At 45.7% G+C, this 71685-nt stretch overlaps 1 protein-coding gene across 1 annotated transcript; it reads right to left on the bottom strand.

Annotated features, from left to right (window-relative positions):
- Positions 1-30240: 30240 nt before the first annotated feature.
- Positions 30241-48114, bottom strand: LOC104672857 (solute carrier family 2, facilitated glucose transporter member 3). Its single transcript, XM_010376734.2, has 10 exons — positions 47827-48114; positions 45660-45752; positions 44836-44996; positions 42480-42720; positions 42006-42168; positions 41199-41386; positions 37400-37504; positions 35995-36096; positions 34214-34417; positions 30241-32611 (listed from the first exon to the last, which is right to left on the bottom strand). Exons 1-10 carry the CDS (start codon positions 47839-47841, stop codon positions 32393-32395), a joined length of 1491 nt encoding a protein of 496 aa, XP_010375036.1. The 5' UTR covers positions 47842-48114; the 3' UTR covers positions 30241-32392.
- Between the last annotated feature and the right edge of the window lie 23571 nt (positions 48115-71685).

The raw sequence follows: 71685 nt of genomic DNA, 5'->3' as shown, positions 1-71685 counted from the left end.
CGTTAGACGTTTGTCATTTTTACTACGTATGAAAAAGTAGTTTTTCTTGCCTAAAAAATCTCTGATTTGGGAATTTATGCGATTTCATAGGAATAGCATCTGGAAGTGGTGACATTAGTGTCATTTTAAAAAACATATGTCGTATTTCCTCTTATTCCTTTCTGCCTTGACATTGTGCAATAGAAATTTTAAAAATTGTTGTATTCGTGTTGTTAAATATCAATTACTGGTTTTATTTACTACTCAATTAAATTTAATGAGCCTACTGTCTCGGTGTAATCACATGGAATGGGCTCAACTCCCCAGTTAACAAGCGACAGCACATGTAAAATATTGTCTACCAGGGAAATTCATTGAACACTTTGTGTTCAGACTGTGTTTTGGTGGCTGGTTCCCTAAGCACCACTGCAGTGACACAAAATAATAGACCTTCGCAGAAAAAGTTTTGGCAAATATATTGCATAAGCCATTTAGATGCAGTGGGTCATTCTTATTACTTGGGTTCGTGGAATCCCTTTCAAAATGTAAGTTACTAATACAAACAAAGATGGAACTTTGCGAGCAGGTGGTTTTAAGAATAAGTAGTCTCAGGACTGGTAATATTAACTCCCTTAAGCACATCAGGTAGGATTTTATTATGACAGATACTAGAAATGTACAAAGTGAAGTTGAAAGGTAACTCCTAGCAGCACATCTTACTCCCTGGATTCTAATGAGATGGGTGTTTCTACTTTGCTGTTGCGTTTTTGAATAGTTCAATTCTAGCATTAGTACTGCTGTGTGGGAGGGAGTATGTGTGAACAGAGTAAGAGTTGTGACAATTAAGTCATAGAATAAATGCTTGAAATTTTAGAATCATGTAAACAGCTTATGGATTGAGTACAGATTCCCAGTGCTGTCAGTCTCACCCATCCTTCTATCCACATGTGTGGAATGTTCTAGGACTCCGTGGCTTTTGAGGATGTGGCTGTGAACTTTACCCAGGAGGAATGGGCTTTGCTAGATTCTTCTCAGAAGAATCTCTGCAGAGAAATGAGGCAGGAAACCTGCAGAAACCTGGCTTCTGTAGGTGAGAATGACAACACATTTCACTTAATTACAGAAGTATTTCCCATCATCAGTGCTATTTGTGATTTGGAATGTGGCAAAGGAATGATTTGGTGAAGTAATCAGGCATGGGCACTGTGTACAATGAACATTAAATCTAGTAATGTTTCTATAGTTTGTAATAATTCGTGATAATTTTGTGGGTCTGCATTTTAGGAAACAAATGGTAAGACCAGAATATTGAAGATCACTTCGAGAAACCTGGGAAAGATATAAGATAATTTGCACTGAGAAGAGGAAATGAAGTCCTCTGAAGGAATCTTAGCATTGTATGAACTTAAAAACAAGCAATCAAAACAAATAAGAGTCACTTGAAATTTATTATTTTTTTAGAAAACTTCCACCCAAAATGTAACGTCCTTCAGTGTAGCAGTCAGTGTTTGGAAAACAGTTTACTTGAAACTACAAAATTGTGTATATGAATGTTACTAATTTGGTCATAGCCACGCAGGTGGTAGCTGTGTTTTCAGTAGTAACCCATTTACTTTCAAATAATTCGATCTGGCAAAAAAAGAAATAATAATAATAATAATAATAATAATCATAATGCATTTTCCTTGGTATTGGTAGCAGTGTAAGTCCAAGACCTATTAATAAGTAGAAAGTTATTAAACCAACCAATAATAATGTGCTTGTCATTTTTTTACAGAAATCATGTGGTACAGAGACTGTGTGAAAGCAAAGAAGGTAGTCAGTATGGACAAGTTGTCAGCCAAATTCCAAATCTTGATCTGAATGAGAACATTTCTACTGGATTAAAACAATGTGAATGCAGTATTTGTGGAAAAGTCTTTGTACGTCATTCCCTCCTTAATAGGCACGTCCTAGTTCACTCAGGATACAAACCATATGGAGAGAAGCAATATAAATGTGAACAGTGTGGCAAATTCTTCGTTTCTGTTCCAGGTGTTAGAAGACACATGATAATGCACAGTGGAAATCCAGTTATAAATGTAAGATATGTGGGAAATCTTTTTATTTTCTCAATTCATTTGAAAGACATCAGAGAACTCACACAGGAGAAAAATCCTATAAATGTAAACAATGTGGTAAAGTGTTCACTGTTTCCGGTTCTTGTCTAATACATGAACGAACTCACACTGGAGAGAAACTCTACGAATGTAAGGAATGTGGGAAAGCACTCAGATTTTCTTGTTCCTTTAAGACGCATGAAAGGACTCACACTGGAGAAAGACCCTATAAATGTACCAAATGTGATAAAGCCTTCAGCTGTTCCACTTCCCTTCATGACCATGGAAGCATTCATACTGGAGAGAGACCCTAAGAATGGAAACAATGTGGCAAAGCCTTTAGTCATTTGAGTTCCTTTTGTAACCATAGAAATACTCATACTGGAGAGAAAGCCTATGAATGTAAACAATGTGACCAAGCCTTCAGTCGTCTCAGTTCCCTTCACCTCCATGAAAGAATTCATACTGGAGAAAAACCCTATGAATATAAGAGATGTGGTAAAGGCTACACTCGTTCCAGTCACCTGACTCGCCATGAAAGAAGTCATGATATAGAGTCTGGGTGTAGTGACTCGGCCTATAATCCCAGCACTTTGGGAGGCCAAGGTGTGTGAAATGCTTGAGCCCAGGAGTTCATAACCAGCCCGAATGAAAACAATGTGAAACAAACTGGGCAACATGGTGAAACCCTGTCTCTAGAAAAAATAAAATAATGCTGGGCACGCTGGCTCACACCAGCTACTCCGGAGGCTGAGGCAGGAGAAGGGTGTGAACCTGGGTGGCGAAGCTTGCAGGGAGCCGAGATCGCACCACTGCACGCCAGCCTGGACGACAGAGCGAGACTCCGAGACTCCATGTCCAAAAAAAGAAAATAAGCCGGGCAGGGTGGCTCACGCCTGTAATCCCAGCACTTTGGGAGGCTGAGGCGGGCGGTTCACGAGGTCAGGAGATCGAGACCATCCTGGCTGACAGGGTGAAACCCCGTCTCTACTAAAAATACAAAAAATTAGCCGGGCGCTGCGGCAGGCGCCTGTAGTCCCAGCTACTCAGAGGCTGAGGCAGGAGAATGGCGTGAACCCGGGAGGCGGAGGTTGCAGTGAGCCGAGATCGTACCACTGCACTCCAGCCTGGGTGACAGAGCGAGACTCCGTCTCGGAAACACATAGATAGATAGATAGATAGATAGATAGATAGATAGATAGATAGATAGATAGAGATGATTGATAGATAGACCTCAGGAAGGAAAAGGGCCTTCTAACCACTTTTTTTTTTTTTCTTGGAGATAGGGTCTTACTCTGTTGCCCAGGCTGGAATGCAGTGGCATTATCATAGCTCACTGCACCCTTGAACTTCTGGGCTTAAGGGATCCTCCCGCCTCAGCCTCCTAAGTAGGTAGAATCACAGGCCCAGGTCACTGTGCCCAGATTTTTTTTTTTTTTTTTTTTTTTTTTTTGTAGATACGGGGTCATGCTTTGTCACCCACACTAACAAAACTTTAAACAAGAAAAAAGGTAAATATTATTACCATATATGGTAAGAGAGTTCATATATTAACTTCAAAGAAAATTACATGAAATGAGTGAATATTTCACAAAAGGAGAAATACAATAAATATGAAAAAGGTTTAACTTCAATAAAAGTAAAATATATATATTAAAACAAGTATAACATCATCATTTCACCCATTAAATTAGGAAATTAAAATGTTTATTTTTACACAAACATTATGTAAACACATTCTTAATGAACTTTGAAGGTATTGCTTTAGTGTATTTTATCTTTGCTGCACTGGGGCAGTCCAATGCCATTCTAATTCCTGTTGCTTTTTATATAACCTGATAACTTTGTATGTGAAAAGAATATAATGATACATTTTTTAGCTTTCATAGTAGATATTTTCATTTAAAATATTCCTCTACCTCTTACGATCTAGAATTTCTCAGTGTAGCTATTCTACCTGGAGCTCTTCAACCTCTCTACTTTGGACTGATGGTCTTCTGGCCTGGTGAATCCCGCCTTCCCAAGATTTATACTCCTCACCCAGGAATTTCATTTACCTTTCCTCTGTGTTGGATCTTTTTTCCTAAATCCTGCATCTTCCTCTTTCTTGGTTTACCTTTACATTTTATTTTATTTTTTTTTTTTTTTTTTTGAGACGGAGTCTTGCTCTGCTGCCCAGGCTGGAGTGCAGTGGCCGGCTCTCAGCTCACTGCAAGCTCCGCCTCCCGGGTTCACGCCATTCTCCTGTCTCAGCCTCCCGAGTAGCTGGGACTACAGGCGCCCGCCTCGTCGCCCGGCTAGTTTTTTGTATTTTTTAGTAGAGACGGGGTTTCACCGTATTAGCCAGGATGGTCTCGATCTCCTGACCTCATGATCCGCCCGTCTCGGCCTCCCAAAGTGCTGGGATTACAGGCTTGAGCCACCGCGCCCGGCCTACCTTTACATTTTAATGGAGACATTATTCTGTAACTTTCTGAGAAAGGGTGGGCAATAATTTATTTTTTTTTTAGAATATGTATTTCTATTTTTTTTTTGAGACGGAGTCTCGCTCTGTCGCCCAGGCTGGAGTGCAGTGGCTGGATCTCAGCTCACTGCAAGCTCCGCCTCCCGGGTTTACGCCATTCTCCTGCCTCAGCCTCCCAAGTAGCTGGGACTACAGGTGCCTGCCACCTCGCCTGGCTACTTTTTTTGTATTTTTTTTAGTAGAGACGGGTTTCACCGCGTTAGCCAGGATGGTCTCGATCTCCTGACCTCGTGATCCACCCATCTCGGCCTCCCAAAGTGCTGGGATTACAGGCTTGAGCCACCGCGCCCGGCCAGAATATGTATTTCTAAATTTATTTTTACTTTTTCATTTTATCAATGTGTTGTTGAATTTGATTTGCTAATTTTTTTGAAAATGTATCTATGTTTATCAGGGATATTGTTGTGTCCTTGTCTGGTTTTGGTATTGGGCTAATATCGGCTTCATGGAATGAGTTTGGAATTATTCTCTCCTCTTCAGTTTTTTGAAATAAATAGTTTGAATAGACTTGGCCTTAATTCTTCTTCAAATGCTTAGTAGAATTCAGCAGTGACTCCATCAGGTCCTGGACTTTTCTTTGATGGGAGACGTTTTATCATAGCTTCCATCTTGTTACTCGTTATTTATCTGTTCAGGTATTCTTTTTCTTTTTTTTTTTCAGAGGGAGTCTCGCTGTGTCGCCCAGGCTGGAGTGCAGTGGCGCAATCTTGGCACACTGCAAGCTCCGCCTCCCGGGTTCATGCCATTCTCCTGCCTCAGCCTCCCAAGTAGCTGGGACCGCAGGAGCCTGCCACCATGCCCGGCTAATTTTTTGTATTTTTTAGTAGAAACGGGGTTTCGCCGTGTTAGCAAGGATGGTCTCGATCTTCTGACCTCGTGATCTGGCCGCCTCGGCCTCCCAAAGTGCTGGGACCACAGGCATGGGCCACCGCCCCCAGCCTTCGTTTTCTTTTTTTAGATGACCAACCAACAGGGTGTTCAGGTTTTCTGTTTCTTTATGGTTTGATTTTGCTAGGTTGTATATGTACAGGAATTTATCTATTTCTTTTAGGCTTTCCAGTTTCTTGGTTCATAGTAGTCTCTAATGATGTTTTGTATTCTCTAGTATCCATGTAATTTTTTGTCTCTGATTTTATTTGTTTGGATTTTCTCTCTTTTTTTCTTCTTAGAGACTTGTCAATTTTATCTTCTTAAAAAACCAATTTTTGTTTCATTGACCTTTTATATTGTTTAATTTAGTTTTTTTGTTTTTTTGTTTTTGAGACAGAGTCTCTCTCTGTTTCCCAGGCTGGAGTGCAGTGGCACGATCTCAGCTCACTGCAACCTCTAAATTCTCCTGCCTCAGCCTACTGAGTAACTGGGATTACAGCTGCCCACCACCATGCCTGGCTAATCTTTGGTACTTTTAGTAGAGATGGGGTTTCATCATGTTGGCCAGCTGGTCTCAAACTCCTGACCTCAAGTGATCCACCCGCCTTGTCCTCCCAAAGTGCTGAGATTACAGGCGTGAGCCACCGCACCCAGCTTCTGCACTAATCTTAATTTTTTTTTTTTTTTTTTTTTTTTTTTTTTTTTTTTTTTTTTTTTTTTTTTTTTTTTTTTTTTTTTTTGAGACGGAGTCTCGCTCCGTCGCCGGGGCTGGAGTGCAGTGGCCGGATCTCAGCTCACTGCAAGCTCCGCCTCCCGGGTTTACGCCATTCTCCTGCCTCAGCCTCCCGTAGCTGGGACTACAGGCGCCCGCCACCTCGCCCGGCTAGTTTTTTGTATTTTTTAGTAGAGACGAGGTTTCACAGTGTTAGCCAGGATGGTCTCGATCTCCTGACCTCGTGATCCGCCCGTCTCGGCCTCCCAAAGTGCTGGGATTACAGGCTTGAGCCACCGCGCCCGGCCTTTTTTTTTTTTTTTTTGAGGCACGATCTCCCTCTTTCGCCCAGGCTAGAGTGCAGTGGCGCCATCTCTGCTCACTGCAACATACGCCTCCTGGATTCAAGTGATTCTCCCACCTCAGCCCCCTGAGTAGATGAGATTACAGGTGCACACCACCACACCAGCTGATTTTTGTATTTTTAGTAGAGACAGGATTTTACCATATTGGTCAGGCTGGCCTTGAACTCCCGACCTCAGATGATCCGGCTGCCTTGGGTTCCCACAGTGCTGGGATTTTTTTATTTCAAAAGTTGCTGAAAGCCCAGGTGTGGTAGCTCACGCCTGTAATCCCAGCACTTTGGGAGGCTGAGGCAGGTGGATCACGAGGTCAGGAGTGTGAGACCAGCCTGACCAGCTTGGTGAAACCCCATCTCTACTAAAAATACAAAACTTAGCCGGGCATGGTGGGCACACGCCTGTAATCCCAGCCACTCAGGAGGCTGAGGCAAGATAACTGCTTGAACCCGGGAGGCAGAGGTTGCAGTGAGCTGGGTGACAGAGGGAGACTCCAACTCAAAAACAAACAAACAAACAACAAACAAACAAACAAAACTGACATGGCAAATACTTAAAACATGGTCTTTTTCCCCCAACAGAGGGGCAGAAACTCTGAGTAAAAAGGAGTCATTTTTATTGACCTAATGAGATAGGAATTGACCAGCAAGCAACTGAGCAGGATCCGTGTGTGACAGTTGTGTGGATGGCACTGAAGGAACCTACAGAGGCTTACATAGCTTGAGGGCTAAGTATGATTGCTGGCCTGGGGCAGGGGCTCACACCTGCAATCCCAACACTTTTGCAGGCCAAGGTGGGAGGATCCTTTGAGCCCAGGAGTTCGAGACCAACCTAGGCAACATAGTGAGAGCCTGTCTCTACAAAAAATAGAAAAAAAAAATTAGCCTGTGATCCCAGCAACTAGGGAGGCTGAAGTGGGAGGATCTGTTGGACCCAGAAGGTCAAAGTAGCAGTGAGCAATGATCGTGCCACTATGCTCCAGCCTAAGCAACACAGCAAAATGTTGTCTCAAAACAAAAGAAAAGTATGACTGTAGGATTACTGAAAGGCTGAGAAAGGACGAGACTTAAAAAATGAGATTTGGGGACGGGCTCAGTGGCTCACACCTGTAATCGCAGCACTTTGGGAGGCCAAGGCGGGCAGATCACGAGGTCGGGAGTTAAAGACCAGCATGGCCAATGTGGTGAAACCCTGTCTACTAAAAACACAAAAATTAGCCTGGTGTGGTGGTGCGCGCCTGTAGTCATAGCTTCTCAGGAGGCTGAGGCAGGAGGATCGCTTGAACCCGGGAGGTGGAGGTTGCGGTGAGCCGAGATTGTGCCACTGCACTCCAGCCTGTGTGACAGAGTGAAACTCTGCCTTAAAAAAACAAACAAAACAAAACAAACGAAATGAGATGTGGGATGTAGGAGAGGCTAAGAATTAGGAGATTCGATTTACAGAAAGGACATAGATGTATGGCTAATCTGGTGTGATGCACGTTGGCTGTATTGCCTGAAAATGTTCACCTTGACTATGGAAGAAAAAATTTGTATAACTCATAAGACATACTAATTATACATAAATTGATAAATGGTAAGACAGACCAGATTTAGCTAAGCAGAGCACATGTACACAGAACACAAAAAGGGTGGAAGAAGCAAGAGGAACCTAATACTGTTATTTAGCCTAACGCAAAATATCCTATGGTTACCAGAGGGCATGCAAACAGGGAAACTCTTGAATTGGCCACCACTGAAGACATCCACTCCAGCCTTACATGTATGCTGCCCAAAAAATGCAAATAAATTTCAAAGCTGCTCAGTGAGGCCAGGCCCAGTGGCTCAAGCCTGTAATGCTAGCAGTTTGGGAGGCTGAGGCAGACAGATCACTGTCATGCGCGTCCGTGTGAAGAGACCACCAAACAGGCTTTGTGTGAGCAACATGGCTGTTTATTTCACCTGGGTGCAGGCGGGCTGAGTCCGAAAAGAGCGTCAGCGAAGGGAGATAAGGGTGGGGCTGTTTTATAGGATTTGGGTAGGTAAAGGAAAATTACAGTCAAAGGGGAGTTGTTCTCTGGCGGGCAGGAGTGGGGGTTACAAGGTGCTCAGTGGGGGAGCCTTTTGAGTCAGGATGAGCCAGGAAAAGGAATTTCACAAGATAATGTCATCACTTAAGATAGGGACCGGCCATTTTCACTTCTTTTGTGGTGGAATGTCATCAGTTAAGTCGGGGCAGGGCATTTGCACTTCTTTTGTGATTCTTCAGTTACTTCAGGCCATCTGGGCATATACGTGCAAGTCACAGGGGATGCGATGGCTTGGCTTGGGCTCAGAGGCCTAACAATCACAAGGTCAGGAGTTCAAGACCAGCCTGGCCAATATGGTGAAACCCCGTCTCTACTAAAAACACAAAAATTAGCCAGGTGTGGTGTCGTGCGCCTGTAGTCCGAGCTACTTGGGAGGCTGAAGCAGAAGAATGGCTTGAACCCAGAAGGAGGAGGTTGCAGTGGACCGCAATCACGCCACTGCATTCCAGCCTGGGCAACAGAGTGAGACTCCATCTCAAAAACAACAACAATAGAACCAAAAAACTGCTTAATGAGCCAAGGAGAACTATTTCGGGGCCAGGAATACCTACCTCTTTGTCTCTCTGATAAGAGCACATTCACACCCATGTTCCAGGTACATCTGTTCTGCAGATCCCTGGCCCTAAATGAATCTCAAATTCTCACCCTTGGTTCTTGTCCTTAGCTCTTGTGACTACACCAGTGTTTCATTGACTGTGTTTTGTGCCATGTATTTAATTGATTTAATACGCTTCTAGCATCTCAATTTGACGGGTGAGCTTTTCTGTTTCTTAATAGCTTGCTTGGTAGCGTCATCGGAGGTAGTGCTACCATTGCATTAAAGTAATTTTCCAGGTGCTTAACCTTATAAAATTCTCAAGGACATTTTCTTCGAGGACCACAGAGTTTACACCAACTATCCAGAAGCCAGGAATACTTAAAGAGAGATTCACTACCCCCAGCTTCTTTTCAAACAAGTTTCACTTCAACCTCACACCCAGGAATTCCTACATTCAAATTCCTACATTTTGGTATCCTTAGTCAAACTAACTTCCTGTGCCAGAAGCTTTCGTCTGTCCCAGTGACTTCTTTCTTTAACAAATACCCTTCATCTCCCCCTTGAGTCAAAGCCCATGGGGGCCCCAGGAGGCATGCGACATTTACCAAGGATCCTCCCCCATTTTCCTGCCTCTGTCTGGCAGTTGTTTGCCTTTACTTTCAGGTTTGTAGCCACAGCCTGTTTTTTATTCCTGTAGACACACCAGGTTTTCTGAATGGTAGGATTATTTAGAGTAGAATTAACCTTGTCCTTCACCCTGAGAAATGGGTGCTTGAAATTCACTAATCAAAGCCTGCATTCCTACCACTTCGGAGCTTTGAATTTATATTATGAAATTCAGAAAACCCAGGCAAATTCAATCCATGCTTCTCCCCTTCAGGTACAAACTGAAATGGAAATGGAATCTGAAAAATCAAGAAAATGAATTTTAAAAACTAAAATATTGTAAAGTTACTACAATATAATGTTGAAAGTAACACACACCTCCTTTTGGGAAAAGAACAAAGAAAGCAGAATTTTCTAGGGGAAAGGAAGAGATGTAAAAAGGAGAGCCTGACACGTGAACTTATACTTTCCTTTTTACTTAATCTCCTATTATTATATTTGTTTATATTTGTGGTGATCCTGTGACCCAAAAAGGATAAGTTGAAAAGCTTTAAATTAGGTTGGCACATCTCCAAGTTCTTATTGGCAACTTTTCAAGCCTCTTCTTGAGGTGTCTTAGGTATAGTGAATTTTGCTTTAACGTTTATTTGCTGATCTTTCACCTTCTTAGGCATTAAGTTTTTGGACAATAAAGACAACATAGAGCTTATGCTTTTTATCTTTTAATCACTTGGCTAAGAGTAGTTAGTGATTAGTTCTCATTTAGCCATGAAGTGTGCAGGAACATAAAGAATGGCATCTTTTAATTTTTAAAAACATATCAGCCAGGCGTGGTGGCTCACGCTTGTAATCCCAGCACTTTGGGAGGCCAAGACGGGTGGATCATGAGGTCAGGAGTTCAAGACCAGCCTGGCCAAGATGGTGAAACCCCGTCTCTACCGAAAATACAAAAGATTAGCGGGACGTGGTGGTGGGCACCTGTAATCCCCGCTACTTGGCAGGCTGAGGCAGGAGAATTGCTTGAACCCAGGAGGCACAGGTTGCAGTGAGCCCAGATCGCACCACTCTATTCCAGCCTGGGCGACAGAGGGAGATTCTATCTAAATATATATATATGTATCTGCTGGACGTGGTGGCTCATGCCAGTAATCCCAGCACTTTGGGAGGCTGATGCGGGCAGATCACCTGAGGTCAGGAGTTCACGACCAGCCTGACTAACATGGAGAAACCCCACCTCTACTAAAAATACAAAATTAGACAGGCATGGTGGTACATGCCTATAATCCCAGCTACTTGGTATATTGGCAGTTTCTCCTGTAGTAGGATAGGCTTCTATCCATCCTGAAAAAGTATCAACGAGGGTTAAGAGATATTTGAATTTTTTATGCCTTGACATGTGGGTAAAGTCAATTTGCCAATCTTCGCCTGGTTGGTGCCCTCTGAGTTGATGGCTCGGATGGGGGTTGCGCAATGCGCCTTGAGGGTTTGACTTGAGACATGTGGAACACTGTCGGTTGATTATAATTAGGTGTTTCATGAGTGTGAATGAGGAGCAGTGAATGAGGGGGCTTAGGAGGTTATATAAAGCTTTGGGTCCTATGTGTAGGGAATTATATATGTCTTTTAGAATGGTGTGGAGTTGAGTTTCAGGAATAACTAATTTATTTATTTATTTATTTATTTTATTTTTTTTTCCCAGCTTCATATAGTTCTTTTAGCTTGGGCCAGACTTCAGGAATAACTAATTTATTATTGAGGTAAATCCAATTGTCTGCAGCTAGTTTGGCTGTTGAATCTTGTAATAGTTTGGTCTTTTCCTCTTGGGTGTAAGTAGGGGTATATTGAGGAGAGAGAAAACAAATAGAGGGAAGTGTGGGAGTGGAGAATCTGGCTGCCGACTTGGCAGTGGTGTCGGCAAAGTTATTGCCAGCCGCCACCGAGTTAGATGGAGTCTGATGACCTTTACAGTGTATGATGGCTGCTCTGGAAGGTGCTGATAAAGCGTCTAGCAGTTTGAGTATCTGTTTCTTGTTGACTATAGGGGTACCACTGGTGGTTAGGAACCCTCTCTCTTTCCAGATGACAGAGTGGGTGTGTGCAATCAAGAAGGCATACTTGGAGTCTGTGTATATGTTTACCGTTTTTCCTCTGGATAGGAGGAGAGCCCTAGTTAGTGCGATAAGTTCTGCCTGCTGTGATGTTGTTCCTTGTGGTAAAGGCTTAGCTTCTAGGACAGCAGAAGATACAACTACCGCGTATCCTGCCTGTCTGTTTCCTAGAGAATTTATAAAAGAACTGCCATCTACAAATAGGGTTAACTGTGGGCCTTCCAATGGCTGGTCATGTAAATGTAAGTGACTAGGTGGTTGGGCCTCTAAAAGTTCTGGACAGGAGTGTTCAGTACTAGGTTGCTTGAGAGGGTCAGGAAGTAGGGTTGCCGGATTCAGAGAGGAACAGACTCCTAGGGCAATGGTGGAGTCCTCTATGAATAGGAGGTGAAAGAGTTGGACCTGGACGGGGTTAGATGGCTAATACTTCTGTGGGCAATAAGATCTTGAAGGCGGTGAGTAGAGAAGACTGTTAGGTTACCACCCCTAATGAGTTTCTTTGCTTCTTGGGTTAGACAGGCTGCTGCTGCTAGGGCTCAAAGACAGGGCTGCCACCCTTGCACGGTGGGGTCTAATTGTTTAGATAGATATGCCATGGGGCAGTAGGTGGCACCTATAGATTGGGCTAAAAGACCCACTGCAACTTTTTGTCTTTCATCTGTGAAAAGCTGGAAGGGGCGTTGGAAGTCTGGGAGTGAGAGAGTAGGATGTGAGAGAAGGCAGTTTTTCAGGTGAGTGAAATGTTTATAGATTAACTTTGGGTTAGACAAAGGTCCTTGGGGAGTCTCCTTGACAGCTGCATATAGAGGCTTAGCCAAGATTCTGAAATTAGGAATCCAGTGTCTGAAAAATCCTACTAGGCCTAGGAAGGATTGAATTTCCTTAGCGTCTTGAGGAAGGGAAAGATTTTGTATTAGAGTTAAGCAGTCTGTAGTAAGTGAGCACGTCGTAGGAGTGATCTCAATACCTAAATATATGACACATTGTTGTGCGAGTTGAGCTTTGTGTTTGGATATTCGGTAACCTTTGGATCCTAGATGATTAAGGAGGATTTCAGTGTCTAAAAGAGAGTCCTTCCCGTGGGACTACAGAGTAAAAGGTCATCTACATATTGGAGAATTTTACTATTGGTAAGAGGACAGGAGGATAAGTCTTTTGCTAGGGCCTGCCCAAAGAAATGGGGGCTGTCTCGGAACCCTTGGGGAAGCACTGTCCATGTCAGTTGGGTGGAGGTATGGGTGTCTGGGTCTTCCCATGCAAAAGCAAAAAGAAACTGACAATCTGGGTGCAGGGGAATAGTGAAAAATGCATCTTTTAGATCCAGTACAGTAAAGTGTGTTGTATTAGGTGGAATAAGAGAAAGAAGAGTATAGGGGTTGGGAACTACCGGATGGGTGGGACAAACAGCTTCGTTGATAAGATGAAGATCCTGCACTAACCGAAAAGTTCCATCTGCCTTCTTTACAGGTAGGATTGGGGTGTTACAGGGAGAATGCATGGGGATGAGGACGTGTTGGCTGAGTAACCTAGTAATGATTGGTTTTAGTCCTCGTAAGTGCTGTGGAGAGAGACAGAACTGTGGGCGGGTTGGAAACTGAGATGGTTTCTTAAGTTTTATAAGTATTGGTGGATGATGGTCCACCACAACAGGAGTGGAGATGTCCCACACTTGGGGGTCGATAGGAATGGGGAAATCGGGGAAAGGGTTGGTAGGATTGTTGGAGTCATTTGAGTCAGTCAATACTAGAAGCAGATGGCGGGTAGGGTGGGGGGCGCTAGTAGGGATGGAGATACAGGCTTTCAGTTGACTTAAAACATCTCGGCCCAGTAGGGGAGTGGGGCATGAGGGGATAATGAGGAACGAGTGTGCAAAATAGTTGTTGGCCAGGCAGCAATTAAGGGGTGGGGTTTTTCGAGGGCTGGACGGGGAGCCATTGACTCCTACAACAGAAATATTGGAGGGAAGGCTAGGCCCTTCGAAAGACGGCAAAACAGAGTAGGTAGCCCCGCTGTCGATTAAAAAATTAATTGTCTTACCCACTACCAGGAGAGTTACCCGTGGCTCGGCGAGGGTGATGGGGGTCCCCAAGTCCCGGCACCTTCAGTCGTCATCCAGATGTAAGAGCTGGAAGGAGCTCCCAGGGTCCGGAGAAGGGACATCACGTTGAGGCGCCATGCCCATTTTCAGGGTGGGGCAGTCAGACTTCCAGTGCCCTTCTTCGTGGCATGGTGGACAAGGAGTTGTTGGCAGACGAGGGTTAGGACACTTTTTAGCCCAGTGTCCAGCTACTCCGCACTTGTAGCACGGCCGCACTGGCTCAGACGGTTGGGGACTCTGGGGACATCTATTAGCCCAATGCCCTGGGTTACCGCATTTATAGCAAGCCCCTTTTATTGTCTTTGAGCCTCCAGGGGTTTTGCTCTCCAGTTTTGGGTTGTGGCTAGGCTGCAAAGCAGCAACTAAGGCTTGAGTCTGGACCTGTACCTTCTGCTTTAGGCGGGCCTGTCGTTGGGCCTCAGCCGTTTCCTGCCTTGAATTATAGACCTTGAAGGCCAACTTGACTAGGTCTTGAATAGGAGTTTGAGGTCCATCCTCTGCCTTTTGGAGTTTTTTCTGAATATCCAAGGCCGATTGTGAAATAAAATATGATGCTAGAATAGTGGCCCCAGCTGGGGAAGCTGGGTCTAACCGAGTGTATTGAATTAAAGCCTTAGTTAGCGAGTTTAAAAATGTGGCCGGGTTCTCATCTGGACCTTGAATAATTTCTTTTAGTTTATTAAAATTTACTACCTTATTTGAGGCCACCTGCATACCAGCCAGAAGACATTGAGTCATCATATCTCGTCTTCAGCGGCCTGGCTGGCCTACTTGATAGTTCCAGTCTGGGTCTATAGAGGGGACTGCTTGTTCCCCTAGTGGGAAGGCAGGGTCTGTTAAGTGTAATTGGTTGGCATGCTGTCTGGTGGCCACTAGGATGCGCTCTTGCTCCTCAGGGTTTAGAGTAGAGGTAAGAATAACCTGGAGATCATGCCAGGTTAAATCGTAGGCCTGGCAAAGGTACCTAAATTCTTTGGTATAAATTGTAGGGTTGGCAGAAAAATCTCCTAGGCGTCTTTCAATCTTTGAAAGATCTGCTAATGAAAAGGGAACATGAACTCTAACTACCTCCTCTGCTCCGGCCACCTCACGCAAGGGTGCTAAGACCGCAGGGGGGTTGGATGGGGTGGGAGTAGGAGCAGGGGCAGCCAGGCAATCTTTAGAGCGGGTATGGGCAGAGATAGGCGAACTAAGATGACCAGGCGGAAGTGCCGAGGGGTCGGAGGGAAGTGTAGCCTCAACAATGGTGGGAGGGGCTGAGGAGGGAGGCGGAACAACTGCCAGAGCGGGAGGGGGAGGTGGAACCCAAAGAGGAGGTGGGGCCGAAGCGGGAGGGGGAGGTGGTGTATACAGCGGGAGTGGAAGGGAGGGAGGGGAAGTAAGGTCTTCGGGCAACTCAGACAGGAAAGATGACTCCTCTTTTTTGGACTTTGTTAGGCCTGCATCCTTAGCCAACATGACTTGAGCCAAGGAACACCGGCCACACAGGTCCGGACGAGAACGCAAGGCCCAAAATCCTTGTATATAATTAATTTCGGACCACTTGCCTAAGCCTTGACAAAAACTACTGAGGTCGGTTAAAATGTTACGGTTTAGAGTGCCCTCAGGCAGCCATTGAGACTGATTGTCTAATTTATATTGTGGCCACGCCACAGTGGAGAGGAACACCAGTCGCTTTCGCCCGAGATCTTGTTCTAATTGCAAAGTTTTGAGGTTTTTTAGAAGACACCCTAAAGGGGAGTCTCTAGGTATTTTGGATTAGGGGTTTCCCATTGCCTTCCTCTCGCCAATAGGCGGAAACGGAAACCGAACTCTACCTGGCTACAAAGCGTCCTTTGGAGTCACCAGAGACCGGTGAGAGGCTCCTGGAGCCGGAATGGAGATTACCTCCAGGCGGACATCTCTGTCCTGGACGGGTCTCCCATGGAACGGAATGGAGATTACCTCCAGGCGGACATCTCTGTCCTGGACGGGTCTCCCATGGAATGGAATGGAGTTCCTTTGGGCAGACGTCTCTGCCTTTGGGAACTTCCCTGGGTCACCTGGTGACCAGAAAAAAAAGCCTTGGGCCTGCGCAGGACTTCTGGCCAAGGAATATGAGAGAGAGGCAAAAGGTACTCACCCCTAGGAGACTTGGAGGTGGGGAAAGCGATGTCCAGGTCCTGGTCCATCTGGGGCATGGAAGGAGGAGGCTCCTCGGACCTTGGGGGGGCCCTGAGGAGGGGTCTCCTCCCGGGTTTCAGCACCAGCTGATTTGCTTTAATGCGACCCCCAGAGCAAATGCCAGAGAAAAGGCAAGTAGGCAAGGCAAAAAAACTTTATTTACAAGCCAATGTGAAGGAGGGAGCGAGGTTCACCGGTCTCCAGCGGTAGAGGCTGACGAAGTCGCTCCGGTGTTCTCAGGCGAGGTTCCTAGGTCTGCACAGGAGCAGGGGCCAAGGAAGTTTACACCGGCTTTCTCCGAGGAGGTTCCTGGGTCCCGCGTAGGAGGAGGGGCCAAGGAAGTTCGCACCGGCGATCTCGGACGACGTTCCCGGGTCCCGCCTACGAGGAGGGGCCGAGGAAGTTCACAGGGGCATTCTGGGAGGAGGTTCCTGGGTCCAGCACAGGAGGAGGGGCCAAGGAAGTTCGCCCGCTGGGAGCGGCTTTTATGTCCTGGGTCCGGGAGTGGGCGGGCAGTGGGCGGGACATAGGCGCGTCAGGGGCAGGGTGGTAGGCGTGGCTAGGCGGGTTCCGGTTCCTCTCAGTCCGAGGTCGGGTTGCGCCTGCGCAGTCAACCCATGTCTTTCCCGGCGCGGGAAAGTTGACGGTGAAGAACCCGGAACTGCGCCATCTTGCCTCCGTTTGTCCAAACACTTGGGATGCTGAGGCAAGAGAATAACTTGAAACTGGGAGGCAGAGGTTACAGTGAGCCGAGATAATGACACTGCACTCTAGCCTGGGTGACAGAGCGAGACTATGTCTCGAAAAAATTTAAAAAATGAAAATGGCCAGGTGAAGTGGCTCATGCCTGTAATACTAGCACTTTGGGAGGCCAAGGTGGGTGGATCACTTGATGTCAGGAGTTCGAGACCAGCCTGGCCAACATGGTGAAACCCTGTCTCTACTAAAAATACAAAAATTAGCTGGGCATGGTGGCACACACCTATAATCCCAGCTACTTGGGAGGCTGAGGCAGGAAACTCATTTGAACCCGGGAGGTGAAGGTTGCAGTGAGCTGAGATCACGCCACTGCACTCCAGCCTGGGTGACAGAGTGAGACTCTGTCTCAAAAAATAATAATAATAAAAATAAAATACAATAAAAATTGTATTTATTTATTTATTTCAGACAGAACTTTGCTCTGTTGCCCAGGCTGGAGTACGGTGGCACGATCTTGGCTCACTGCAACCTCTGCCTCCCAGGTTCGAGTGATTCTCCTGCCTCAGCCTCCCAAGTACTGGGCTTACAGGCGTGCCCACCATGTTGGGCAGGCTGGTCTGTCTTGAACACTTGACCTCAAGTGATATGCATGCCTTGGCCTCCTGCTGGGATTACAGGTGTGAGCCACCACGCCCAGCCTACCTTGATTGATTTTAGGGTCTCCTCTCCTGGAATAGTGTATTGCCTCCTGGGATTACAGGTGTGAGCCACCATGCCTGGCCGAGTTGATGAAACTTTGATTCCTGGGTGGTCACAGGGGCATTCAAGGCATGGAAATACAAATGTGCTGCAATCAGTTACTGAAAATGAAAAGTTACCAATGGAATTTAGAAATGATGGATCACACTGGGCACAGTGGCTCATGCCTATAATCCCAGCACTTTGGGAAGCCAAGGCAGGCAGATCATCTGAGGTCAGGAGTTTGAGACCAGCCTGGCCAACATGGTGAAACTCTATGTCTAAAAAAAGTAACCAGGTGTGGTGGTGCTCACCAGTAGTCACAGCTACTTGGGAGGCTGAGTCACGAGAATTGCTTGAACTTGGGAGGTGGAGGTTGCAGTGAGCCAAGATTGCACCACTGCACTCCAGCCTGGGTGACAGAGCAAGACGCTGTCTCAAAAAAAAAAAAAGAAAGAAAAAGAAATGATGGATCAAATTTCCAGGAACTTGTGTTACTGAATGAAAGCAAAAGGAAATGCAGACTAACAAGAAACAAGCAAAATATACAGTTCCTTGGTTATTGTTGTATGTAAAAGCTAAAACGAAAAATTCAGGAGAATGCTGGGCCAACCTTGGATTTTGGCCAGACTGAACTAGTCTCTAGCCACAGGACCCCTACCAACAGGTAAAAGTTAAAGGGAAAAGAAATTGTTGTGGTGGATCCTGACAGTGAGCCAAGCTTGAATCTTGGCCCAGTGGAACTCTAGCCTCTAGCCTCAGGGGCCCTACCAAAGGAACACATTGGGACATATCTTGTCACTAGGCCAAACTTGGATTCCAGTCAGCCTGAGTTACAGCTGGTAGCCAGAATTGCTTCCAAAGGGAAAAATTGGCCTGGTGCGGTTCCTCACACCTGTAATCCCAGCACTTCGGGAGGCCGAGGTGGACGGATCACGAGGTCAAGAGATCGAGACCATCCTGGCCAACATGGTGAAACCCTGTCTCTACTAAAAATACAAAAATTAGCTGGGCGTGGTGGTGCATGCCTATAGTCCCAACTACTCAGGAGGCTAAGGCAGGAGAATCGCTGGAACCAGGGAGGCAGAGGTTACAGTGAGCCGAGATTGAGCCACTGCACTCCAGCCTGGCTACAGAGCAAGAGTCTGCCTCAAAAAAAAAAAAAGGAAAAAATTATGCAAAAACAAAAAATAGCAAAGAAAGTTGGAACGATTTGTATGAACATGAGTAAAACAAAGAGGAAAGAAAATGAGAAGAGTGTGGAAATACTCATCCCATCAGTACATCAATTCTCAAACTGTTATTAAGAAATGGGATGAGTGGCTGGGCACGGTGGCTCATGCATCTAATCCCAGCACTTTGGGAGGCCAAGGCGGGTGGATTATCTGAGGTCAGGAGTTCAAGACCAGCCTGGCCAATATGGTGAAACCACGTCTTTATAAAAATACAAAATTTGGCCGGGCACAGTGGCTCAAGCCTGTAATCCCAGCACTTTGAAAGGCCGAGACGGGCGGATCACGAGGTCAGAAGATCGAGACCATACTGGCTAACACGGTGAAACCCCGTCTCTATTAAAATACAAAAAACTAGCCGGGCAAGATGGCGGGTGCCTGTAATCCCAGCTACTCGGGAGACTGAGGCAGGAGAATGGCGTGAACCCAGGAGGCAGAGCTTGCAGTGAGCTGAGATCCGGCTACTGCACTCCAGCCTGGGCAACAGAGCAAGACTCTGTCTCAAAAAAAAAAAAAAAAAATTTAGCTGGGAGCGGTGGTGCACGCCTGTGATCCCAGCTCCTCAGGAGGCTGAGGCGGGAGAATCACTTGAACCCGGCAGGCACAGGTTGCAATGAGGTGAGATCACTCCACTGCACATCAGTCTGGGTGACAGAGTGAGACTCCTTCTCAAAAAAAAAAGAAGAAGAAATGAAACGGGATGAACAGGCTGGTCACAATGACTCACTCCTGTAATCCCAGCACTTTGCAGAGCCAAGGCAGGAGGATCACCTGAGTCCGCAAGGCAGAGGTTGCAATAAGGCAAGATTGCACCACTGCACTCCAGCCTGGGTGACAGAGCAAGACTCCTTCTCAGAAAAAAAAAAAAAAAAGAAAGAAAGAAAGAAATGGGATGAATAGGCTGCTCACAGACTCACTCCTGTAATCCCAGCACTTTGCAGAGCCAAGGCAGGAGGATCACTAGAGTCTGCAAGGCAGAGGTTGCAATAAGGCGAGATTGCACCACTGCAATCTGGGTGACAGAGCAAGACTCCTTCTCAGAAAAAAAAAAAAAAAAGAAATGGGATGAATAGGCTGCTTACGGTGACTCACTCCTATAATCCCAGCACTTTGCAGGGCCGAGGCAGGAAGGAGGATCACTTGAGCCCAGGAGTTTGAGACCAGCCTGGCAACCCAGTGAGACCTCATCTCTACAAAAAATAAGAATTAAAAACTTAGCCATATGTGGTGAGTCCCAGCTACTCAGTGGGCTGAGGTGGGAGGATCACTTGAGCCCAGTAGTTTGAGGATATAGTGAGTTGTGATTGTACCAATGCATTCCAGCCTGGGTGACAGAGCAAGACCCTGTCTCTACAAGCACAAAACAAAAGAAAATAAAACAAAAAAACCCCAAGAAATTGGACCAATAAAGGAGACACTGATAGGGCCAAAACAGAGGCCTTAATACAGCACTCTCAGAAGTTGCTGTACTGATGAGACTCCTACTAGTCACTCAGCATTGAAGGGCCTTAAACAAACCTGCCATATTCACCCTGCTTATCAGGAATTCAAGAAACCTGACCAGGCCGGGCGTGGTGGCTCACGCCTGTAATCCCAGCACTATGGGAGGCCAACGCGGGTGGATCACCTGAGGTCAGGAGTTCAAGACCAGCCTGGTCAACACGGGAAACCCCATCTCTACGAAAAATACAAAGAAAACTTAGCCGGGGGTGGTGGCAGATGCCTGTAATCCCAGCTAGACGGGAGGCTGCTGAGGCAGGATAATTGCTTAAACCTGGGAGGTGGAGGTTGCAGTGAGTTGAGATAGTGCCACTGCAGAGCAAGACTCCTTCTCAAAAAAAAAAAAAAAAGAATATCAAACCTGACCTCTAGTCATCCGGGATGATGGTCCTGCAATTTAATCAAAAGAAGAACTGGGCCAGGCATGGTGGCTCACGCCTGTAATCCCAGCACTATGTTAGGCCGAGGCGGTCAGATCACAAGGTCAGGAGATTGAGACCATCCTGGCTAACACGGTGAAACCCCGTCTCTACTAAAAATACAAAAAAATTAGCCTGGCGTGGTGACGGGCACCTGTAGTCCCAGCTACTCGGGAGGCTGAGGCAGGAGAACGGCGTGAACCCAGTAGGTGGAGCTTGCAGTGAACCCAGATCGAGCCACTGGACTCCAGCCTGGGCGACAGAGCAAGACTCTTCCTCAAAAAAAAAGAAAAAAGAACTGATGAGAGGGTTTGGGTCTCTTGGCCTGACCTCCAGTAGAGGACTCAAAGACATATGCACATGAGTGAATAAAATAATCAGAGGTAGAGAAGTGATATTTCTGGGACACCTTGACACAGGAGTGCCATGCACTGTCGTTCCAAGACCTGCTAATGAAGTTCTAAGGGGCTACTGTAAAGTTGGGAAGATATAAGAGTGCAAAAGACTCATAAGACTAAGGTGGGCCAGGCGCGGTGGCTCAAGCCTGTAATCCCAGCACTTTGGGAGACCAAGACGGGCGGATCACGAGGTCAGGAGATCGAGACCATCCTGGCTAACACGGTGAAACCCCGTCTCTACTTAAAAAATACAAAAAAACTAGCCAGGTGAGGTGGCGGGTGCCTGTAGTCCCAGCTACTCGGGAGGCTGAGGCAGGAGAATGGCGTAAACCCAGGAGGTGGAGCTTGCAGTGAGTTGAGATCCGGCCACTGCACTCCAGCCTGGGTGACAGAGTGAGACTCTGTCTCAAAAACTAAAAAAAATTAAAAAAAAAAGACTACGGTGAAAATTTGGATGGAAATTGGTATGTTTGAAAAGGTTTTATGTGAGACAGTTGTGTCCCCTTTACCTGAATGTATTATGGGGATGGATACTGTGTCTGACTGGGGAATGCTTCCCCTACCTAAGTATGGTAAAACAGAAGGCAGATACATCTATCCTTCTGCCCATATTGATTGGACATATCTGTGAATGGGCTGGGGGTCAGTAGGTCCAGGCTGGGTTTGGTTCTGTTTCAAGTTACAGATCTAGCTGAGCTAGGCTTCTCCCTGAGGTTTGTACTAAGATACCGCTGCCTGTTTACTTTGGAGGTCAGGCCAGGACTGCAACAGCTAAGCCAGAAGATGCTCTTACCTAGCAAAAGCAGGTATACTAGAGGGCAAGTGAAAACAGACAAGTGCTCTTAAGACCTTGGCTCAGAACAGATATTCCTTATTCTGTTGGCCAATTCAAGTCAGGTGACTGAACCTAAAGTTAAACGTGGGCCGGGCACGGTGGCTCATGCCCGTAATCCCAGCACTTTGGGAGGCCTAAGGCAGGACGATCACCTGAGGTAATGAGTTCGAGACCAGCCTGGTTAACATGGCAAAACCCCGTCTCACCCAAAAACACAAAAATTGATGGCCAGGAGCGGTGGCTCCTGCCTGTAATCCCAGGACTTTGGGAGGCCAAGGAGGGCGGATCACCAGGTCAGGAGATCAAGACCATCCTGACAAACATGGTGAAACCCCATCTCTACTAAAAACACAAAAAATTAGCCAGGCGTGGTGGCAGGCACCTGTAGTCCCAACCACTGGGGAAGCTGAGGCAGGAGAATGGCGTGAACCCGGGAGGCGGAGCTTGCACTGAGCCAAGGTCGTGCCACTGCTCTCCAGCCTGGGTGACAGAGCAAGACTCTGTCTCAAAAAAAAAAAAGTTAAAATGAAACTTACCCCTCTCCTTTAGTAAAGCTTATCCCTCTCCTTTAATAGAAGGAACTGCAAAGACCACTTAGCAAAAAGCATGGCATTGGGGATGGGATGAGGAGGTAAAGAATTTGAGCCATACATACATTCAATTTTCCTGGATAAAGCCAAACTGCTTTCATTTTTTTTATTATTATTAATTTTTTTTTTTTTTTTTTGAGACAGGATCTTGCTCTGTCGCTCAGGGTGCAGCGCAGTACCTCAATCATAGCTCAAGGGCTCCTGCCCTCAGCCTCTTGAATAGCTGGCATCACAGGCACACATCACCGTGCCCAGCTAACTAAAAAAAAAAAAATCTGTAGAGACGTGGATCCCACTCGGTTGCCAGGGCTGGTCTCAAACTCCTGGGCTCAAGCGATTCGCCTGCTTTGGCCTCGCAAAGTGCTAGGATTATAGTCATGAGCTACTGTGCCCAGCCCAAACTGCTTTCTTTTTTTGAGACGGAGTTTCCTCTGTCAACCAGGCTGGAGTGCAATGGTGTGATCTCGGTTCACTGCAACCTCTGCTTCCTGGGTTCAAGTGATTCTCCTGCCTCAGCCTCCTGAGTAGCTGGAACTACAAACGTGTGCCACCACGCCTGGCTAATTTTGTATTTTTAGTAGATATGAGGTTTTGCCATGCTGGCCAGGCTGGTCTCAAACTCCTGCCTTCCCAAGTGCTGGGATTAGAGGCGTGAGCCACGGCATCTGTCCCAGCCCAAACTGCTTTCTAAAGTAATGATACATAAAGAGAACTGGGAAAGGTAAAATAATAATAATAATAATAATAACAATAATAATACCAAGTAACGATACAATGTTATACTCTTGCTAGCAGTAAAGATAGCTCCCATTGCTTCTCATTCTCCCCCATAGTTGACATGTACAGATATTTAAAGGTTTTCCAATTAGGAGGCCTGAGTAACAACAACAAAAAAAATAGATAAATTTGATTACATCAAAAAAATATTTTTTTTAAGATGGAATTTCACTCTTGTTGCCCAGGCTGGAGTGCAATGGCATGATCTCGGCTTGCTGCAACTTCTGCCTCCTGGGTACAAGTGATTCTCCTGTCTCAGCCTCTCGAGTAGCTGGGATTACAGGCATGTGCCACCGTGCCTGGCTAATTTTGTATTTTTAGTAGAGATGGGGTTTCTCCATGTTGATCAGGCTAGTCTCCAACTCGTGACCTCAGGTGATCCCGCCCACCTTGGGCTCCCAAACTGATAGAATTACAGGTGTGAGCCACTGCCACTGCTCCTGGCCCACACTTTTTTTTTTTTTTTTTTTTTTTTTTTTTTTTTTTTTTTTTTTTTTTTTTTTTGAGACAGAGTCTTGCACTGTTGCCGAGGCAGGAGTGCAATGTCACGATTTTGGCTCCCTGCAACCTCTGCCTGCTGGGTTCAAGCAATTCTCATGCCTAAGCCTCCCAAGAAGCTGGGATTACAGGCACATGCCAGCCACCACGCCCAACTAATTTTTGTAGTTTTAGTAGAGACGGGGTTTCACTATGTTGGACAGGCTGGTCTCGAACTCCTGGCCTCAAGCAATCCATCTGCCTCGGCCACCCAAAGTGCTGGAAATCACAGGTGTGAGCCCCTGCACCTGGTCCCCATCCACGTTTTGACTAAAATCAAAGGGTCAGATATTGTGCCGGGTGTGGAGGTCTGCAACTGTAATACCAGCTACCTGAGAGGCTGAGGCAGGAGAATCACTTGGGCACATGTGTTTGAGGCCAGCCTGGGAAACATAGTGAGACCCCAGTCTCTGAAAAAAGAGAGAGAGAGAGAGAGAGAGAAAAGAAAGAAAAAGAGAGAGTGAGGGCCAGGTGTGGCTCATGCCTGTAATCCCAGCACTTTGGGAGGCTGAGGTGGGCAGATCACCAGAGGTCAGGAGTTCAAGAGCAGCCTGGCCAACATGGTAAAACCCCATCTCTACGAGAAATACAAAAATTAGCCTGGTGTGGTGGCGGACACCTGTAGTCCCAGCTGCTCCAGAGAACAATTGTTTCAACCTGGGAGGTGGAGGTTGCAGTGAGTCGATATCATGTGACTGCACTCCAGCCTGGGTGACAGAGGGAGGATCTGTCTCAAAGAAAAAAAGAGAAAGGGAGAGAAAAAGAAAGACAAAGAAAGAAAGAAAAAGAGAGAGAAAGAATGAAATAAAGAAAAGAAGAAAGAGGGAAAGGAAGAAAGGAGGGAGGGAAACAACGAAAGAAGGAAGGAAGGAAAGAAGGAAGGAAGGAAAGAAGGAAGGAATTATTAAAGATGAGGAAAAAGCCGGGCGCGGTGGCTCAAGCCTGTAATCCCAGCACTTTGGGAGGCCGAGACGGGCGGATCACGAGGTCAGGAGATCGAGACCATCCTGGCTAATACGGTGAAACCCCGTCTCTACTAAAAAATACAAAAAACTAGCCGGGCGACGAGGCGGGCGCCTGTAGTCCCAGCTACTGGGGAGGCTGAGACAGGAGAATGGCGTGAACCCGGGAGGCGGAGCTTGCAGTGAGCTGAGAGCCGGCCACTGCACTCCAGCCTGGGTGACAGAGCGAGACTCCGTCTCAAAAAAAAAAAAAAAAAAAAAGATGAGGAAAAATTGGATCCCTTAGACACTACTGTTAGGAATATAAAATGGTGATGCAGCCACTTTGGGTGTTTTGCTTTTGTTTTGTTTTGAGGTAGAGTCTTGCTCTGTCGCCCAGGCTGGAGTGCAGTGGCGTGATTTCCGCTCGCTGCAACCTCTGCCTCCCGGGTTCAAGCAATTCTCCTGCCTCAGCCTCCCAAGTAGCTGGGATTACAGGCAAAAGCCACCATGCCCAGCTAATTTTTGTATTTTTTTTTAGTAAAGACGGAGTTTCACCATGTTGGCCGGGCTGTTCCCGAACTCCTGACCTTGTGATGCGCCTGCCTCGGCCTCCTGAAGTGCTGGGATTACAGGTGTGAGCCACTGCGCCTGGCTTTGCTTTCTTTTTTTTTTTTGGAGACAAAGTCTTACTCTGTCAGCCAAGCTGGAGTGCAGTGGCACCATCTCAGCTCACTGCAACCTCTGCCTCCTGGATTCAAGCGATTCTCCTGCCTCAGCCTCCTGAGTAGCTGCGACTACAGGCGCCTGCCACAACCCTCGGCTAATTTTTTACATTTTTAGTAGAGACAGGGTTTTACCATGTTAGCCGGGATGGTCTCGATCTCCTGACCTCGTGATCCGCCCTCCTCAGCCTCCCAAAGTGCTGGGATTACAGGCGTGAGCCACTGCGCCTGGCCAGGATATTTCGGTTTTATATCTTTTCCTTTCGAGATAGGGTCTCCTTCAGTTGCCCAAGCTAGAGTGCAGTGGCGTGACCTTAGCTCACTGCAACCTTGACCTCCTGGCTCAAGTGATCCTCCTGCCTCAGCATCCCGAGTGGCTGGGATCACAGGCATGTGCCACTACACCTGACTAAATTTTAAATTTTTTGTAGTGATAGGGTCTCCCTGTGTTGCCTAGGTTGGTCTTGAACTCCTGGCTCAAGTGATCCTTCTACCTCAGCCTCCTAAAGTGCTGGGATTACAGGCGTGAGCCACTGCACTGGGCCCTCCCTGTGTTCTTCACCACCTCCTCTTCCCTTCCATGGCCACCACCAAATCTATCTTCTTTCTTTCTGTAGAATGGCCTATTCTGGAAATTTCATGTAAATTGAGTAATATAATATGTGGTCTTTTATGATTAGCTTCTTTTACTTTTTTTTTCTGCTTATTTTTTTGAGACAGAGTCCCAGTCTGTCCAGGCTGGAATGCAATGGCAGGATCTCGGCTCACTGCAACTTCCGCCTCCCCGGTTCAAGCCATTCTCCTCCTCAGCTTCCCAAAGTGCTGGGATGACAGGCTGGAGCCACAGCGCCTGGCCAATTTCCTCGTTTAAAAAAATGGAATTTAGCCAGGCGCAGTGGCTCATGCCTGTCATTCCAGCACTTTGGGAGGCCTAAGCGGGCGGATCACCTGAAATCGGGAGTTTGAGACCAGCCTGGCTAACATGGTGAAATCCTGTTTCTACTAAAAATACAAAAAATTAGCCGGGTGTGCAGCTGGACTTGGTGTCGCGCGCCTCTACTACCAGCTACTCGGGAGGCTGAGGCAGGCGAATCGCTTCAACCCGGGTGGCGGAGATTGCAGTGACCTGAGATCGCGCCATTGCACTCCAGCCTGGGGGACAAGGGCGAAACTCCGTCTCAATAAATAGATAGATAGATAGATAGATAGATAGATAGATAGATAGATAGATAAATTGAATGTAATCCCTGAAATGTATCCCAACTCAGAAGTCAACCCTATCAAGCACCACAGCCTAGAGCAATGCAGAAAGGGCAGTTAAATTCAGTTACCTGCATTTGAAGGCAGGTCAAGGTCGCTGGGTTCCAGGTATATCCTGGGTCACAGCAAATAATATTAGTGATGATGAGCAAACTAAGTAGGAATGACAGGGTTCTGCAGCTGCCCACGCCTGCGCAGTGAAGGGGACTCGCGGGGGAGCCAGCGCGTCCCAGGCCCAGCTTTTTTGCAGGGTCTCCAGTTTCGCGACCCCTCCCTTCCGCGTCCCCCACGCGCCTCCGTGCGCCAGTCCGAGCCTCATGCGGCGCCTGGGCTATGGGGAGGTGGGTGGTCGCAGCTGCAGTGCCAAGTCTGGGGCTGGCTGGCTCGGTGTTCGCTGGGGGCAGGGCGGCGAACTGGAGGAAGAAGGTGGACGTTGGTGAGAACCGCAGTTTCAGCCACGCCAGTGCAGCGAAGGCCCCCGATCAAAAAGACAGATTTGTTGCTAGGTGATTCATCGGTGCCATTCTTTGCCATTCTTTGTGTATCTACAGCTCATGATGAGAGAGGACGGCATGATGAAGGCCCACAGCGCAGAGCCGGAGCCGGAGCCCGAGCAGGAGCCGGAGCGAGCCGCATGAGCCTCATCTGCAGCTTGACTGAAACAGCATCTTGCAGCTCTGAAGCTCCAGGCCCAGAGGCACTCCCTCCACCTTTTCCTTGTCTCACTTGCCCAACCCTCGGCAGGCGACCCCCTGGCCCAAACTCAACCATCTGGGGCCACTTGGGATCTTGGCCAAGTTTCTGCAACAAACACTTGATTAAAAAAAAAAAAAAAAAAAAGAGGGTGAGGGGGTGGGGGACAAGTTTTAACTTGAATTTTCTCTAAAAGCCCAGGTGGCTTTGGGAGGTGTGGAAGGGGGAAATCCCCTCAACCAAAACCCAACTATTATCTACTCAGCCATCTAACACTTATTGTGCTAGTTATCAATTTACTGTCTGTCAGCTCCGAATTCATCCCTCAATACCTGCTTTTAAATGGATGGAATTCCTGGCCGGGCGCGGTGGCTCAAGCCTGTAATCCCAGCACTTTGGGAGGCCGAGACGGGCGGATCACGAGGTCAGGAGATCGAGACCATCCTGGCTAACACAGTGAAACCCCGTCTCTACTAAAAATACAAAAACTAGCCGGGCGAAGTGGCGGGCGCCTGTAGTCCCAGCTACTCGGGAGGCTGAGGCAGGAGAATGGCGTAAACCCGGGAGGCGGAGCTTGCAGTGAGCTGAGATCCCGACACTGCACTCCAGCCTGGGCGACAGAGCGAGACTCCGTCTCAAAAAAAAAAAAAAAAAAGGCCGGGCGCGGTGGCTCAAGCCTGTAATCCCAGCACTTTGGGAGGCCGAGACGGGCGGATCACGAGGTCAGGAGATCGAGACCATCCTGGCTAACACGGTGAAACCCCGTCTCTACTAAAAAATACAAAAAAGCTAGCCGGGCGACGAGGCGGGCGCCTGTAGTCCCAACTACTCGGGAGGCTGAGACAGGAGAATGGCGTGAACCCGGGAGGCGGAGCTTGCAGTGAGCTGAGAGCCGGCCACTGCACTCCAGCCTTGGTGGCAGAGCAAGACTCCGTCTCAAAAAAATAAATAAATAAATAAATAAATAAATAAATAAATGGATGGAATTCCTTTAAGCATTTCCTTTTCAGAGTACTAAGAACAATGCTTTCTCAGTAGATGGTGCTGGAAGGATACTCCAGGATGAAGGGGGATTCTCTTCCTGGTTCCAGTGGCTGCACCATAGGTCAGCAGTATAGATGAGAGGAAATTTGGTGGTGACCTGCCCCAGCCACGCCCTGGCCTGGTGGTCACTTTCCACAGGGATGCCACACTCCAGGCCTCCTACCCCTCTGGTGCCTCGACTCCCTCTGCACATCTGCATATCTGGTCACCAGCTATGTGTTACCTGCTTGCAAAGGGACTGCATACCTGCACTGGCCCAGGCAAACCGCCAAACTTCTCTGCTCTCTGGTGGACTGCAACTCTACATTCTCCAGTAGGGTGTGCACCTCAGTTTTGAGGAAATGACAGTGACCTTCCTTCCAAGTATGTCCTTTCTTGGATAATCTCCTTCAGCTCTAGGAAACTGAATTTTGTCTTATACCTTTTATTTTTTTCTAAGGATTTTTGTTCTTATTGCACAGGCTGGCGTGCAATGGTACGATCTTGGCTCACTGCAACCTCCACCTCTCCAGGTCAAGCGATTCTCCTGCCTCAGCTGGGATTACAGGCGCCTACCACTATGCCCAGCCATTTTTTCTTCATATTTTTTAGAGGTGGGGTTTCAGCATATTGGCCAGACTGGTCTTGAGCTGCTGACCTCAGGAGATCCACCCACCTCAGCCTCCCAAAGTGCTGGGATTACACCCGTGACCCACCGCGCCCAGCCTATAGCTTGATATTCTTTGTATTATCCTTTCCTTGTAAAAAAAAAAAAAAAAAAAAAAGTGTGATTTGTCTTCTGATAGGACCCAGACTGATACACTTGATAAACATCACTTAGGGCTGGGTATGGTGGCTCACGCCTGTAATCCCAGAACATTGGGAGGCTGAGGCGGACAGTTCGCAGACAGATCACACGAGGCCAGAAGTTCAAGACCAGCCTAGTCAACATAGTGAAACCCCATCTCTACTAAAAGTACAAAAATTAGCTGGGCTTGGTGGTCTACACCTGTAGTCTCAGCTACTTGGGAGACTAAGCCAAGAGAATCGCTTGAACCTGGGAGGCGGAGGTTCCAGTGAGCTGATATCACGCCATTGCACTCCATCCTGGGTAACAAGAGCGAAGCTCCGTCTCAAAAAAAAAAAAAAAAAAAAAAGAGGCCGGGCACGGTGGCTCAAGCCTGTAATCCCAGCACTTTGGGAGGCCGAGGCGGGCGGATCACAAGGTCAGGAGATCGAGACCATCCTGGCTAACACGGTGAAACCCCCGTCTCTACTAAAAAATACAAAAAACTAGCCGGGCGAGGTGGCGGGCGCCTGTAGTCCCAGCTACTCGGGAGGCTGAGGCAGGAGAATGGCATGAACCCGGGAGGCGGAGCTTGCAGTGAGCTGAGATCTGGCCAGTGCACTCCAGCTTGGGTGACAGAGCGAGACTCCGTCTCAAAAGAAAAAAAAAAAAAAAAAAAGAAAAAAATATGCATATAACAAGATGTGAAAATGGACAGGCAAGGCTTTTAGGTAGGTAGGGCAGTTTTGAAAACAACTAGTTATCAGTGGGAAACAAAAGAAATAATTTATCAAGTATGAAAAGCAATGCACGAAAGCTTTTTCATTTAATCTACATGATAAACACATACGGCTATTCTCTTATAAGGGTCTCATACAAGTCACAACAGGCACTGAGTAGCCAAATCAGGATTTAAAGCTGACTTTGTGGTCACAGGAAGGACAAAAGTAATAAGCCCATAATTTCATGTACATTCAGAATTTTTATTTTAAAACAAAGAATCAGAGTAACATTAGTAATAGAAAATCCATATGGAAATATTCACAATCTTCTCAGTGAGAAAGGGTACCCTGCCTTACTGCCGACTTACTGTTTGAGGAGCCAGAAGTTGATGTGAAATTGCAAGGTCACCTTTTCAAGCTAAACCCCACTCCATAGCTATGTCTTTTTTTTTTTTTTTTTTTTTTGAGATGGAGTCTTGCACTGTGGCCTGGGCTAGGGTGATCTGCAACCTCTGCGTCCCAGGTTCACGTGATTCTCCTGCCTCAGCCTCCCGAGTAGCTGGGATTACAGGTGCCCGCCACCATGCCCAGTTAATTTTTGCATTTTTAGTAGAGACAGGGTTTCACTATGTTGGCCAGATTGGTCTCGAATCCCTGACCGCCCGCCTCGGCCTCCCAAAGTGCTGGGATTACAGGCGAGAGCCACCGCACCCGGCCTCAGCTATGTGTGTTTATATTCAAAGGCTCCACAGGAACAGTGAGAACTGAGAACCAAAATACTGTCACTGGCAAGGGTTTGGCTAACGGTTCTGAGATGTGTAAGCACCAAGAAGGGAAAGGGAGATTGAGCAACATATGAAAAAGGGGCTGTGGGAACAAACACAGAGAAAATAAGTCAACAATAATGTACTTCCACCCAGAGCAAAGTGACAGTGCACATACATTCATCCTCTCAAGTGTGGCTACACTGCACATTGACTCATACTATCTCAAACGTGGTTTATTGGAAAGATTCAAGTCCCCTCAGGGCACTCGGCATCGGACCACAGTGACATGGTAACAGACATAAGCAAGCGTGCTGTAACCCTAAAGCAACAACACACTTTAGATAATAATCGCTCAGAAAAAAATCCTCTCCCAGAGCTGAGGTTACACATTCCAAGTTTGCTATAAACATTCTTTGGGGAATTCCTTTAAAGGTAAGAGTTAAAATAAAACAGAAAATCAACACCTAAAACCTACTAAAGAACAAAGTGGAGAAATAATGAATCTCTACCAAGAACCAATTATTTTTGGTTTCTCATTTGGATGGCTCCCACAAGATAGGTGGCAGATTACTTCAAAAGTCATGAGACTACTACAAGAAGAAGGAGTTATTTCGTCCAGTGAGGGGAACAGGCTTTCTAGAAATCACTTTCCCTTCCCTCGACTCCATCCAAAATTAGAACCCATCAACCGTCATTAACTACAATGCCCATATTAGTTAATAATCCTAGACTTCAAGTACTACTACATGTAAACTATTATCTTAAAGAAAAAAATTCCAAAGGAAATCAGTAGCTTTATTATATATGACTTTTATGAAAAATTAAACTTCAAGAGTTTCCACCTGAAGGACAAAAATTGTTAAGAAGTAACATACAGCCCTCAGGCACCACATCATTTACCCTCCAATAATGAACTACATTTCTCCCTAAATTCTTCTTATTGCACCTGAACCTCTCCAGCATCAAATCTTTTACTCTATAACCTCTCTTTAAACACCTCCCTCTAATCTCAATTTCCTTCTGTTTTTATTATTTGGTAAAATTATGCTTAAAAAAATAAATATTTCCACCATGGCACATATATACCTATGTAACAAACCTGCACATTCTGCACATGTATCCTGGAACTTAAACCAGAGGATAAAATAAATAAAACTCAAGTTTACTTGCCGTGTAAAGCTGTGTGGAAGTGAGGAAGGTGCTCTTACATAAAGCCCCTCTGCCTTCCACACTCATATATGTATCTGCTTTCTGTTAAGTCTGAGGTTGGGGGAACCGCACCTTACTTTTCCTCTCCTATATCCCCTAATGTGGCAATATTAGAACCCAAGGGAGAAAAAGCTGGCAAAGTTGTCATATGCCAAGTGGCCAATCCCTCCTGAAATGAAGGTAGGTTCACTTGGTCTCTCCTAAGCAGAAGAGAATGTCCAGGAAATAAAATATTTAAAAAGCCATTGAAAATCCAACAAACCCCAGCCTTGGGGTACTCATGGAGTGCGTGGGATGAGAAAGGAACCAAGTAGCAGCATTCAGAAGCAGTCCTGGGTTCATCCTGATGAGGTCTCTCCTGTGTTCAGGGAGAGATGGCTTTCCCATGCTGGGAGGGAGGTGGAAGCGGGCATGACTTAGACATTGGTGGTGGTCTCCTTAGGAGGCTGGATGCTGTTCATCTCCATGACGCCGTCCTTCCCAGATCTATCTGCACCGTGTGCCTGCCCTTCAAAGGCCCGTGTGATATCCTCAAAAGTCCTGCCACGGGTCTCAGGGACTTTGAAGAAGGTAAAGGCCAAGAAGGTAATGAGGAAGCCAGTGAAGATAATAAAAACGTAGGCTCCTAAATAGTGCTGGTGAAAGGACACAAAAAAGGAAGGTTAATATAAAAATCTGGTCATTGACAAACTCAATTTCCTTCACATTCATATTTCCAGTGAGCTTCAAGCTATAACCCTTCCATATTTAATGGAAACTGGTTTCTTCAGCGATTCACTTAAGATCCTATTGCTAACTTACTATAGTTCTCTGTACTTTTCTTTTTGTCATTCCTTTTCATTACAGTTAGATGCTTCCAAATGTCTACTATTTTAGGACTTTTGAGTATTATTTTTAAAATCTGTGTTTCTGGGCCGAGTACGGCGGCTCACGCCTATAATCCTAGCACTTTGGGAGGTCAAGGTAGGAGGATCACCGGAACCCAGCAGTTTGAGACCAGCCTGGGCAACATAACAAGACTCCATCTCTCTTTTTTTTTTTTTTTTTTTGAGACAGAGTCTCGCTCTCTCACCCAGGCTGGAGTGCAGTGGCCAGACCTCAGCTCACTGCAAGCTCCGCCTCCCGGGTTTACGCCATTCTCCTGCCTCAGCCTCCCAAGTAGCTGGGACTACAGGCGCCCGCCACCTCGCCCGGCTAGTTTTTTGTATATTTTAGTAGAGACGGGGTTTCACTGTGTTAGCCAGGATGGTCTCGATCTCCTGACCTCGTGATCCACCCGTCTCGGCCTCCCAAAGTGCTGGGATTACAGGCTTGAGCCACCGCGCCCGGCCTTTGACTCCATCTCTTTTTACAATGTTTTTTTTGTGAAATGGGGTCTCGCTCTGTCACCCAGGCTAGAGAGCAGTAGCGTGATCACAGCTCACAATGAACTCTACCTCCTGGGTTCAAGTGATTCTCTTGCCTCAGTCTCCTGAGTAGCTAGGCCTACAGGTGTGTGCTACAATGCCTGGCTTTTTTTTTTCTTGTTTTGAGACAGAGTTTCTCTTGTTGCCCAGACTGGAGTGCAATGGCATGATCTTGCTCACTGGGATTGCAGTGAGCCATGACACAAGGCCTAATTTTTGTATTTATTGTAGAAACAGGGTTTCACCATGATAGTCAGGCTAGTCCCCAACTCCTGACCTCAAGTTATCCACCCACCTTGGCCTCTCAAAGTGCTGGGATTACAGGCTTGAGCCACTGCGTCCGGCCGCAACTTAAAACTTACGAATTGTTTATTTCTGAAATTTTCCACTTAGTATTTTTAGACTGCAGGTAACTGAAACTGCAGATGAGGAGGGACTACGGTATTATTTATTTGTTTATTTATTGAGGGATGGAGTCTTGCTCCTGTCAAGCAGGCTGGAGTACAGTAGCGTGATCTCGGCTCACTGCAACCTCCACCTCCCAGGTTTAAGTGATTCTCCTTCCTCGGTCTCCCAAATAGCTGGAATTACAGGCATGTGCCACCATGTCCAGCTAATTTTTGAATTTTTAGTAGAGACAGGAGTTTCACCATGTTGGCCAGGCTGATCTTGAACTCCTGACCTCAGGTGATCCGCCTGCCTCAGCCTCTCAAAGTGCTAGGATTACAGGCGTGAGCCACAATGTCAGGCCCAGACTACTCTATTATTAAGGAGTATCTTCAACATGTCAGCTTACATAGGCTGGTTTTAAGATAAGGTGAGTTTACTTACAGCAGCAGAGGGGAAGAGCAATCCGACTAGAAAGTTGGAGGTCCAGTTGGAGCAGCCGGCCACTGCCATCGCAGCTGGGCGGGGGCCCTGGCTGAAGAGTTCGGCCACAATAAACCAGGGAATGGGGCCTGGTCCAATTTCAAAGAAGGCTACAAAGACCAGGATAGCCCCAATACAGACAAAGCTCATGCCATTATAGTTATCCTGTAAGAGGAAGGAACAGAGAAAATACAATTTAAAGACAGTGTAACCTAGGATCTAGGTTCCCAGAGGCAATTAACGGCAAGATTCTCCTGTCCCTGATGCACAATACAAAGAGAGGCTGTGGAATCAACAGGCTTGGATTTATTTTTATTATGTTTAGAGACAGGGTCTTACTGTGTTACCCAGGCTGGAGTGCAGTGGCGCTAAAACACCTCGCTGCATCATCGATCTCCAGGGCTTAAGCAATCCTCCCACCTCAGCCTCTCAAATCGCTTGGACTTGAAGCATGTGCCACCATACCTGGCTAATTAAAAAAATTTTTTTGGCCAGGCACTGTGGCTTACACCAAGGCAGGTGGATTATTTGAGATCAAGAGTTGGAGACCAGCCTGGCTAACATGGTGAAACCCTGTCTCCACTAAAAAGTACAAAAATTAGCTGGGCATGGTGGCGCATGCCTGTAATCCCAGCTTCCTGGGAGGCTGAGGCACAGGAAACGCTTAAGCCCAGGAGGCGGAGGTTGCAGTGAGCTGAGATCATGCCACTGCACTTCAGCCTGTTGACACAGTGAAACCCTGTCACAAAAAACAAAAACAAAAACAAAACAAATTTTTGTTTTTTTATAGTTTCTTGCCATGTTGCCTAGGCTGGTCTTGATCTTCTGGGCTCAAGCAATCCTCTAACCTTGGCCTTCCAAAGTTGCAGATGACAGGCATGAACCATTGCACTCAGCCAGGCTTGGAATTTTTTTTTTTTTTTTTTTTTTTTTTGAGAGGGAGTTTCGCTCTTGTTGCACAGGCCAGAGTGCAATGGTGCCATCTCGATTCACCGCAACCTCTGCCTCCTGGGTTCAAGTGATTCTCCTGCCTCAGCCTCCCGAGTAGCTGGCATTAGAGGCCTGCACCACCACTCCCGGCTAATTTTGTATTTTTTTTTTTTTTTTTTTGAGACGGAGTCTCGCTCTGTCGCCCAGGCTGGAGTGCAGTGGCCGGATCTCAGCTCACTGCAAGCTCTGCCTCCCGGGTTTACGCCATTCTCCTGCCTCAGCCTCCCGAGTAGCTGGGACTACAGGCGCCCACCACCTCGCCCAGCTAGTTTTCTGTATTTTTTAGTAGAGACGGGGTTTCACCATGTTAGTCAGGCTGTTCTTGAACTCCCAACCTCAGGTGATCCACCCACCTCAGCCTCCCAAAGTGCTGGGATTATAGGCGTGAGCCACCGCGCCCGGCCGAGGCTTGGATTTTTGAATCCCATCTATGTGATCTCATGTAAGTCACTTTGTATTGAGACCATGTCATCATCTATTAAGTGTGATTATCTTGATATTATTTTAAGAATTAAATTAGATAATTCATTTTATAAGCTATAAGAATGTTCTATAAATGTAAGGATTCTAACAGTTTACCTCCAGTTCTCTGAAGACCCACGTTTCTTAAAAACTCTGGGCATCCTGCTTCTCCCCTTTGACTTTGTTGACAAACTGCAACCTTAACAACCCACCCCTTGTGTCACAGAAGTCAACTGTAACCTCTCCTCCTTTCCCCCTCCCTCGCTTTTCTTCACTCAAAGAGCACTCACCTTTAATAACAAAGAAACAGTCATGAGTGTGGAACAAACAGCCATCCCTCCAAGGCCTATCATATGCAGAGTCCTTCTTCCTGCCCTTTCCACCAGAAATAGCTGGAAGAAGAATGTGACATGAAACTTCAGTTTTCCTTTCCATGAATGAAAAGTGTCTGAGCTACTTGAAATCTGCCATACCAACAGCAGGACACTTGTTATGGATACACCTCCTGTGATTTACGATTTTATATACATACATATTGTGTTCCATTCACAGGTCCTGGCTCAAAATCCCCCTAGCCCTTGGTAGAGTCTTTTGTCATAATGTTGGGATGCTGCAGGCCTTAGAAAATACAATTCTTCTCTGACTTTCTCCTGCCCTCCCACTTGGCAGGACACTAGTCTGACTGAGTCATAAAACCCTCATTTCAGAGGGGGTCCTGCCCTACCCCCTAGAGGAAGAAACGCTACAGAGAGGCCAAAATAATCCAAACAGACAGGCCTGGCTGGGTTCAGATCATTCCCTTTTTGTCCAATCACATTTCAGAACAGTTGTCCATGCTTCAATCACGGAGAATCAATTAAGTCTGCATAAAAGGCCCAAAAGGCAGGGTGTGGGGAGCTTGCAGATATCTGAACCCGTGGAAGCTGACAGGAAGGTCAGCAACAAATCATCTATGCGCTAGGAGTGCACCCCAACTCCACGGAGATAGAGGCTCCCACGCTCAGGGTCCCTCCAGACCTCGCCCTGTGAATCAATTTGGTTGTTTATTTCTGTGCTTTAAAATATCCTTTAAAATCAAACTAGGAAACATTTTCCCTGAGTTCTGTGAGCCACTGCAGGCAATTAATCCAACCCAAAGAGGGCATGGTGGGAATCCCGATCTATAGCTGGTGGGTCAGAAGCACAGGTAAACAACCTGGAGCCTGTGATGGCCATCAGGAGTGGGGGGCAGTCTTGGGAACTGTGCCACCAACCTGTGAGATCTGATGCTATCTCCAGGTAAATCGTGTCAGAATTAAATCGCAGGACACATAGATGGTGTCCACTGCAGAACTGATTGCCTACCTAATGGGGAAAAATCCTCACACATTCTGGGGGTCACAGACATCTTCTGTTGATTATTGTTTCTTTAGTTTAAAAACAGTGGAATCACAGAGTTGAGAGTTTTTCCAAACACCTCTCCTCCAATTCCAAGTTTAAAGCGTACTGTATAGTTAGTCCCTTCCTCCTTTCCCATCCATCCACGTTTGCTTGAAGAGTGAAGACTACATCCAACATTAAATGTATCTTTTTCCCAAAGGAAAATTAAGCAACAGAAAGGTAACTAAATGATAGTAGGGTCATGCAATCCATCTTTGAACATCTGTAGCAAGGATTCTTTTCCCCCCCGCAAAATTATCAAACCATCCAACTTACAGAAACTACAGTGAAGATCGTATTAACCACACCCGCGCCGATGGTGGCGTAGATGGGCTCTTGAACACCTGCATCCTTGAAGATTCCTGTTGAGTAGTAGAACACCTAGTAGAAAAGAAAACGTGCAACTCTGATACAATTCTGCATACCAGTTACACAGAACCCTCAAAAATAAAACTTAAAAGTCCCAGGGTGTAAGACGTCCTTTTTCTAGGGTTTTTGTTCAATACTCATATCCCTTCTGCAAATGAATTATCTTCTGTATCTTATCTCTTTTTTCTGAGAGGGAGTCTCGAACTGTCACCCAGACAGGAGTGCAGTGGCATGATCTCGGCTCACTGTTACTTCCACCTCCCAGATGAAAGCGATTCTCCTGCCTCAGCCTTCTGAGTAGCTGGACTACAGGTGTCTGCAACCACTCCCAGATAATTTTTATAGTTTAAGTAGAGATGGGTTTTCACCATGTTGGCCAGGCTGGTCTCAAACTCCTGTCCTCAAGCGAACTGCTGGCCTTGGCCTCCCAAAGTGCTGGGATTACAGGCAAGAGCCACCGCACCTGGCCTTCCTTTCTCCTTCTAAATGTTCTTAATTCTAGCTACTCATTTCCATTGTTTCTTCTAAAAATGCTTATTCCCACTGTTCCATTTGGTCTTGCTTATGTCCACTTCACTAACTTACATGAAGGTGTAAGTCCTACTGACCGGTTTCTTTTTAATAAGTTGAGACAGCAACTCACTGTTACCCACAGGCTGGTCCCAAACTCTTGGTCTTAAGTGATCTTCCTGCCTCTTAGCCTCCCAAGTTGCTGGAATTACAGGCATGTGCCATCAGGCCCAGCTAAATGCTTTTTTAATTGGCTCTTCCTCAAACCCTCAAAACATTAATAGGCACATAGATGTCTCAATTTGATAGTGAACTAGTTGAATAACCTTATCCTGCTCATTGAATAAGCAAGGATTGGGCTTTATTTCCTAGGCCTAGGCCCTTTTGAAGTGTTTTATGAAATATCAGCTACTATTGTAATTTTATATATATATATATATATATATTTGAGACGGAGTCTCGCTGTGTCGCCCAGGCTGGAGTGCAGTGGCCGGATCTCAGCTCACTGCAAGCTCCGCATCCCGGGTTTATGCCATTCTCCTGCCTCAGCCTCCCGAGTAGCTGGGACTATAGTCACCCGCCATGGCGCACAGCTAGTTTTTTGTATTTTTTTTTTAGTAGAGACGGGGTTTCACCATGTTAGCCAGGATAGTCTCGATCTCCTGACCTCGTGATCCGCCCGTCTCGGCCTCCCAAAGTGCTGGGATTACAGGTTTGAGCCACCGCGCCCGGCCGTAATTTAATATATATTAAATAATTATGTTGTTTGCTAGGCACTGTGCTAAAATGTAAGGTTGCTACAACTACCATAGTTAAGAGATATTAAAATATTGGACTCAGACCTCAAGTTACCAAGGGAACATTATCTAGGTTACCCAGGTTCGCTTCAGTTTATTTCACCCAGAGCATTTGCCTCCATAGCAATATTTATTAGTCTTTTTGATGAATATGGACCTCTGCATTGGGATTTACCTTCTCAAGAAGCAACTCTTTAAATCCCTAGTACATAAGATATAAACTATATTTATATTTTCTAAAATAAGATTATGACTGTTTTTTGAAACTGAGATTTGTAGAGTCATTATTGAAAACCCTGCTGCTCTAGAGCTAATTAAGGCTGTTAAAAAACTCAACATATTATATGATGACATCAAGCTTGTGGGGAAAGATATTAGGCTAGCACAAAAGTAATTACTTGAGCAGCTTAAACAAGCAATAAATAGGTATGCCAATTCTCTTCCTTAACATAATGTCTACACGTCAAAAACCTAATGTACATGTACACATCTCAATAAAACTTCTTATAGTAAAATGACTTTGCGATCTAGTGTCACCAAGCAAGATAAGCTAACCCCTATGTCATCTCACCTAAATAGTTTACTCTGCTAGGTAAACATGATACAATGCAACCTGTTACCCATTTGCCCATAAGGGAAATTAGAAATCATCGTTTGCGCAAAAGTAGGTTGGAAAAGCGATTTCCAAGCCCGCTGTGCATCCGATTTTTTTTTTACAGACAATTTTCAGGCCTCTTACACAGATATTCTCAAATTCAGCTGACTCAGGAATCCCAACCCCCATAAGTCTGGTGCAGCCAGCTTTTGGGTGAGATTATACCTGGAGCAAAATCTACTCATTGACTAATTTGGGAGCCAGCTTCGTCCAACAATAATTAACGTACATGCTGGGCATGGTGGCTCACATCTGTAAGGCCAGCACTTTAGGAGGCCGAGGTGGGCGGATCACCTGAGGTCAGGAGTTTGAGACCAGCCTGGCCAACATGGTGATATCCCGTCTCTACTAAAAATACAAAAAAATTAGCTAGGTGTGGTGGTGCGCGCCTGTAATCCCAACTACTAGGGAGACTGAGGCAGGAGAATCACTTGAACCCGGGAGGCGGAGCTTGCAGTGAGCCGAGACTGTGCCACTGTACTACAGCCTGGGTGACAGAGTGAGACTCAAAAAAAAAGAAAGAGAATGCACACACTGTACTCCGAAGTGGCAGGAGTCTGTCCCTCAGAGTGCTCATTAATCATTTGTAATTTCCCACTGGTGATCTTTTCCTGATCCTGTTTTGCAGGGCCAGAACTGTGGTGAGGCAGCTAGGGAGTTGCCTCAGGTGCATTCTTTTATGCATTCTTTTTTTAAACAGGCACAGAACTAACGCAAGGTACATTCTTTAAAGAGGTGCTCATTCTCAGCGCTACACTTCCACATAGCTGCCTCACCTGCCGAGTCTCAGCTCTGCTGCTCTGGAAGGTCTCGGGAGCACATTTTTCTCCAGCAATACGTGTGGCCTACATTATCATTTCCAAATGAGGAATTTGAAATTGGGATTCAACAAAATCACCCATCACCTAGGAGGCTTTTTCTAACTACTGTGTATTTCCTCCCAAGTTTTTTTTTTTTTAAAGACAGGGTCATACTATATTGCCCAGGCTTGACTCCTGAGCCTAAGTGATATTCCCACCTCAGCCTCCGGAGTAGTAGCTGGGATTACAGGCATGAGCAGCCACCACACCTGGCTCCTCATAGATTCTGACAAAACAGCCTCTAACCCCTCCCAAGAAGCACTGCCACTTCAAATACAAATATCCTGGTGTGCTAGCTAAGAAAAAAGTTCAAGAACCAACTTACTATTTTGAGCATCAAAAAGCTCTATTACATGCAAAATGTTTTGTTACAAAATAACTTAATCCCATTGATCAAAGACTATCTGAAAACCCTTAGGGGATGAATCAGTATTTTAAAAGATGGGACAAGGGTGCTCTTAATATCCATATTGACTAGAAGGCACAGGAATACTCTCTTCCTACAATCCAATCAAATGCAGGAAGCCGATATTTGCATGGAATACAAGGGCTATCTGCCAAATGCTAGCTTCCGTTTTGCTGCCCTCTTTAAACTATCATGCTCACTATTCTTGTTGTAAAAACATAGACTGGTAAAGTCAGTTCACTCTGAAGTTGCCAGTGTCCTTCCAGGGTCTTTTTTTCCCTATTTCAGAGACAGAGTCTCACTCTGTCTCCCAGGCTGGAATGCAGTGACATAATTATAGCTCACTGCAGCCTGAAACTCCTGAGCTCAAGTGATCCTCTTACCTCAGTCTCCTGAGTAGCTGGGACTACAGGCACACCGCCCGGCATTTTAAGTGAAATACTGTAAGACATGTTTGACCCTAAAGTATCATACTCACAGCATTGATGCCAGAGAGCTGCTGAGAGAGCTGGAGCACAATGGAAATGATGATGGGCTGTCGGTAGCTGGACACTCTAAAGAGCTCCAGCACGGTGACTTGCTTTTCTTGTGACATTCTTGCACTCTCATCTTTCATCTCCTGGATGTCTTGGGATACATCCTGGGTGCCCCACAACCGCTGGAGGACTGGTGAAAAGAAGAAAGAGGAAAGGATAAAGATCATGTGCTGCCCCAAATTCATTCTTCCTGTAAAGCAGCCAGGAAAGGGCTGCATGAGATGAGGTGATCGATAGCATCCCTTCCTTTTTTTTTTTTCTTTGAGACGGAGTTTCACTCTTGTTGCCCAGGCTGGAGTGCAATGGCATGATCTTGGCTCAAGCAACCTCCGCCTCCTGGGTTCACACAATTCTCCTGCCTCAGTCTACCGAGTAGATTACAGGCATGCACCACCATTCCCGGCTAATTTTGTATTTTTAGAAGAGAGACGGGGTTTCACCATGTTGTTCAGGCAGGTCTTGAATTCCTGACCTCAGGGTGACCCGCCTTGGCCACCTGGATTACAGTGCTGGATTACAGGCATGACCCATCATGCCCAGCCTCATAGCATCCATTCCTAAACCGGCCTTTTCCCCTCATTCTTTAGGGGCTGAAAATTTTCCTCAGGAGTAATCAAAACCTCCTCACTTGGATTCTGAGGGGCAGGGAAAGAGTATAACAGAAAATAGGTCCAGTACCCTCATCCCTCAAACAAACCACAACCATATAATTCACATTATATTCACATGAAGGTGTGAAGGATACTCACTCTGCTTAGCCTTCTCGTCTTCTTTTCTGTTAATGAGCAAAAATCTGGGACTTTCAGGGCAAAATGGAAGGGTTGCACTTTGTAGGATAGCAGGAAGGATGGTGAAGCCCAATAGCAATGGCCAGAGCGCTTCAGACCCAAGGATGAATTCCAGACCAAAGATCTAGAAACCACACAAAGATAATGCTATAAACCCCATACCTCATAGGCCACAAGTTCATTAAAAAACGAAAAGTTCAGAAAATCATACATTCTTTTACCATGGGAAAAAAAAAAAATCAACAAATTGTGTTTCTTTTCCTTTCTCTACTCAGCCTGCTTCTTGAGCTACTATCTATGAGTTATAGTAACAATATCTAAAACTTCCACATATAATTGAACATGTGCCAGATATCCTTCAGTGCTTTATCTATGTTAACTTTTTTAATGACCCATGAAACTAACACTCATCAGGTATGAGAAGTTCTAGAGTACCTGGGCCACCAGAATTCCAACCACGATGCCCAGCTGGTTGAGAGTGCCAAAGGCACCCCGTAGGGCAGTAGGCGAGATCTCTCCAATGTACATGGGCACAAACCCTGTGCAGAGTCCGCAGAAGAGGCCAATAACCAAGCGGCCCAGGATCAGCATTTCAACTGACTTCGCTACTTTACACAGTCCCATAAAGCAGCCACCAGTGACAGCCAACAGGTTGACAATCAGCATTGAATTACGCCTGTAAGGTTAATCAAAGACAAAATGGAATTAGCAAAGTGAGAGGCTCCTAACCTCTCTTCTATCCTCATTATTCTGCTCTTCTCCAGGCTCCTATCATCTCCTTTTTTCTATCTAACTTTTTTTTTTTTTTTTTTTTTTTTTTTTTTTTTTTTTGAGACGGAGTCTCGCTCTGTTGCCCAGGCTGGAGTGCAGTGGCCGGCTCTCAGCTCACTGCAAGCTCCGCCTCCCAGGTTCACGCCATTCTCCTGTCTCAGCCTCCCGAGTAGCTGGGACTACAGGCGCCCGCCTCGTCACCCGGCTAGTTTTTTGTATTTTTTAGTAGAGACGGGGTTTCACCGTATTAGCCAGGATGGTCTCGATCTCCTGACCTCGTGATCCGCCCGTCTCGGCCTCCCAAAGTGCTGGGATTACAGGCTTGAGCCACCGCGCCCGGCCTTAACTTTTCTTTTTCACTTTTTACTATCAGAACATTTCTAGTTGGGAACCAGGCATGACGGTGCCCGCCTACAGTCCCCGGCACTCAAGGAGCTGAGGTGGGAGGTTGAGGCTGTAGTGAGCTATGATTGAGCCATTACACTCCAGCCTGGGTGACAGAGCAAGACCCTCTTTCTTGGGGTGTAAAAAAAAGAACAGAATCAAGTAATATAGGTTGCCTTATCCATTTTTAAATGTGAATTCCAATTGTATTTCTAGAATATCCAATTAGCAATTTTTTTTTTTTTTTTTTTGAGATGGAGTGTTGGTCTGTCACCCAGGCTGGAGTGCAGTGGCGGGATCTTGGCTCACTGCAACCTCCGCCTCCCAGGCTCAAGAGATTCTCCTGCCTCAGCCTCCCAAGCAGCTGGGATTACAGGCGCATGCCACCACGCCCGGTTAATTTCTTGTATTTTTAGTAGAGACAGGGGTTTCACCGTGTTAGCCAGGATGGTCTTGACCTCCTGACCTTGTGATCTGCCCGTCTCAGCCTCCCAAAGTGCTGGGATTACAGGGGTGAGCCACTGTGCTGGCTTTTTTTTTTTTTTTTTGAGATGGAGTTTCGCTCTTTCACCCAGGCTGATGTGAAGTGGCCAGATCTCAGCTTACTGCAACCTCTGCACCACCCCCGAGGTTCAAGCGATTTTTCTGCCTCAGCCTCTGGAGTAGCTGACATGATAAGTGCCTGTCACTACGCCTGGCTAATTTTTGTATTTTTAGTAAAGATGGGGTTTTGCCATGTTAGCCAGGCCGGTCTCGAACTCCTGACCTCAGCTGATCCACTTGCCTCGGCTTCCCAAAGTGCTAAGACTAGAGGCGTGAGCCACTGCACCCGGCCTAATTGCCTAAATGACTAATGAAGGAACTAACAGTCTCTCTCTCTCAGGACCATGTAAGCTACGGGATCTACCCACTGCATCCTGGCCCAATTTCAGTCTTCGTTTATTAAATACAGTTCTGCTATCTCTAACCCCCGCGTAGGGCAAGAAAGAACACTCTTAACTCTGAACCCAACATATAACTTCTTCGTAACTAACCCCTAAGGGATAATACAGGAAGTCTATCACTATGGGTGAAAGAGTGGGAGGAAGAACAGCACCGCCCAGGGTTCAGGAACTAACAGTTCCTTTATTAGTCATAACTGAAAATATATTCTACCTTCTAAAACATATTGTTAAGCTCCTATAGAATAAGAAGACTCTTTTTACCGTTATCCACATTTGCCATAGACTAAGAATTACAAAAATAATTCCTACCTATCCTGTGTAAAATAATAAAAACATTTATATGAAACCCCAATTTTTTAAATAAAAGTAAACAACTTCAGACCTTGTAAATTATGTTTCTGGAAACCCCATAGTTGAGCTTACTAGGGAATAATTCTGAACTAGCCCTAGCTGGACTGCAAAGGCCAATCACTCACACAGTTCATATCTTGCACAGCTGGGCGGGAGCTAGGGAGGGTAGTAGAGCTCCACGCAAGGGCAGTCATATTCGGGGCCAGCTGGACTAGGTTTCCCTTGATTAGAATTCAAGGTGTTCTTATTCAAAGGCATCATCATCTTCCTGCCCTAACTCTCCACACTTGTCCTCAGTGCAGCTGTAGAGCCCACTTCCTTGCCCAGTTTCTAGTCAATACCTGCCAAAGCGGTTGACAAAGAGTCCGACGGAAAATGAGCCGATCATACCCCCGACGGAGAATATGGCCACAGACAAGGACCAGAGAGACGTGAGCAGCACCTCAGAGGGAGGGATATTTGCCTTCTCCGTCAAACTTTTATTGATAAATTCCTTTATGATCTGCAAAATAAAAGCGTTGGTGGTAGAACAGACTGTTACAGTTGGATGAGAAAAAAAGACAAATATTAAGGATCATGTCCTTCCTAGAGAATCAAGGGAATAAATAGACGAGAATGGAAGAAGCAGATAACATATTGGAATTAATGTTAACTCTCCCTGGAATAGTAATTTTTAAATTTGTCCTGAAAATCCCAGTAGGTGGCAGCACCGATGTTCAGTCTACCCCAGCCCTATTTCTAAGGGAACCCAGCTTCTTCGTAACTAACCCCTACTGGATAATACAGGACGTCTATCACTATGGGTGAAAGAGTGGAAGGAAGAACAGCACCGCCCAGGGTTCAGGGAGTAAATGAGCTTTCTGCTTTGATTAAATGATCCCACTAATTTTCCCCACCAATATTGTCTCCATCTTCAGTCTTGGACAGGATAGATACAAAGTTTGTCTTAAAATCCCCTAGTTTGGGGAGGGACCCTCACTAACTGTGTTGCCCAGGATGGTGTTGAACTCCTGGGCTCAAGTGATCTTTAGGCCTCAGCCTCCGGAGTAGCTGGGATTCCAGGCAGGTGCCACCGTGCCTGGCCTTAAATTCTGATTTCTTGAAACTCTACTTAAAGGAGTAACTTCCCTATTCCAGATTCTAATTCTTGTGGCCTGGCACTCACCTTCTCAGGAGCATTGATGACCCCAGTGTTGTAGCCAAACTGGAAAGAGCCGATTGTAGCAACTGTGATGGCAAAGATCAGAGCTGGGGTGACCTGGAGGGAGGGAAGACAGGGAGGAGACAGGGGTCCTTAAAACTTGTGATTGGTGACTGTTTCTTATTAATTATGGAGCCGTATTAGGAGAATTTGACCTATGAGTGGTATGAAAAGGACAAACATCACATGAGATTTAGGTAATTAATGGGGAAGACAAAGGAATAGATTATACTAAAGAACTTATCTGGAGATAAGAATGTGAAGTTAACTTGGTGAAAGTGGAAAGAAAATTGCGGAAGGAAGAAGATAAGAGAAACTGGGTTGGTCAGTTTGGAAATATTTAAAAACTTGCATCAGGTGAAAGTAGGCACAGAATTCAATTCAAGAACTGGGGGGGCAGAGGACAACACAGCCCTGGGTAGGATCACTAAGAATCATTTTGGAAACAAACACAGTGCAGTCTGATCTGTACCCAGACTTCACAGAAGCCCAGTGGTGGTGGTGGGGGAGGGCGTGGTAGTTTGTGTCTTCACTGCTGGGCAGCTCTTTGAGTCTCTATCTCTCAGGGCCATGTAAGCTACGGGATCTACCCACTGCATCCTGGCCCTATTTCAGGCTTCATTTATTAAATACAGTTCTGCTATCTCTAACCCCCGCGTAGGGCAAGAAAGAACACTCTAAACTCTGAACCCAACATATAAGAGACATTTCCTAGTGGGGAGAACCAGTCATCTTCACCTTGCCTGGAATAATTCAGCTGGGGAAGACATTTTACATTTCCACCTCCTGGCAGCTCAACTTTTATGCCTGAGGCCATCTTCTATGCCATTCCTCCCCACCCCACCCCACCAAAAATCCCTTCAATCTTTCACATCTTAAACTCATTTCCTTTCAGGTCGGACAGATTAGGCAGCAGGCTAGGAGCTTCAGCAGAAGTGACCTTGCCTGCAGCCTCCCAGACGTCTCAGTCACAGCTAAGCGTCGGTACCCCGGAGGGCCCTGCCAGTACGATGCTCTCTGTTAAATCTTTTTCCTTTTAGTAAAAATCTCTTCTGCCTCCTCTCATCATTTGCTATCTTTGAGAGCCTTTTCTTTAGTCTCAATTTTCCATCCCTCTTATTTTCCTACATTTTCTTTCTTCCTGCTTTGTAGAGATGGGATCTCACTATATTGCCCAAGACTAGTCTCAAACTCCAGGCCTCCTGCCTTGGTTTCCCAAATGCTGGGGTTAAAGGCGTGACCCGCCACACCCGGCCCCTTATTTTTAGTTAAATTTATCTTGGTAAAAAATGCCTTTCTTGCTGGGCGCGGTGCCTCACGCCTGTAATCCCAACACCTTGGGAAGCCGAGGTTGGCGGATCACCTGAGGTCAGGAGTCTGACCAACATGGAGAAACCCCGTCTCTACTAAAAATACAAATTAGCCGGGTGTGGTGGTTCATGCCTGTAATCCCATCTACTCAGGAGGCTGAGGCAGGAGAACCGCTTGAACCCGGGAGGCGGAGGTTGTGGTGAGCTGAGGTCTCTCCATTACACTCCAGCCTGGGCAACAAAAGCAAAACTCAATCAGAAAAAAAAAAAAAAAAAAAAAAAAAAAAAAAGCCTTTCTCCCTGCAAATATTGCACTACAGCACTCAATAATATTTTAGTATGTCCTGCACTCACAATTTTAACCCTAATAGGAAGGACAACTGTAACTCTTTCACGAGCCCCAACAGATGGCTGGACCCTGGCCTGTGTGCCCAAACACAGACCTTTTCAAGGTCTAATGCTTCCAGAGAAGTCTTCACACTGGCTCTGAGACCCACACTTTTAATCTATACAACCAGGCAGCCCGATCCTCTAAACGCTCAACCATCTCGTCCTCAGTGGTATATGGTTACCTAAAATAAACCTGAGAAGTAAACACAACTTCTCCGGGTGACTTTCCTATGATAAGAAGGTGAACAGAACTGACATTCAAAGAGAACTGATGAAGCGGCAGCAGTGCAGGCTAGATAAGAAATGAAAAGACCTTAAGATGGCTTGGTGATTTAGGAGAAAACAGAACAAGGCAATTAACATTATTAACATTTGCCTTTCTGAGTGTACCCCAAACAAGCAAAAATAACCAGCAATTATATCATTCTTACCTTCTGTGTCCCCATGGCCCGAATCGAATTCAAGTCTTCAAGAAAGATCTAGGGGTGTGATTCCAGAAACAGCTTTTTCAGCCAACAAAACCTTCAAAATGTCCTTCTCAGCAGCAAGTCTTCTCCAGGTGCTCAGGAAGGCTCCAGAGTCTCACCATTACAGCATCTCTGGGTCTGGCTAGGATCATGACTATTTATAATCTCCGCAAAGGGTGGAGCCTGAAAGGGCGACAAGCCCCCCAGTCTCACCCCACCCCACCCCCCTGAAATAATCTTGTGATCTCTCGGAATTCTGTGTTATCAGAACTTCAGAACTATCCCCACCCCTGCCATGCCGACAATAACGCCCTCCCTCCCCCCTCTCTTCAAACCACATCCTGCCACTCTCTCCACCCTGGGTTTTTTTTCTTTTCTTTTTTTTTTTTTCAAAAGCTCATCCTTACTCCTTCCCTCTTCTAATAGCAGTTACAGCCTCTTAGTTTCACAGACAAAATGCTACCAGAAAAGCCTGGAGGGAGGGCAAATACACTATTTTTTGCTCTTGAATCTGCTTGGGATTAAAACAATCTACAGAGAGATGAGAATAAATCTATCCATATAAAACAAAGTGGGTGCTACTATCAGAGATTTAAGGTTGTTAGAAAGAGTGTAAGCAGTAAGGATTCCTGATTCTATGAATTTATCAGTCGTTTTTTGTTTATAGGGTGGGTCTACAGTCTTTTTTTTTTTTTTCTTTATTTTGAGAGGGAGTCTGCAATCTTAAAAGGGAGGGAAAGACAGCCTGAGAGAAGAAAATCAGGGAAAGAATTTTGCCAGTGTTCTCTGATTAGCATAATCTCACCTGGAGGGAAGAAAACCTGAATTTCTAGGAGCCAGAACAACTATCAGGGCAGCAAGAAGAGGTTCAACTGTTTATGGAATACAATCCATATTCTTTTTTTTTTTTTTTTTTTTTTTGATATGTTGCCTCACACTGTCACCCAGGCTGGAGTGCAGTGGTGCGATCTGGGCCCACTGCAACCTCCGCCTCCCGGGTTCAAGCAATTCTCCTGCCTCAGCCTACCGAGTAGCTGGGACTATACGCACCCGCCACCACGCCCAGCTAATTTTTGTATTTTTAGTAGAGGCGGGATTTCACCATATTGGCCAGGCTGGTCTCAAACTCCTGACCTTGTGATCTGCCCACCTCGGCCTCCCAGAGTTCTGGGATTACAAGTGTGAGCCACCACGCCCAACCCCATATTCTTTAATAAAGTATTTGCCATATCACCCATTCTGAATTCTGCATCACTTTCTGCTAGTCTCAAGCTTATAGCATCTAGAAATGCAATAAATATCGAGTTCAATTAAGCAGATATTTGCTGAGTACATGCTATGTATCAGGTACTCTCCAAGAAGCTGGTGATTCTTCAGTGAATAATAGGACAAAAGGCCAGGCGCGGTGGCTCATGCCTGTAATCCCAGCACTCTGGGAGGCTGAGGCGGGCGGATCACGAGGTCAGAAGATCAGACCATCCTGGCTAACACAGTGAAACCCCGTCTCTACTAAAAATACAAAAAAAAATTAGCCGAGCGTGGTAGTGGGCGCCTGTGGTCCCAGCTACTCGGGAGGCTGAGGCAGGAGAATGGTGTGAACCCGGGAGGCGGAGCTTGCAGTGAGCTGAGATCGCGCCACTGCGCTCCAGCCTGGGCAACAGAGAGAGACTCCATCTCAAAAAAAAAAAAATAATAATAATAATAGTAATAATGATAATAGGACAAAAGAGTTCTGACCCACAAGGCATTTATAGTGTTTCCCTTCTAACCTTTTTGTATTTAATAAGAAGGGATTAGGGCAAGCAATTCTCACATAACTGGAAAAGATAATGAATACCCTAGTAGTTATGGACTGTGAGTTTCTTGAAAGAAAAGTGTGAGATAAGTATCTGATTACTAAGCTATACAAGAAAACTGAACAAGCTAAGTAGGAGAAGAAAATAGGAATGAGAATTGAGGGAGGGATAATGGGGAGAGAGAAGAGTGGCTCCAGCCAGGGTGAGAGCAAACAAAGCAGAACAATTTAGTTTGTGTGTAAACAGCTGGGTAAGTGGGAGATAGTATCTAGGCTTTTTTGGAGGAGGAATATCAACTATCAAATTCCTAATGTCCATTTATTTGTAGCTAACAACCCTTTCAGTACTGGAGGTGGCAGGGTGGGTGAAGGAAGCTTGGGAAAGAGATAAACTTTTTCCCAGTGGTGAACTGGAGAAAGTGCATCTTCCTTTAGGGTTTTGGTTGAGGGCCTAGAATTCAAATTGATACTGCTGTACCCGAGAAAACTGGATTACTCTTGCTTCCTTTGCTTTAATGAGGATATTGTTAAAATCTGATTTGATGACAACTCCCCTCCCCCATCTAACCCTTGCATTCCAGGAAATGCTGAGCCAGAGGCCCCTTTAGTCACCACAGCAACTGAATTTGGCATCTAAAGGAAAAAGGATATCCCAAAGAACAGTGCTGTGCAACAGAAATATAATGTGAGCTTGTCACATTATGGTTTCTAGTAGCCACATTAAAGATTTTAAAAGAAACGAGAAATTTTTTTCATAATTATTTTATTTAACCCAATATATCCAAAACATTGTCATTTCAGCATGCATTCAATATAAAAATTATTAATAGCTTACTTTTTTGTACTCTTTGAAACATATTGTATATTTTAAAGTTACAAATTAAAGCAATATGTAGCCCTACCAAAACAACAACGTTGTGTTTATCAGGAAAATATTTTAAATTGCTTATCAAGCATTGCCTGGACAACACAGTGAGACCCCTTCTCTACCCAAAAAAAAAAAAAATTAGCTGGGTGTGGTAATGGCAGGCGCCTATAGACCCAGCTACTTGGGAGGCTGAGGTGGGAGGATCACTTGAGCACAGGAGGTAGAAGCTGCAGTGAGCTACGCAGCCCGGGCAACGGAGTATGACTCTGTCTCAAAAAAAAAAAAAGTGTGTTGAGCGTATTGAGACAAGTATTCCTTGAGCAAACGGGACCTAGGAGGAAGCTGATGCTCAAAAACCAGTTCTGGAGTGGGCTGGCCCCCAAAGCAACATAGATGTCCAAGCTTAGATAGTCCTTCACCCTGGTCACTAGAGAAGAGTTGTGATGTAAATCTCAATCCTAGAATCTACATCTGCATAATGTAAATCTCAATCCTAGTTTCATGCAACTTTGTGGGATGGGTGCTTGCTAATATGATAACCAAGTGGAAAACAAACATAAAATCTAAAGTCAAGGAATACAAGGCTTTAAACGCATTGAGGTAAAGACAGGGAAAACTGTCTCTTTCATAAAACAATATAAGAGGCATTTCAAGACACACTAAAAAGCTAGTAACTGGGCCAGGCGCAGTGGCTCACACCTGTACTCCCAGCACTTTGGGAGGCCGAGGCAGGCGGATCTCCTGAGGTCAGGAGTTCAAGACCAGCCTGGCCAACATGGTGAAACACTGTCTCTACTAAAAATACTAAAAAATTAGCTGGGAGTGGTGGTGCGTGCCTGTAATCTAAGCTACTCAGGAGGCTGAAGCAGAAGAATCACTTGAACCTGGGAGGCGGAGGTTGCAGTGATCCGAGATTCTGCCACTACACTCCACCCTGGGCAACAAGAGCGAAAACTCTGTCTAAAAAAAAAACAAAAACAGAAACAAAAAAGCTAGTAACTGCTCTAAAACTTTCCTTGTATCCGTAATATTCCTCATAAAGAACAACTTTTGTTAAAGCATGTTACTTTTTAATCTTCCTTTATTAGGTTAGTTCACTTGAATTTGAAAACACTGTAGAAAATAAGTCCTCAAGATTAAGAAAGAAAACATTTGAGAAATGTTGATTTTCCTGTCTAAACTGGGTTTAAATCATCCTTCCATCACTCCCATCGATCCTGAAGGGCCTACTCCCAGCTCTCAGGCCTGTCCCACTTTCAGGAAGGTCTTCCTTCCTCCTCCCTCTCCCTTCTTCAAAAATGAATCCATTCCACATCAGTGCTACATGAATTATCCTAAATCAAAATTTAAATTGCATCAATTTCCTACTCAAATATCTTCAATGATTATTGAATAAAGCCTAGACCAGTACTGTCCAATATAAATATAATATGAGTCACATATGTCACTTAAAATTTTTCTTCTGGGCATGGGGTCTCACACCTGTTGTAATCCCAGCACTTTGGGAGGCTGAAGTGAGCAGATCACTTGAGGTCAGGAGTTCAATACCAGCCTGGCCAACATCGCAAAACCCCGTCTCTATGAAAAATACAAAAATTTAGCCAGGTGTGTCCACACCCTGTAACTCCAGCTACTTGGGAAGCTGAGGCATGAGAATCACTTGAACCCAGGAGGCAGATGTTGCAGTGAGCCAAGACAGTGCCACTGCACTCCAGTCTAGGTGACAGAGTGAGACCCTGAGTCAAAAAACAAAACAAAACAAAACAAAAAACTCAGTAGCCACATTAAGAAAATAAAAAGAAATACATTAATTTTAATATTATACTTTATATACCCTAATATACCCCCAAATTCTCATTTCAGCATGAAATTAATATATATAATTATCAATGAGATATATCTTGACTCTTCAGCATGATCCCAACTTAGGATGCCAGGCTTAGAATATACTTAAAATATACACCCAAGAAAAAAAAATTAGAAGTAATTTTTTACTATCTACCCTTTGCCTCAGCCAATCTAACTATTTGTCAGTTTTCAAACAGGCCCCATTCCCTGCCTCATAGTTTTTACTTTGTCTTACTCTGTCTTAAAAAATAAATCCCTTTCATTGCTGCTTGTACAAATCTTTCCCATCCTTTATGGGTCAATTCTAATGCAAGATCCTCCTGGCCAAAGGACATACATTTGAAGATTATGCATATCTTTTTGGTGTGGTTTTTTTTTTTTTTTTTTTTTTTTTTTTTTTTTTTTTTTTTTGAGAGTCTCACTCTATCACCCAGGCTAAAGTGCAGTGGCGTGATCTCAGTTCACTGCAACCTCTGCCTTCCGAGATCAAGCGATTCTCCTGTCTCAGCCTCCCAACTAGCTGGGATTATAGGCATGTGGCACCACGCTCAGCCAAGTTTTGTAGAGATGGGGTTTTACCATGTTGGCCAGGCTGGTCTCAAACTCCTGAACTCAGGTGACTCACCTGCCTTGGCCTCCCAAAGTGCTAGGATTACAGGTGTGAGCCACTGTGCCCAGCCAAAGATCATGCATGTCTTATAATACTATATTTTATCTTGAATTGTAGGTATCTAGGTTGGAACTCCATGGGAGCACGGTCTGGCTTAGTTGTTTTGAGCAGGCCCAGAATAGAATGGAAACCCACAACATGTTAGTTGAATCAATGAATGGTTGTATGTAGAAGTTATAGGAATATGTGGAAGTTGAGGGTAGTGAAAAACCTGATGAAGACCTTCAGGTTTTTTTGTTTGTTTGTTTGTTTGTTTGTTTTTTAAAGGAGTCTCGCTCTGTCGCCCAGGCTGGAGTGCAATGGCGCAATCTCGGCTCACTGCAACCTCCGCCTCCCAGGTTCACGCCATTCTCCTGCCTCAGCCTCCTGAGTAGCTGGGATTACAGGCGCCTGCCAGCACACCTGGCTGATTTTTTGTATTTTTTTTTAGTAGAGGCGGGGTTTCACCGTGTTAGTCAGGATGGTCTCGATCTCCTGACCTCGTGATTTGCCTGCCTCGGCCTCCCAAAGTGCTGGGATTACAGGTGTCAGCCACTGTACCCAGCGACCTTCAAGTTTTAGATGAAACATCATCTCTTCCAGGAACTTGATCCCTCATAACCTGTTTTTATGTATTTTAATTTTCTTTTTTTTTTTTTGAGATGGAGTTTTGCTCTTGTTGCCCAGGCTGGAGTGCAATGGTACACTCACTGCAACCTCCCCCTCCCAGGTTCAAGTAATTCTCCTGCCTCAGTCTCCCAAGTAGCTGGGATTACAGCCTCCCACCACCACACAGCTGATTTTTTTGTATTTTTAGTAGAGATGGGGTTTTGTCATGTTGGCCAGACTGGTCTCGAACTCCTGACCTCAGGTGATCTGCCCACCTCAGCCTCCCAAAGTGTCGGGATTACAGGCATGAGCCACCGTGTCTGGCCAGTGTCTTTTAATTTTCTTCTTCTTTTTAATTTAAGAGACAGCATCTAGCTGTGTTACCCCAGGCTGGACTGTAACTCCTGGGCTCAAGTGATCCTCCTGGTAGCTGGGACTACAGGCACACTCCATGCTCCTCAGAGTCTCACCTTAATTGTCTTCTTTGTCACCCTCATTCACATGTGAATCCCTTAAGAGCAGGGATTTTTGTGTCTTCTTTCTGTTCGCAGGCACTTCACATAGTCCTGGACATACACGTGAATGAACCGTCAACTGAATGACATGTTGACCTAAAGGAAGAAACAGGCAAAATTAATATAGGTAGAGGGTATATTTGGGCCAAAGTTGAGGATTGTATCCTAGAAATCACTAAGAAGCGCTCCAGAGAACAAAGGAGAACCTTGAGATTTTAAAGAAAAAAGGATTGATCAGGAGAATGGTGAAAACCAACGTTGTGTTGCAGGAATTCTCACGGGTTTACAGAAATAACATTGATCGGCCAGGCCCAGTGGCTCACGCCTGTAATCCCAGCACTTTGGGAGGCCGAGGCAGGTGGATCACCGGAGGTCAAGAGTTTAAGACCAGCCTGGCCAACATGGTGAAACTCCATCTCCATTAAAAATACAAAAATTAGCTGAGCATGGTGGCGCGTGCCTGTAGTCCCAGCTACTCGGGAGGCTGAGGCAGGAGAATCACTTGAACCTGGGAGGCAGAGGTTGCAGTGAGCCGAGATCACGCCACTGCACTCCAGCTTGGTGACAGAGTGAGACTGTCTCAAAAGAAAAAAAAGAAAGAACATTGATCAGTGATTGGCTATGCCTAGTTCAACTACAGAATATGAGTTATGGTGTCCAATATACTGTATCATTCAATTCATTTTTTTTTCTTCTAGACAGGGTCTTTCTATGTCACCCCAATCTCAAGTGATCCTCCTACCTTAGTTTCCTGAGTAGCTGGGATTACAGGCATGCACCACCATGCCCATGTTAATTTATAGCTGTTGATCTGGAGTTCATACAGAAGGCCACTTCAAAGTAATTACTTGGCTCAAGCAGGGATGGGAAGTGACTGCAGTCTCATTTAAATGCCTCTCTGGACCTGGTAATTTAAAGGGGGTTCAGATTCCTCAGATGAAAAACGTTATTGTCGGCCAGGCACAGTGGCTCACACCTGTAATCCCAGCACTTTGGGAGGCCGAGGCAGGCGGATCACCTGAGGTCAGGAGTTGGAGACTAGCCTGGCCAACATGGGGAAACCCCGTCTCTACTCAAAATACAAAAATAAGCTGGGCGTGGTGACACATGCCTGTAAGTCCAGCTATTTGGGAGGCTGAAGCAGGGGAATCACTGGAACCTGGGAGGTGGAGGTTGCAGTGAGCCGAGATTGCGCCACTGTGCTCCAACCTGGGCAACAGAGCAAGACCCTCTCTCAAAACGAAACAAAACAAAACAAAAGTTTACTGTATTTCTCAGAACAAATGAACAAACTAAAACTTATGAACACTTCAGTTCCCCCTAAAGCATTTGGTTTAGGAAGGTCATACAGTCTTGCTTGCAGGCCACACAAACAGGGCACAGCTGACAGTGAAACCAAGGTTAGGAAGTACATTATTTTTATTTTTAAATTATAGAGACAGGGACTCGCTAGGTAGCCCATGGTGGTCTCAAACTCCTGGCCTCAAGCTATTCCCCTGTCTCAGCTTCCCAAATTGCTCAGATTATAGGTGTGAGTCACCACACTTGGCCAAGGAGTACATTAACCCATAACCAAGTATGTGAAGTTTACTTTTACTCTATTTTGTATGTTAGCCTTGAATACATAATATAGGACTTTTGGAAAACTTCAAACAACAAACTCATCATGTTCATAACTGACATGTTTATATCATTCCACACAGTCTGAAACTGGGACAAAATACTGAAACTAGGATTGCCTTGGAAAATCTGGGCATCTGGTCATTGTATTAATACAGTATTCTCATCAACTCTCTGGGTAATTTTTTTTTTTTTTTTTTTTTTTTTTTTTTTTTTTTTTTTTTTTTTTTTTTGAGACGGAGTCTGGCTCTGTCGCCCAGGCTGGAGTGCGGTGGCCGGATCTCAGCTCACTGCAAGCTCCGCCTCCCAGGTTCATGCCATTCTCCTGCCTCCGCCTCCCAAGTAGCTGGGACTACAGGCGCCCGCCTCGTCGCCCGGCTAGTTTTTTGTATTCTTTAGTAGAGACGGGGTTTCACCGTATTAGCCAGGATGGTCTCGATCTCCTGACCTTGTGATCCGCCCGTCTCGGCCTCCCAAAGTGCTGGGATTACAGGCTTGAGCCACCGCGCCCGGCCTCTCTGGGTAATTTTTAAACTTATGAAATGTGTAAGTTTCTTGCACATAGGCTTAATCATTGTTGAATTAATTACAGAGGGTATAGAAACAATCTGGATCTTTCTTCCTTTTTATAATAAATTGCCATAGGACTTCAATTCTGCCAGTCATAGGTTCTTCTGTTTTACAATAGCCATCTTTGTCACTCATAGGTATTAAAACATGGCTTGGGGAGGCCTAGGTGGGAGCATTGCTTGAGCTCAGGAGTTCAAGACCAGCCTGGGTAATAAAGGGAGACCTTGTGTCTACAAAAAATTTAAAAATTAGCTGATCGTGGTGGTGTGGACCTGTAGTCCTAGCTACTGGAGAGGCTGAGGTGGGAGACTTTCGAGCCCAGGAGGTCAAGGCTTGCAGTGAGCCGTGATCATGCCACTGCACTCCAGCCTGGGCAACACAGCAAGGCCCTGTCTCAAAAAACAAAAACAAAAACAAAAAAAAACAAAACAAACAACAAAACCCATGGCCTGAAATTGTTAAAGTAGATACTTATTTTAATGTTGAGCAGGCCGGGCACGTTGGCTCACGCCTGTCATCTCAGCATTTTGAGAAGCCAAGGCTGGTGGATCACCTGAGGTCAGGAGTTCGAAACCAGCCTCACCAACATGGCGAAATCCACTTTCTTTTTTTTTTTTTTTTTTTTTTTTTTTTTTTGAGACGGAGTCTCGCTCTGTCACCCAAGCTGGAGTGCACTGGCCAGATCTCAGCTCACTGCAAGCTCCGCCTCCTGGGTTCATGCCATTCTCCTGCCTCAGCCTCCCGAGTAGCTGGGACTACAGGCACCCGCCACCTCACCCGGCTAGTTTTTTGTATTTTTTAGTAGAGACGGGGTTTCACCGTGTTAGCCAGGATAGTCTCGATCTCCTGACCTTGTGATCCGCCCGTCTCGGCCTCCCAAAGTGCTAGGATTACAGGCTTGAGCCACCGCGCCCGGCCGCGAAATCCACTTTCTACTAAAAATACAAAATTTGCTGGGCGTGGTGTCACATGCCTGTAATCCCAGCTACTTGGGAGGCTGAGGGAGGAGAATCGCTTGCTTGAACCCCGGAGGCAGAGGTTGACGTGAGCCGAGATTGCACCATTGTACTCCAGCCTGGGCAACAAGAGCAAAACTCCGTTTCAAAAAAATAAGAAAAAAAAAGTTATCTCTTTAGAAGAAATAACATCTTTAAATAAAATTTAAGAGGCTGAAATTTAAGAGACTATAATTTAATATTACTAGTCTCTAATACCAGGATTTTTAGTGAACCCTATTCCCAGAATAGGGCAGTAGTATTGAATTTTAGGGACACAATTCAGTCCATAACACCATGTTATTGGAGATTCACTCCTTTGTATTCTTCCATCTGGAATATTCTTTCCAATCAGCTAACTCCTGATCATACTTCAATAACCAGCATTTCTTGTCATTTGTGAAACTTTCCCAGAAAAACCTAAGAAGATCTGATTTCCTTTGTGCCACCAACCATCTCAAACACACCCATCACTCAGTACTTACAGAATCCCATGGCAAGTATTTGCTTACCTCTCTAAGCTGTGAGCACTCTAGGGGCAGAGACTGGATTTCACCTATCTCTAGATTCAGAGTGCCTAATAAATAGGTGATCAAAACGTCTAATTAGGGGAATAAAACACGTCCGAAGTATATCCTTAGGACTGCTAATATCTAAATAAGCTAGGACCTAATTAGATAACATAATTATAGGAAAGATTCATTAATAAAATTATTTTTATAAGTGTCAAAAATGTCCCTTAGATAAGTAAATCCTTCTAGGAATGTAGGTAGATGCGGCATGATAAGCCAATTAATATGATCCCCTTATGGCCGGGCGCGGTGGCTCATGCCTGTAATCCCAGCACTTTGGGAGGCTGAGGTGGGCGGATCACGAGGTCAGGAGATCGAGACCATCCTGGTTAACAAGGTGAAACCCCGTCTCTAGTAAAAACACAAAAATTAGCCGGGCGTGGTGGCAGGCGCTTGTAACCCTAGCTACTCAGGAGGCTGAGGCAGGAGAATGGCGTGAACCCAGGAGGCGGAGCTGGCAGTGAGTCGAGATCCTGCCACTGCATTCCAGCCTGGGCAACAGAGCTAGACTCCGTCTGAAAAAAAAAAAAAAGATGATCCCCTTCCTTCCTTCCTCCCTCCCTCCCTCCCTCCCCTCTTTCTTTCTTTTTTTTTTTTTTTTTTTTTTTTTTTTGACGGAGTCTCGCTCTGTCGCCCAGGCTGGAGTGCAGTGGCGCGATCTCCACTCACTGCAGGTTCCACCTCCCGGGTTCACGCCATTCTCCTGCCTCAGCCTCCCGTGTAGTTGGGACTACAGGCGCCCGCCACCGTGCCCAGCTAATTTTTGTATTTTTTAGTAGAGACGGGGTTTCACCGTGTGAGACAGGATGGTCTCGATCTCCTTACCTCGTGATCCACCCGTCTCGGCCTCCCAAAGTGCTGGGATTACAGGCGTGAGCCACCGCGCCCGGCCTCTTTCTCTCTCTCTCTTTCTCTCTTTCTCTCTTTCTCTCTTTCTCTCTCTCTCTCTCTCTCTCTTTCTCCCTCTCTCTCTCTCTCTCTCTCTCTCTCTCTCTCTCTCTCTCTCTCTTTCTTTCTCTTTTTTTTTGAGATAGGGTCTCACTCTGTCTCCCAGGCTGGAGTGCAGTTGTGTGGTCTCAGCTCACTGCAACCTCCGCCTTCTGGGCCAAGCAATCATCCCATCTCAGCCTCCTGAGTAGCTTGGACCACAGGTGTGCACCACCACGCCCAGCTAATATTTTGTAGAGATAGGGATTTTGCAGAGATGTTGCCCAGGCTGGTCTGGAACTCCTGAGCTCAAGCAACACACTCGCCTCAGCCTCCCAAAGTGCTGGGATTACAGACGTGAGCCACCAAGCCTAGCCATTTTATTTCCCATGCGTTGTTTCTTCTTTTTATTTTATTTTATTTATTTATTTTTGAGTCACAGTCTCGCTGTGTTGCCCAGGCTGGAGTGATCCTAGCTCACTGCCACCTCTGCCTCCCTGGTCAAGTAATTCCTGAGCCTCTGCCTCCTGAGTAGTTGGGATTACAGGCCCATACCACCAAGCCTGGCTAATTTTTGTATTTCTGGTAAAGACGGGTTTCACCACATTGGCCACACTGGTCTTTTTTTTTTTTTTTTTTTTTTGAGGCAGAGTCTCACTCTGTTGCCGGGGCTGGAGTGCAGTGGCCGGATCTCAGCTCACTGCAAGCTCCGCCTCCCGGGTTTACGCCATTCTCCTGCCTCAGCCTCCCGAGTAGCTGGGACTACAAGCGCCTGCCACCTCGCCCGGCTAGTTTTTTGTATTTTTTAGTAGAGACGGGGTTTCACCGTGTTAGCCAGGATGGTCTCGATCTCCTGACCTCATGATCCGCCCGTCTCGGCCTCCCAAAGTGCTGGGATTACAGGCTTGAGCCACCGCGCCCGGCCAAGTAATTATTCTTGTTTTTCTTTAAACAAGTACTTTTTATTTTTAGATGGAGTCTCGCTGCAGTGGCTTGATCTCAGCTCACTGCAACCTGCGCCTCCTGGGTTCAAGCGATTCTCCTGCCTCAGCCTCCCGAGTAGCTGGGACTAAAGGTGAGCACCACCACATCCAGCCAATTTTTGTATTTTTAGTAGAGATGGGGATTCACCATGTTGGCCAGGATGGTCTCGGCCTCTTGACCTCATGATCTGCCCACCTTGACCTTCCAAAGTGCTGGGATTACAGGTGCGAGACACCTTTCCTGGCACAAGTACTTTTTTTTTTTTTTTTTTTTTTTGAGACTGAGTCTCGTTCTATTGCCCAGGCTGGAGTGCAGTGACACGATCTCGGCTCACTGCAAGGTCCACCTCCCAGGTTCAAGCCATTCTCCTGCCTCAGCCTCCCCAATAGCTGGGACTACAGGCACCTGCCACCACGCCCGGCTAATTTTTTGTATTTTTAGTAGTGACAGGGTTTCACCGTGTTAGCCAGGATGGTCTCGATCTCCTGACCTCATGATCCACCCACCTCAGCCTCGCAAAGTGCTGGGATTACAGGCGTGAGCCACCATGCCCGGCCACAAGTAGTTTTTAATACTTAGCAGAGATTAAAATGGTTCTACCATACTATAACATCGCATATATTATACTTATTGTTAAGAATCAATAATGTCTGAATATGCTCTAATCAATGTCAAGAAAGATAAGTCAATCATTATACTTGATAAAGGAAGACCTGAGAAAAAAAGGAAGAACCTGGTTACTAAGAGGGGGAAGTGAATGTATATGTCACAATTACCATGCAAAAAACCACTACCTCATACAACAGCTGCCCACAATTTGGCCCCCAAATCTCCTCAATCCCTGTATGCCAAACTAATTCTGAAAGATTTGCAGTGCAAAACAAAATCTTTGTGTTTATAGACTCTCTCCAGTGTTTTAATAAGTTTTTTTCCCAGGATTGGAGAAACAAGTGACACTCCTTGCAGAGTATTTCAGTGCCTCCCTGAAATGACCATCTACTCTAAAGCAGAAGCTCTTTCTCTGACACCTCCCCTTGCTGATCACAACTGCCTGTTAACATTGGGCAGGGCTGCACAAATATTCCCCTGACTCATTGTGTATCCTCTTTAACACCCAGCAGAATGTAAAAGATATGAGACGATCTGAGACTTGGCATTATTACTTTATTTCCTCTTATTGTCAATACTAGAAAAAAATTGGTAGGAGAGAGAATTTTTACAGTTTGCTGTAGTTGACTAAGCAGAGGTTTGGACGTCAGAACAGAAAAATGTGAAGCCCAGCTCTGGAGCATGAACTAGAGTTTACACATTCAAACAAGTCTCTTTCTTTCTTTCTTTCTTTCTTTCTTTCTTTCTTTCTTTCTTTCTTTCTTTCTTTCTTTCTTTCTTTCTTTCTTCTTTCCTTCTTTCTTTCTTCTTTCTTTCTTTCCTTTTTCTCTCCTTCCTTCCTTCCTTCCTTTCTTTCTTTCTCTCTCTCTCCTTCCTTCCTTCCTTTCTCTCTCTCTCTCTCTCTCTTTCCCTTCCTTCCTTCCTTCCTTCCTTCCTTCCTTCCTTCCTTCCTTCCTTCCTTTCTTTCTTTCTTTCTTTCTTTCTTTCTTTCTTTTTTGAGACAGAACCTCACTCTGTTGCCAAGGCTGAAATGCAATGGTGCTATCTTGGTTCACTGCAACCTCCACCTCCTGGGTTCAAGTGATTCTCCTGTCTTAGCCTCCTGAGTAGCCAGGATTATGGGCACCTGCCACCACACCCAGATAATTTTTGTATTTTTAGTAGAGACGGGGTTTCACCATGTTGGTCAGGCTGGTCTCGAACTCCTGACCTCATGATATTTTTCGTCAACTATTTATTGAATACCTACTGTATGGTAGATACACTACTAGGCATAGACAATATAGGTTGCAGTGGGCCGAGAGTGGCCATTGCACTCCAGTCTGGGCAACAGAGCAAGACTCTGTCTCAAAAAATAAAATAAAATACTCACCTCAAAGGCCAGGCATGGTGAATCCTAGCACTTTAGGAGGCTGAGGCGGGAGGACTGCTTGAGCCCAGGAGCTTGAGAGCAGCCTAGGCAACATAGTGAGATCCCATCTGTGTGAAAAATAAATACATGGAAAAAATGCATAATGACTGACTGAAGAAATTAATATTTGGGCTACGGAGTGCATCTGCCATTTTTTCACTTGCATTGTCTCGTTTAATTTTTCCAATAATTTTGTGAGATGGGTGTTAAAACCTCCAATTTACATACTGAAATTGAGATTTAGAGAAAGAAAGGGACTTGTTGGAGGCCGGGCACAGTGGCTCACTTCTGTAATCCCAGCACTTTGGGAGGCTGAGGTGGGTGGATCACCTGAGGTCAGGAATTTAAGACCAACCTGGCTAACATGGTGAAACCCCATCTCTACTAAAAATACAGAAATTAGCCGGGCATGGTGGTGGGTGCCTGTAGTCCTAGCTACTCAGGAGGCTGAGGCAGGAGAATTGCTTGAACCCGGGAGGCAGAGGTTGCAGTGAGCCGAAATCATGCCACTGCACTCCAGCCTGGGCGATGGAGTGAGACTCTGTCTCAAAAAAAAAAAAAAAAAAAAAAAATTTGAGACAGGGTGTCACTTTGTCATCTAGGCTGGAGTGCAGTGGCGCCATCATGACTCACTGCATCCTACAGCTCCTGCCTCAAGCGAGGTCGGGGCTGCAGTAATGCATGATGCCATGAACTCCCTGCCTCAGCCTCCCAAGCAGCTGGGACTACATGTGCATACCACCATACCTGGCTAATTTTATTGGTTTTTAATAGAGACACAGTCTTCCCATATAGCCCAGGCTCATCTCAAATTCCTGAGCTCAAGGGATCCTCCTGCCTCAGCCTCCCAAAGTAGTGAGATTACAAGGCATGAACCACTGTGCCCAACATCTAAATTTCAGTATGGAAGATCCTTGTGATATTTTATCTTTTGTGTCAACTTGGTTGGACTACAGTACCCAGATATGTGGTCAAACCTTATTCTAAATGTTTTTGTGAGAGTGTTTGGGATGAGATTTATATTTAAATCAGTGGAGTTTGAGTAAAGAAGATTATGTTCCATAATGTGGGTAGACCTCATCCAATCAGTTGAAGACCTGATAGAACAACAGACTGACTCCCTGAGCAAGAGGTATTTCTGCCAGCAGAGGGGCTTCAGACTTCAACTGCAGTATCAGCTCTTCCTGAGTCCCTGTCCAGTCGGCCCTTCTTGCAGATTTCAGACTTGCCAGCCATTATAATCATGTGAGCCAGGCCGGGCGCAGAGGCTCACACCTGTAATCCCAGCACTTTGGGAGGCCGAGGTGGGTGGATCACCTGAGGTTGGGAGTTCGAGACCAGACTGGCCAACATGGTGAAACCCCGTCACTACTAAGAAATAAAAAAGATTAGCCAGGCATGGTGGTGCGCGCCTGTAGTCCCAGCTACCCAGGAGGTTGAGGCAGGAGAATTGCTTGAACCCGGGAGGCAGAGGTTGCAGTGAGCCGAGATCATGTTACTGCACTCCAGTCTGGGTGACAGAGTGAGACTGATCTCAAAAAAATAAACAAAATAAATAAATATATCTCTCTACACAGGCAATCATGCTTGCACATACACACACACATATGAACCCTATTGGTTCTGTCTGGAGAACCCTAACTCATACAGATTTTGGTACTAAAAAGTAGGGTATTACTATAGCAAATACCTGAAAATGTGGAAATGGCTGTGGAAGTGGGTAATGAGTAGCCACCGAAGAATTTTAAGGTAAATAATAGAAAAAGCCTAAATTACCTTAAGGATTATTGCAGCTGGGTTTGGTGGCTCATGGCTGTAAGCCCAGCACTTTGGGAAGCCGAGGTGGGTGGATCACCTGAGGTCAGGAGTTCAAGACCAGCCTGACCAACATGGGAAAACCCTGTCTCTACTAAAAATACAAAATTAACCAGGTGTGGTGGCGTGTGACTGTAATCCCAGCTACTCAGGAGGCTGAGGCAAGAGGATCACCTGAACCTGGGAGGCGGAGATTGCAGTGAGCTGAGATCGTGCCATTGCATTTCATCCTGGGCAACAAGAGTGAAACTCTGTCTCAAAAAAAAAAAAAAAGATTCTTGTTAGGAATATCAACATTAATCAACATTAAAAGTGATTCTGTTTCTCCATGGGACTCTCTGAAAAATAAATATGCAAAATAAATAAATAAATAGGTGATTCTGTGAGTTTCCTGAGGGAAGGGAGGAACATGTTATTGGAAACTGAAGAAAAGGCAATCCATGTTATTAAGTGGCAAAAAAAAACATGGCTCAACATTGTGCCAATGTTTTGTGGAAAGAACTTATTTGTCATGAAATGCATATTTAGCTGAGGTGATTTCTAACGAAAATGCTGAGGATATGGCCTGCTTTCTCCTTGCTGCTTATAGTAACATGTGAGAAGAAGAGATAAACTAAATGAGAAATTGTAAGCAAAAAGGAATCATTATTTGAGAAATTCTTGGCCTATGTATATTGCAAAGTACTGACAAAGCACGTTTTGGAGAGAACACTGAGAGTGTGGCTAGAAAATCACTTGATAAAGAAATAATGGGCTGGGCATGGTGGTTCACGCCTGTAATCCCAGCACTTTGGGAGGCCAAGTTGGGTGGATTACCTGAGGTCAGGTGTTCAAGACCAGCCTGGCCAACATGGTGAAACCCTGTCTTTGCTAAAAATACAAAAATTAGCCGGTGTGGTGGCATGAGCCTGTAATACCAGCTACTTGGGAGGCTGAGGCAGGAGAATCGCATGAACCCAGGAGGCAGAGGTTGCAGTGAACTGAGATCGCGCCACTGCACTCCAGCCTGGATAACAAAGCTAGACTCTGTCTCAAAAAAAAAAAAAAAAAAAAAAAAGGAATTTGCCTTGCTAGAATACTTGCAAGACCAGGTACCCCTTTCTTATTTCCCCCATTTCCCCCTTTTGCAATGAGAATGTCTAGCCTATGTCTGTCCCACTATTATATTATGGAAGCACATGACTTGTCTGGTTTCCCAGGCTCAGGTTGGAAAAAAAATTTGCCTCAGGATTAATCATACCTTGAGTCTCACCCATACCAAATTTAAATGATATTCAGATGAGATTTTGGATTTAGAACTGATGCTGGAATGGGTTAAGACTTTAGGGCCCGCTGGGATAGAGATAAATGTATTTTGCATGTGAGGACATAAATTTTGGGAGGCCAGAGCGCAAAGAGTCATGGACTAAATTGTGTCCTAAAATTCATATGTTGAAGCCCTAACCCCTAGTAACTTAGAATGGAACTGTATTTGGAGATGGGTCTTTAAGGAGGTAATTAAGGTTACATGAGGTCACTAGGGTGGGGCTCTAGTCCAATAGGATAGGTGTCCTTATGAGAAGAGGAAGAGGCATTAGGCCTATGAATAGAGAAAAGGCCATGTGAGGACACTGAGACAGCCATCTGCTACCGAAGGGGGGAGGTCTCAGGAGAAACTAACCCTGCTGGCACCTTGATCTTGGATATCCACCATCTAGAACTATGAGAAAACAAATTCTTGTTGTTTAAGCCACCTGTTTGTGGTATTTTGTTATGGCAGCCTTAACAGACAACACATATATAATGTCAAGTAATAAGGGGAGCATTTTGAAGAATAAAATATCAAGGTAAGGTGATAAAGCGTTGGGGCTGGGGAAGATTAAGACAGAGTGGTTAGGGTTCCTCTCTCAGTAGAGATGATACTTGAACAGAAACCTGAATCACACGAGGAAGTCAACCTCGGCAGTATCTGAAAACAGCATTTCAAACAGAAGGCATTTCAAACGCAGACACCAAAAGGAGGACTCGTGCTTGGCAGGGTGTCAAAAGGCGGATTTGGCAGGAGTGGAGTGAAGCAGGGGCAGAGTGGCAGGAGAAATTACGTTGAAGACAGCTAGGAGTCTGCTCGTGCAGGACATTGTAAGCAGTCATGGACGTTCTGGTTTATATTCTGAATGTGACAGACAGCCAGGGAGCTACGAAGCCATTTTAGTATTTGGAGCAGAAGCATGACATGAGTTGATTCGTGTTTTTAAAAAAGTATGTGCTGTTGAATGGAGAAGGTGCTGAAGGAGGGCGCTGTGGTTTAAATGTGTGTTTCCCTCCGAAATTCATGCAGAAACTTTTTTTTTTTTTTTTTTTTTTTTGAGACGGAGTCTGGCTCTGTTATCCAGGCTGGAGTGGAGTGGCCGGGTCTCAGCTCACTGCAAGCTCCGCCTCCCGGGTTCCCGCCATTCTCTTGCCTCAGCCCCCCGAGTAGCTGGGACTACAGGCGCCAGCCACCTTGCCCGGCTAGTTTTTTGTATTTTTTTAGTAGAGACGGGGTTTCACCGTGTTAGCCAGGATGGTTTCGATCTCCTGACTTCGTGATCCGCCTGTCTCGGCCTCCCAAAGTGCTGGGATTACAGGCTTGAACCACCGCGCCCGACCAAAAATATCATGCAGAAACTTAATCCTAATTGTGGCGATATTAAGAGGCTGGACCTTGGCCAGGCGCGTGGCTCACGCCTGTAATCTGAGCATGGAGTTTTGCTGTTGTTGCCGGCTGAAGTGCAGTGGCGCAATCTCCCCTCACTACAACCGCCTCCTGGGTTCAAGCGATTCTCCTGCCTCAGCCTCCTGAGTAGCTGGGATTACAGGCGCCTACCACCACGCCTAGTTATTTTTATTTTATTTTTTATCTTTTATTTTTTATTTTTTTTGAGATGGAGTCTTGCTCTGTCGCCCAGGCTGGAGTGCAGTGGCGCGATCTCGGCTCACTGCACACTCGGCCCCGGGTTCCTGCCATTCTTCTGCCTCAGCCTCCTGAGTAGCTGGGACTACAGGCGCCTGCCACCACGCCTGGCTAATTTTTTTGTGTTTTTGGCAGAGATGGGGTTTCACCATATTAGCCAGGATGGTCTCGATCTCCTGACGTTGTGATCCGCCAGCCTTGGCCTCCCAAAGTGCTGGGATGACAGGCATGAGCCACCGCGCCCGGTCAATTTTTTGTATTTTTAGTAGAGACGAGGTTCCATCATGTTGGTCACGCTGGTCTCGAACTCCTGACCTCAGGTGATCCACCTGCCTCAGTGCAGGGATTACAGGCTTGAGCCACGGCGCCCTGCCAGTCTGTGTTGCTTAGTTACAGCAGTATGAACAAAGACACAGGGTAAGAGTGGGAGCATAGAGACCAGTTAGGAGGCTACTGGTCCAGGTGAGAAATGAGTTGTTGGATTTAAAATGTATTTTTAAGGTGCAACCTACTGGTGGTTTTAGATGTTCGGCATAAGTGAAAAAACGGAGTCAATAATGATCCTAAAGGTTTTGGCTGGAGCAACTGGAGAACTGGAATTGCCATTTACCTCAGTCAGGAAAGCAGACAGAGAGAGACTTCAGGGTCAAATCAAGACTTTTATTTTAGGCCGGGCGCGGTGGCTCAAGCCTGTAATCCCAGCACTTTGGGAGGCCGAGACGGGCGGATCACGAGGTCAGGAGATCGAGACCATCCTGGCTAACACGGTGAAACCCCGTCTCTACTAAAAATACAAAAAAACTAGCCGGGCGAAGTGGCGGGCGCCTATAGTCCCAGCTACTCGGGAGGCTGAGGCAGGAGAATGGCGTCAACCCGGGAGGCGGAGCTTGCAGTGAGCTGAGATCCGGCCACTGCACTCCAGCCCCGGCGACAGAGTGAGACTCTGCCTCAAAAAAAAAAAAAAAAAGACTTTTATTTTAGATGTGCTACGTCTGAGATATTGTTAGGATATGCACTAAAAATAGTGTTCTTTTTCTCTTTCATCCCAGATGCTGGGAATATAAAGATAGAAAAGATGTTTGGACTGGCGCAGTGGCTCACACCTATAATCCCAGCAGTTTGGGAGGCCGAGGCGGGTGGAGATTCGAATTTTGAGACTAGCCTGGTCAACATGGTAAAATCCCGTTTCTACTAATAATACAAAAAAAGATTAGCTGAGTGTGGTGGCCCACGCCTGTTATCTCAGCTACTCAGGAGGCTCAGGCAGGAGAATCCCGTGAACCTGGGAGGCGGAGATTTCAGTGAGCCGAGATCACGCCATTACACTCCAGCCTGGGCGACAAGAGCGAAACTCCGGCACACACAAAAAACATGTTCCCTGCCTTTAAGGTCTCATGGTGGTAAAGGGGATGGAGAATGACATATAATCAAGCATTTTGCCTTTTTTTTAAATTGATAGGCTTTACTTGGGGTAGGACAGTTTAAGGTTTAGAGAAAAATTAAGCAGAAAGTATACAGAGTTCCCATCTACTCCCTTAACCCCCTTACTAGTAACATTTGCATTAGTATGATACATCTGTTATATATATTTTTATACGGAGTCTTCTACTCTGTCTCCCAGGCTGGAATGCAGTGGCGTGATCTCGGCTCACTGCAACCTCTGTTTCCCATGTTCAAGCGATTCTCCTGCCTCAGCCTCCTGAGTAGCTGGAATTACAGGCACCCGTCACCATGCCCAGCTAATTTTTGTATTTTTAGTAGAGATGGGGTTTTGCCATATTGGCCAGGCTGGTCTCAAACTCCTAACCTCAGGTGATCTGCCCGTCTTGGCCTCCCAAAGTGTTGGGATTACAGGTGTGAACAACCTCACCTGGCCACATCTGTTATATTAATAATTGAGGAGCTAATATTGATACATTATTATTAACTGAGGTCCACAGTTTATATTCGGGTTCATTCTTTGGGTTGTATGTTCCATGGGTTTGATAAATGTATGATATCATACAGAACAGCTTTACTGCTCTAAAAATCCCATGTTCCACCTCCCTTCCCTACTCCTACAACCCCTGGCAACCACTGATCTTTTTGATGTCTTGTTGCATAGTTTTACCTTTTCCGGAATGTCATACAGTTAGAATCATACATTATGTAGCCTTTTCATATTGGCTTATTTGACTTAGTGATATTCATTGAAGATTCCTCTATGTCTTTTCATGGCTCATTTATTTTTATCACTGGATAATATTCCATTATTTTAATGCACCACAATTTATACATTCACCCTCCCGAAGGACATCTTGGTAAGTTTTAGCAACAATGAATAAAACTGCTCTAAACATTCGTTTGCAGGTTTTCATGTAGATGCAGGATTTCAACTCATTTGCATAAGCACCAAGGAGAGTGACTGCAGGATCACAGACAAGGGTTTTAAAAGTCATCTTCACTTGATCTTAGCCAAAAGGCCAAGAAGCAATAAAAGTCATCTTCTGTACAAGTGCCAATATATAGGGAACACAGATAATTGCCTGCATGAAGTGAAGACAGTTCTCTGAGTTCCTTAACTTTCCTCTAGCAGTGCTCTAAAGCTATAAAAGTCCTTCTTTCTCTGTGTAGCTATTAGTGGGACACTATCACCAGGATACCACTTCCCTGCCCCCACTCACAGGAAAACAGCTACATGGTGACTGAAGTGCTTAGCTGACTCACATCTACTCTTTCAAAACCAGAAGCATATGCCAATCTATGGACACTTTTTTTTTTTTTCTTTTGAGACAGAGTCTTGCTGTGTCACCCAGGCTGGAGTGCAATGGTGCAATGGTTGCTCACAACAACTTCCACCTCCTGGATTCCAGTGATTCTCCTGCCTCAGCCTCCTGAGTAGCTGGGATTACAGATGCCCACCACCACGCCTGGCTAATTTTTGTATTTTTAGTAGAGACGGGGTTTCACCATGTTGGCCAGGCTGGTTTCAAACTCCTGACCTCAAGTGATCGATCCAACCGCCTTGGGCCTCCCAAAGTGCTGGGATCACAGGTGCAAGCCACTGCTCCTGACCTATGGATACTTTTCAATACAATGTTTCATAATTAAAGGTCTATATTCTTTTAACAGGGCTTTTTCCTAACTTTGGTAGCCCTCCAGTCCAGCAGCCTAACTCGCTGGAAAAGATTCACCCAGTTCTCTAGGAAGAAAAAGACTACTGAAGCTTCAGGATGTTGTTCATCAAATGGGGTTCTAAACTGGACTAGGGGGTGTGGTGGCTTGTGCCTATAATTACCTTGCTTTAGGAGGCTGAGATGGGAGGATGGCTTGAGGTCAGGAGTTTGAGCCCAGCCTGGGGGACATAGCAAGACTTGATCTCCACAAAAAAAATTTTAAAACATGAGCCAGGTGTGATGGTGCATGCCTGTAGTTCCAGCTACACAGGAGGCTGAGTAGGCAGGATCCCTGAATCCAGGAGTTTGAGGCTGCAGTGAGCCACTACCCTCCAGCCTGGGGAGCAGAGTCAGACCTTGTTCCCCCTTCATCCGCCACCCCCGCACCCCCAAAAAAAGAAAGAAAAAATAACATAGACTAGGCGAATACCCCCTGAAAGTGAATGCAAATGTATTTTAGCGTACTCTTGAGGGGCGGTGAGGTGCAAAATCCCTTATCACAGTCTCAAAAAGGAGTACAAGACTCAGAATACAGCCAGATTGGCCTCCGGGCATGGAATGTGGTAGGAAGTGGAGGAAGCAGCCACTGCAGAGGAGCCTTAGTGTGGAAACAGCAGGTGTGGTCTGCTTTCAACAGAGGTTCTCCTCCCACTTTTAGGGATGCCTCCTGGTGGAATCACAAAGGGCAAGCTCTTTTCAAGCCTGAGGCCCTAGTTCCCTTCAGGCAAGGGGAAGTGAAGAGAAAGTGCAGGTAACATTAGTGCCTGATTTAAGATACTTAAGCAAAATGGTACTATAATCTTCAGAACACGCCATAGTCTAAAGAGACAAAAACTCTTCACCCTCACTTGTATAAGGGGTTACGGTAGTATTTCAGCATTTGTCTTTAGCAACTTGAAGAGCAAGAGATGTGAAGCAGCGGAGGCAAAGCTCTCTTAAGTGAAAAAGACTCGTGTATTTTCCTTGTCCATACATTTCACAACACATGCATTTAACACATTTTTAACATCCAGTGACTGTTACATACCAGTGTTCTAGCTATTATACTTGTAGTAATTATAATGCCTGATGCATATTCTACTATACATACTATACATACTACACAGCCTGTGTAGTGAAAAATCAGCTTCCCGGCCGGGCGCGGTGGCTCACGCCTGTAATCCCTGCACTTTGGGAGGCCGAGGGGGGCGGATCACAAGGTCGGGAGATCGAGACCGTCCTGGCTAACATGCTAAAATCCTGTCTCTACTAAAAATACAAAAAATTAGCCAGGCATGGTGGCAGGCACCTGTAGTCCCAGCTACTCGGGGGGCAGAGGCAGGAGAATGGCGTGAACCCGGGAGGCGGAGCTTGCAGTGAGCCGAGATTGCGCCATTGCACTCCAGCCACGGGGACAGAGCAAGACTCTGTCTCAATTTAAAAAAAAAAAAAAAATCAGCTTCCCTAATGTATGCATTTTTCTCACAAATAACACAGGGTGTTGACCTCTTATTTTTAGCCTCCCAGTTGAATAGGGCAGTCACTGAAATATTTGGATGAGGCGGGCCCAGAAACCAAATAATTTCTTCATGTCTGTATCTACCCTATAGGTTAGCCCCGCCTGCTTGCGTTTTGCGTTTGTAAAAGGCTGCGTAAGCAAGTGCAGACGTGCGTTGCAGACCGTCTTGAATCTCCGGAGCGACAAGCTCCATCACTCAAAGCGGACCAAATGCTCTGGTCCCTTCTTTACTCTTCTGTTTCTCTCCTCCTCCTATGGAATTTGTCTTACTGTTGATGCTACCGACGGATACAGACAACATCTTTATCTCCCTCAGTGTCCTGTTTTTCTTCATCCTCTTTGGTTCTTGGTCTGTTTGACATGACTGCACAATCTCATGGGAGTGCAAAATCTCGAGTACTTCTTGCATGTTTCAATGCAAATTTATTGCAACAACACTGTACCGTTTTTA

Source organism: Rhinopithecus roxellana, chromosome 10 (assembly GCF_007565055.1).
Source record: "Rhinopithecus roxellana isolate Shanxi Qingling chromosome 10, ASM756505v1, whole genome shotgun sequence".
Lineage (NCBI taxonomy): Eukaryota > Metazoa > Chordata > Mammalia > Primates > Cercopithecidae > Rhinopithecus > Rhinopithecus roxellana.
The sequence above is the reverse complement of the archived record's forward strand: the minus strand, read 5'-3'. Positions and strand labels throughout refer to the sequence as shown.

Excerpts from the sequence above, each read along its gene's own strand:
- LOC104672857 (XM_010376734.2), bottom strand. Across the intron at positions 44,997-45,659 it reads TCATCAATGCTCCTGAGAAG|ATCATAAAGGAATTTATCAA; the intron begins GTGAGTGCCAGG and ends TTTATTTTGCAG. Across the intron at positions 37,505-41,198 it reads AGCTCTCTGGCATCAATGCT|GTGTTCTACTACTCAACAGG; the intron begins GTGAGTATGATA and ends CTTTTCTACTAG.